Source organism: Chiloscyllium punctatum, chromosome 19 (genome assembly GCF_047496795.1).
Source record: "Chiloscyllium punctatum isolate Juve2018m chromosome 19, sChiPun1.3, whole genome shotgun sequence".
NCBI classification, from domain to species: Eukaryota; Metazoa; Chordata; class Chondrichthyes; order Orectolobiformes; family Hemiscylliidae; genus Chiloscyllium; species Chiloscyllium punctatum.
The window spans coordinates 19,145,409-19,217,497 of record NC_092757.1 but is presented as its reverse complement, the minus strand read 5'-3'; positions in this window follow the sequence as shown (position 1 = coordinate 19,217,497).

Sequence of the window (72,089 nt, the reverse complement as noted above, 5' to 3'; positions counted from 1 at the left end):
GGGCAGAGATTGAGGGGTACAGAGAGAGGGAGACAGACAGAGAGGGGGACGGATTGGGTGAGAGAGAGGGAGTCAGAGAGAGAGGGACAGCGAGGGTACAGAGAGAGAAGGGGGCAGAGAGAGGGGGACAGATTGGGGGTGAGAGAGGGAGTCAGAGAGAGCGGGACAGCGAGGGGGACAGAGAGAGAAGGGGGCAGAGATTGAGGGGTACAGAGAGAGGGAGACAGACAGAGAGGGGGACAGTTTGGGGGAGAGAGAGGGAGTCAGAGAGAGAGGGACAGCGAGGGGGACAGAGAGAGAAGGGGACAGAGAGTGAGGGGTACAGAGAGAGGGAGACAAAGAGAGAGGGGGACAGTGAGAGAGGGGGACAGAGAGAGATGGGGGCAGACAGAGGGCGAGAAAAAACAGTTTAGCAGACCCAGAAGCAGAACCATAGAGAGACAGAGAGAGAGAGAGAGAGAGAGAGAGAGAGAGAGAGAGAGAGAGAGAGAGGCTGAAGCAAAACCCAGGGGCATAGGAGAGAGGGAATGTTAAAATCCATTGAGAGAGGGAGTTGGAACCAAATGGAATTACAAGTGTCACCCCTTCAGTCTGTCCATGTTTTAACTCCTCAGTCTTAGTCTGACTTCCCCTTCTCTCCCTCTCTCTGTCCCCTCTCTCTCTCTGTCCTTCTGTCTGTCTGTCTCTCTCTCTCTCACAGACACGCTTTCTCTCACTCTCTCCCTCTCCCTGTCTCTCTCTGCCCATCTTTCTCCCATCCCCCTTCTCCTTCCCCAATCTCTCCATCTCTGTCTCTTTTGATCACCCTCCCTTTCTGTTTTCGCTATTTCAGACCTGAAAGATCTCACCCAATTTTGTACCCCCTCAAAAATACTATGCCCTTCATTTTCACTGTCCTCCCAAATTTATCCCCTTTCCCAAATATCTTCCCTCCCAAATAATTGCCTCACCAAATTATCCCCCCTCAAATATTTTGCTGCCCCCAACATTGCTGTGAGCCCCAGTCCCCAGGGCAGAGGGAGTTGAGTGGAAAAGTGTGGAGCTGGAAAAGCCCAGCAGGTCAGGCCTGAACCATCGACTCTCCTGGCTGACCCGTTGTGCTTCCCCAGCTCCACACTTTGTAACTCTGACTTTCCAGCATCTGCAGTCCTCACTTTCTCACACAGGTAAATGAGTCTGGGTTGACTGACTGGCCTGTGGCTGTTTTAATGCACAGGAAGATCCCATTCCCAGAATTATAGAGGGCTTATACCACAGATGGAGTCCTTTCTGCCCATTCCCCCCTCCCCCATTAAATGATCCTGGTCCTGTTCAGGATCCTCAGGATTGTCCCCTGATTGGCCTCACTGACTATCCTTTCAGTGGAAACTTCTTCTCCGTGTTATGGTTCTGTTCTCCGAACTGGGAATTTGTGTTACAGACGTTTCGTCCCCTGTCTAGGTGACATCCTCAGTGCGTGGGACCCTCCTGTGAGGCGCTTCTGTGCTGTTACCTCCGGCATTTATAGTGGCCTGTCTCAGCCGCTTCCGGTTGTCAGTTCCAGCTGTCCGCTGCAGTGGCCAGTATATTGCGTCCAGGTCAATGTGTTTGTTAAACACACCAACCTGGACCCAATATACAGGCCACTGCAGCGGACAGCTGGAACTGACAACCGGAGGCAGTAGAGACAAATCATGATAAACGCCGGAGGAAAGATCACAGAAACGCTTCACTGGAGACTCCCAAGTACTAAGGATGTCACCTAGACAGGGGACGAAACGTCTGCAACACAAATTCCCAGCTCAGCGAACAGAACCACAACAACGAGCACCCGAGCTACAAATCTTCTCACAAACTTTGAAAACCTCTTCTCCATCCTGTCTCAGAATTTGCGTGTCATGCTGTCCCTCCCTCAATCTCTCTTTCTCTCACAGCAGCCTTTCCTTTCTCCACCAACCCCAAAACCCCATCAAACAGTCCCCCAGCTCTGGCTGTCCCACTCCCCCCTTGTCTCCCAATCTCCCCCTTCCCATGTCGACACACAGCTCCTGGGCTGGAAGACATGGTGCAGAGACTAACACACCTTTTGACTGACTGCTGTCATGCACAGAAAGATCCCACTCTGCAACCATTCCCCTGCCACACACACTGTCCTACTCCATCCTTATGTGTCTTTCTTCCTCTCCCTGTTTCTCACTGCCCATCTCTCTCTCTCCTCAATTTCTCCATCCCCACTCTCTCCATGTCTTTCTCTTTTTGCCACCATCCCGGTCTCTTTTGCTTGATTTCACACTCGACGAGAAAAAAACTTTTATGTCCCTTACTCTCACCCCCTCCCCACAATCGGGGTAACTTTCGGGAGAGACCAAGAAAAGGTTGATACCCCGCATTAACTGTACAGCATCCAGCGACACAGAGACAAACCTTCCCATGTCCCTTCCCCAGTCACTGGGACAGGGGCCTAGGGAGACAGATGGAGAGAAACTACAAGTGAGATAGAGAGATGGGTAGACAGACAGTGAGAGGGAGGGAGAGAATAAGAGAAAGACGGGCAGGCAGAGGGTGGGAGAGAAAGTGAGAAGAACTGAAAAAGAGCAGGAGAGAGGCAGAGAGAGAAAGGGAGAGTGAACGAGTAAAACCCCAGGAAGAGAAATACAATGACAGACAGATACAAGAGGGAAAAGGGGAGGCGAAGACAGGGAGTGAAGGTCAGATAGACAGCAAGAGAGAAATCCCAGGGAGAGATATAGGACAGAGAGAGAGGGAGGAGTTGCAGCAGCAGCATAGAGCTGAGAGAGTGGAGTGGTGGGGGGGGGGGGTGCTGCTGCGATGCAACGAGGATGATATACAGACAAGAAAGGCAAGATCCCACAGAGCTGAGAGAAAGATGCAGACAGAGATGAGCAAGGTGTTGGTTTTGGGGAAGATTGAATGATTAAGCATTCCTGAAAAACATGATGGGGTGTCAAAGGGGCAGAGTGTTGGAGGAAGGGAATCTGCAGGGAAATGTCAACAGGGCAGAGATATGAAGGATGTTGTGAGATAGGGATTGAAGGAAAAATGTGGGAGAGACAGCTGGGATCACAGAAATATACATAAGAGCTCTCATGGGAGTGGGAAGCAGTGAGATAGGTGGGATCAGACTGTGCAGCTGCCCTCTCTCTAGCATTTTGCACCTTTGTCTCTCCTCAGTGTAGAGCTCGCATCTTGTGGTAAAATTCCCACAGACAGCCTGAATCCCACAATGTTGTGTGTGTGTGTGTGTGTGTGTGTGTGTGTGTGTGTGTGTGTGTGTTCACTCCCTCTGATTCCAGCTCCTGTCTGATGATTACTCATAGCAGAATAATTTGATTCTCTGTCTTTCTACTGTCCGGGTTTCAGTTCCCAAATCAAATGCTAAATCATCCACGATCCGATTGAATAGTAGACCAGGCTCAAGGGGCTGAATGGTCTCCTCCTGTTCCTATTTCGGATGGCCTTATGTTCTTAACACTACCTCCCAGCTCTTGGCCCCCACACTGGAGGTTATGACTCCACAAGGCCCTGATCTGAAGAGTGCTGCACTCTTCCGTGAGTCTCGGAGGGAACCAGCCTGATTTGGATTGGAGTTGCAGCCTCTCAGTGTGAAGTGAAATCTCCTCGAGATTCCCCTCAGTCTCTGACTGTAAGGTGGAGCAGGCCAGTCCCGGGAAAGCAAACAGCAGGCCAGGTCTGCCCTGTCCGCCAGCTCCATTTCAGAAGGCCACATGGGAGGGGCTTGTTTCCTTCATCAGCTTCCCGTGCTCTCCCTTCTGGGTTAGAGTGGGGGCCGAATGGCCTTGCTCCTGGCTCCTATTGAGGTTCAGGCTGGCTATGATTAGGTTATACAAGGCATGCTCCTGGAGTGAAATCAGTTAGCTCAGTTGGCTGGACAGTTGATGTTTAATGCAGAGTAAAAACAATAGCGTGTGTTTAATTCCCACACCAGCTGGGGTTACCCTGAAGGACTCTACTTCCCAACCTCTCCCCTCAGCTGGGCCATGATGACCCTCTGATTAATACACCACCAGACCCCACTCTCTAATGAGGAGCTGCCCCATGCTCTGGTAAGACTATGGCGACATTACATTTGTTTGTACCTGGAGCACTGTGTGCAGGACTAGTCACTGCATTGCCAGAGGGATGTTAGTGTGTGGGGAGGGTTTACTGGATGAATGCCAACTGGAATGAACAGCACTCTCTTTCCCCCAGTTAAGTCACTCTTGCTACCTTTGTGTCTTTGGAGACACAGGGACCATTTCACCTGAAACAGCAGCTGGATTTTATATTCATGAGCACCCAATAAGTTTGGCTATTTACATGCACACACACACGTGCACACACACACAGACACACGTTCCCTCAAACACACATAGACACTCTTACACACACATACACAAAGGACTCCCCCCACACATAGACAGACGCTCCCTCAAACACAAACATAGACACACTCTCGCACACACATACAAACACAAGCACACACTATCTCTCTCACACACATACACGCACAGACATACGCTCCCTCAAATACACACACGGAAACACTCTCTCACACATACATGCAGACACATTCTTTCACACACAGACACACTCTCTCTCTCTCACACACAGGCACTCTCTCTCAAGCACACACAGACACACACTCTCTCTCACACGGACACACTCTTTCACACACACACAGACACACTCTCTCACACACACATACACACAGTCTCTCTCATTTACAAACACACTCTATCACACACCCACTCACTCTCACGCACACACACACTCTCTCTCTCACACACAGACATTCTCTCTCACACGCATAAACACAGACAGACACAGACACACGATCCCTCAAACACACACAGACATACTCTCTCACACACACACATAAACACACAGTTACTCTCTCTCACACATACATACACACGCAGACACACGCTCCCTCAAACACACATAGACACACTCTCTCTTGCACACACACTGACACACACTCTCTCTCGCACACAGACACATTCACTCTCACACACACATGCACACAGACACACTCTCTCACACACGCACAGATACTCTCTCTCACGCACACACAGACACACACTCTCTCACACGGAAACACTCTCACACAGCCACACTCTCTCAAAAACAAATACACACACTCACTCTCATTTACACACACACTCTCACACACACACTCTCATTCTCTCACACGCCCACTCACTGTCACGCACACAGACACTCTCTCTTTCACACACACACTCTCTATCTCTCACAAACACAGACAATTTCTCTCACACACATACACACAGACAGACACACAGAATCACGATCTCACACACAAACATAAACACACAGTTACACTCTCTCACACACATACACAGGCAGACACACGCCCCGTCAAACATACATAGACACTCTTACACACACATACACAAAGGACTCCCCCCACACATAGACAGACGCTCCCTCAAACACAAACACAGACACACTCTCGCACACACATACACACACAAGCACACACTATCTCTCTCACACACATACACGCACAGACATATGCTCCCTCATATACACACACGGAAACACTCTCTCACACATACATGCAGACACATTCTCTCACACAAAGTCACACTCTCTCTCACACACACAGGCACTCTCTCTCAAGCACACACAGACACACACTCTCTCTCACACGGACACACTCTTTCTCACACACACAGACACACTCTCACACACACATACACACACTCTCTCTCATTTACAAACACACTCTATCACACACACACTCTCATTCTCTCACACACCCACTCACTCACGCACACAGACACTCTCTCTCTCACACACACAGACATTCTCTCTCACACACATACACACAGAAAGACACACAGACACACGATCCCTCAAACACACACAGACATACTCTCACATACACACATAAACACAGTTACTCTCTCTCTCACATACATACACACGCAGACACACGCTCCCTCAAACACACATAGACACACTCTCTCTTGCACACACACTGACACACACTCTCTCTCGCACACAGACACATTCACTCTCACACACACATGCACATTGACACACTCTCTCACACACACACGCACAGACACTCTCTCTCACGCACACACAGACACACACTCTCTCACACGGAAACACTCTCACACAGCCACACTCTCTCACAACCAAATACACACACTCACTCACATTTACGCACACACTCTCACACACACATTCTCATTCTCTCACACGCCCACTCACTGTCACGCACACAGACACTCTCTCTTTCACACACACACTCTCTGTCTCTCACACACATACACACAGACAGACACAAAGATTCACGATCTCACACACACACAAAAACACACAGTTACACTCTCTCACACACATACACAGGCAGACACACGCCCCCTCAAACACACTTAGACACACTCTCTCTCACACACATTCTCTCACACGCAGACAATCTCTCTCTCCCACACATAAACATACAGTTACACTCTCTCTCACCTCTCACACACACATACACACGCAGACACACGCTTCCTCAAACATACATAGACACACTCTCTCTCACACACAGACACATTCATTCTCACACACACATACACGCTCTCTCTAACACAAGACACACTGTCATACACACACATAGACACACAGACACATGCACACACAGACATACAGACACACAGAAATTCTCTCACACACAGTCACACACTCTCACACATAGACACACACACACATACACACAGACACACTCTCTCACACACATACACACTCTCTCACACACACCCTCACTCACACACATGCACACAGAGACACGCACCCCCTCCAGCATACACACAGCCACACACTCTCACATGAACATGCACTTTCTCTCTCACACAAACACATACAGACACACAGAGATACACATGCATCCACACTCTCGCACGCACAAACACGGGCAGTCTCTGTCACACTCTCTCTCTCTCTCTCTCTCTCTCTCTCTCTCTCACATACACACACACACACACACACACACGCACACACACACACATACACACACACAGCTGTCAAGGCATGGTTGAGGTTTTGATGGAGAAATGATTTCTCTGAGGACTGAACCCTGATCTCACATGATGACTGCTCCAGGGGGACAGACAGCAGCTACAGATGACTTGTTGGATCTTCCTGTGCACCACGTCTTGCATCGACAGCGTTAGTCTGTTTGGGTGTCTGCTTTTCGAAATCGTCTCCAAGCAACAAGTGACAATAGATTGATGAAAGTTTTCCCCAAAACCATCTTTCAGACACATGCAGCTGTTATTTTTCAATGATTGTTTAAAATGATCTGAATCTTCTGAAATGGGGAGTGGCTTCCATTTCAAATTACGACACCAGAGTGCCTCGGGGACCCTGAGGAAATGATCAGGGAATTACATCTGTTCCTTTCTATCCTCTGCACTCTGTCCCACCAGATAGTGCTCCCTCAGTACCTCAGATAGTTGTCCCTGAATACCTCAGATAGTTCTCCCTCAGTACCTCATATAGTGCTCCCTCAGTACCTCTGAAAGTGCTCCCTCAATACCTCATATAGTTCTCCCTCAATACCTCAGAAAGTGCTCTATCAATACCTCATATAGTTTTCCCTCAATACCTCAGATAGTGCTCCCTCAATGCCTTTGAAAGTGCTCTCTCAATAGCTCAGATCGTTCTTCCTCAGTAAATGCTCCCTCAATTCCTCAGATAGTGCGCCCTCAACACCTCAGAAAGTGCTTCCTCAATATTACAGATAGTTCTCCCTCAGTACCATAGATAGTGCTCCCTCAGTACCTCTGAAAATGCTCCCTCAATACCTCATATAATTCTCCCTCAATACCTCAGAAAGTGCTCCATCAATACCTTAAATAGTTCTCCCTCAATACCTCAGAAAGTGCTCCCTCAATACCTCAGAAAGTGCTTCCTCAATACCTCAGATAGTGCTCCCTCAATGTCTAAGAAAGCGTCACTTTGTTGTGTTTAACCCTCAAAGCACCTCAGACATTACCTCCAAAAAACTTTCACATCCTCAACACTTCAGATCTCAGCCCAGCTCCCCCCTCAGATTGCGTTGCAACCCCTTCAGACTCTCAGGACCCACATCCAACCCTGAACAAGATTGGAGCGCAGGTCCCAGAACATTGATTGTCTCTCTGGATTAATTTTAGAATTCCTACAGTGCAGAAGCAAGCCATTCCGTCCATTGGCACCACACTGACTGTCTGAACATCATCACACCTAGACTCACATTCTCTACTCTATCCCTGTAACGCTGCATTTCCCATGGCATCTTTGGGCGGGGGGAGGAAACTGGATCACCTGGAGGGAACCCGCACAGATACAGAGAGAATGTATAAACTCCACACAGACAGTCACCGGGAGTTAGAATCAAACCACTGAGGCACTGGGCTGTTTTCTGTCCCGCGAGGCCATCTCATCTAACCTTTTACGAAGCATCCTCCCATGTGAAACCTTCTCATCTTTCTCCTTGGTCATCCCTTCAAAAGTTTTATCAAGTTGGACACAGCATTTCCACAAACAAAGCCAAGCTGACCATCCCTAATCAATTCTTGCTTTTCCAAATGCATGTAAGTTGTCTCTCAGAATGCCCTCTAACAGCTTACCCACCACTGCCATCAGGCTCACAGCTCCATAGTTCAATGGCTGTTCCTTGCAACATTACTTCAATAATGGTACATCATTAATCACCCTCCAGTCTTCAGGCACCTCACCCGTTGTCACTGATCGGTCCATCTGACAAGGCCATCTCCATCCTTCTGTAATCTAAGGCTATCATCCTCAGTATTTATCACCCAACCAATCTTCATATCATTCATGAACCCAATGATTAACCCTCCACCTTTCAAATCTAAATCTTTTCTATCAACCACACCAGCAAGACCCCAACAGTGAGACATGAACAGACAGAGATTTCTAATGGGGCCATCACTGTCTGCTTCCTGCCACTCAGCATTCTGTGCCAAATTCCTTGGATTTTGAGTTTTTATATTCACTATCAGTTTCCGATATGTGTCCTGATAAAAAGCCTGACTCACCTCCAAGCAGACGACACGAAAGTATTGCCCTTATTTACATACCTGGTCACCTCCTTAAAAAGTGCAATCCCATTGTTCAGACCCGAGCTCCCCTTAACACAACCATTCTGACTGTTCTTCATGAACTCCAGTCTCTTTAAATGCTGATTAATTCTCTCTCCAAAAATTGCTTCCAACAGACGTCCCACCCATGATATTAGCCTGACTGGCCTCTAGCTGCCTGGTATATCCCATGTTCCTTCTTGAATAACAGTACCACATGGTCATTCCGACGACACCTCTCCTGTGGCCAGAGGGGATTTGAAATTGCTTGCAAGTGTACCTGCTACTTCCTCCATCACCTCATTCGGTAAACTGAGATACATTTCCAACATCTTTGGAGATTTATTGGGTTGTAAGAAGGCCAGACAACTCACAACCATCTCTCTCTATATATATGCTAATTCATTTAATTGTATCACAGAGCATGTCCACGATTTCATATCAAACCTGTCCCAATGAGCATTGACAAAATCAATCCATTCACTATAGCCTCTGGGCCCATGCACAAATTCTCACTGTGTTTCTCTCATGATCAATTCACCCTTAATGTCACTGAAAAGTCCTTACAGATTTTTATTTCCTCTGTTAGCACTCCTCTCTCCCAGGCAATTTGCCTGCGATACGATTTGGAGGGGTGTGGGATGTCGTTCTGGATGTGGAGTAGCATTGGGAAGCTCAGAAATAAGGAACACACGACTGTGCTGAGTGTGGGGCAGTGGGATTCATTTGGGATGAGCACACGGAAGCTGAGGAATAAACCTCAGCCCTGCAGCATGAAAATATCCCTTTGAGCTGGCAGGTCAGTCACACGAAACAAAAATTGATCCCTGGGAAAAGAGGGTGGAACATCTTCAGGTTCAATATCCAATTAAAGATGGTCTGTTTGAACACAGTCTCTGGAATCTGGGCGTGGGAATCATTACTGAGCAGAGTATGTAGGATGCAGAGGCAGAAATATACAGAACAATTTCAGATATTCCTCTTAGACCACAAAACATGGGAGCAAAAATTAGGCCATTCAGACCATCTGCTAGTATGGCACTCACTCAGTACTGACTCTCTTACAACGCAGGTATCCCCCAGACTGATGCTTTGACAGTGCAGCACTCCCTCAGTACTGACCTTCTGACAATGCAGCGCTCCCTCAGTGCTGACCCTCTGACAGTGCAGCACTCCCTCAGTACTGACCCTCTGACAGTGCAGCACTCCCTCAGTGCTGACCCTCTGACAGTGCAGCACTCCCTCAGTACTGACCCTCTGACAGTGCAGCACTCCCTTGGCATTGGCCCTCTGACAGTGCGTCTCTCCCTCAGTACTGTTCCTATAACACTGCAGCACTCCCTCTGTACTGACCCTCTGACAGTGAGGCATTGCACGTATACTGACCCTCCCACAGTGTGGCACACTTTCATACTGACTTTAAGACTGTGCAGCCCATCCTCTGATCATTCAATACTCCCTCAGTACTGACCCTCTGACAGTGCGACACTCCCTCAGTACTGACCCTCTGACAGTGCAGCACTCCCTCAGTACTGACCCTCTGACAGTGCAGCACTCCCTCAGTACTGATCCTCTGACAGTGCAGCGCTCCCTCAGTACTGACGTTCTCACAGTGCAGCACTGCCCCCAGATTGACCCTCTGACATTGTGGCAATTCCCCATTAGTAACCCCCTGATAGCGCAGCACTCCCTTAGTAGTGACCCTCCGACAGTGCAGCATTTCCACAGTACTGACCCTCCGACAATGTGGCACACCCGCATTGCTGACTCTCTGACTGTGCAGCCCTCCCTCAAACTGACCCTCTGACAGTCCGGCCCTCTCTCAGAACTGACCTTCTGACAGTGCAGCACTCCCTCAGTACTGACCATCTGACAGTGCAGCCCTCCCTCAGTACTGACCATCAGACAGTGCGGCACTCCCTCAGTACTGACAATGTGGCAGTGCAGCATTTCCTTGGTGCTGCACCCCTGATAGTGCAGCGATCTCTCTGTACTGACCCCCCAACAGTGCAGCACTCCCTCAGCACTGATCCTTTCACACTGCAGCACTCCCTCAGAAGTGAGCCGCTAATGCCACAGCATTCCCTCAATACTGACACTCTGACAGTGCGGCACTGCCTCATTCCTGCACTTCTGATAGTCCAGCACTCCCTCGGTACTGACCCTTTGGCAGTGCAGCACTCCCTCAGTACTAACCCTTTGGCAGTGCAGCTCTCCCTCAGTACTGACCCTCTGAAACAACACTCCCTCAGAACTGACACACTGACGGTGTAGCTCTCCCTCAGTAATGACCCTTTGAGTGTGCGTCACTCGTTCCGCACTTACCCTCTGGCAATGCAGCAATCACTCAGCACCGACTGTCTGACACATAAAGTGGTGCTCCCTCTGTACTAACACCCTCAGAGTGCGGTGATCCCTCATTACTAATCCCTTCAGAGTGTGGTGATCCCTCAGTATTAATCCCATCAGAGTGTGGTGATCCCTCAGTACTAATCCACTCACAGCGTGGTGCTCCCTCAGTACTGAACCCCTCACAGCGCAGTGATCCCTCTGTACTAACACCCTCAGAGTGTGGTGATCCCTCAGTACTAACCCCCTCACAGCGCGGTGATCCCTCAGTACTAATCCCCTCAGAGTGTGGTGCTCCCACAGTTCTAACCCTTTCACACTGCAGCGCTCCCTCAGTAGTAACCCTCTCACAGTGCGACACTCTGACTGCATGGCCATCCATTAATACTGACCGTCAGAGAGTGTGCACTTCATCCTTACTGACCCTCTCATTGAACAGCAATCCCTCCGTCCTGACTCTCTGACAATGCAGCACTCCCTCCACACTGACCCTCGGATAATGCTGCACTCCCTCCACACTGATCGTCTGATAGTGATGCACTCCTTCAGTACTGACTCTCTGACAGTGTGGAAGTGGCCCTATACTGACCCTCCGACCGTGTGGCCCAATCTCAGGACAAAACCTCTGACAGTTTAGCACTCCCTCAGTACTGACTCATTGACAATGCAGCACTCCCTCAGTACTGACCAATTGACAGTGCAGCACTCCCTCAGGACTGACCCATTGACAGTGTAGCACTCCCTCAGTACTGACCCTCTGACAGTGTAGCACTCCCTCAGTACTGACCCTCTGACAGTGCAGCACTCCCTCAGTACTGACCCTCTGACAGTGCAGCACTCCCTTGGTATTGGCCCTCTGACAGTGCGTCTCTCCCTCAGTACTCTTCCTATGACACTGCAGCACTCCCTCTGTACTGAACCTCTGACAGTGAGGCATTGCACGTATACTGACTCTCCCACAGTGTGGCGCACCTTCATGCTGACTTTAAGACAGTGCAGCCCATCCTCTGATCATTCAATACTCCCTCAGAACTGACCCTCTGACACTGCAACAGCATCAGCACTGCTGCAATCCCTCAGTACTGACCCTCTGACAGTGCGACACTCCCTCAGTACTGACCCTCTGACAGTGCGACACTCCCTCAGTACTGACCCTCTGACCGTGCAGGACTCCCTCAGTACTAATCCTCTGACAGTGCTTCACTCCGTCAGTACTGATCCTCTGACAGTGCAGCACTCCCTCAGTACTTACCCTCTGACAGTGCAGAATTCCCTCAGTACAGACCATCTGACAGTGCAGCTCTCCCACAGTAAAGACCCTCTGACAGTGCAGCACTTCCTCAGTACTGACCCTCTGACAGTGCAGCACTCCCTCAGTACTGACCCTCTGACAGTCCGGCCCTCCCTCAGAACTGACCTTCTGACAGTGCGACACTCCCTCAGTACTGACCCTCTAACAATGGAGCACTCCCTTGTATTGGCCCTCTGACAGTGCGTCTCTCCCTCAGTACTGTTCCTATGACACTGCAGCACTCCCTATGTACTGACCCTCTGACAGTGAGGCATTGCACGTATACTGACCCTCCCACAGATGGCGCACCTTCATACTGACTTTAAGACAGTGCAGCCCATCCTCTCATCATTCAATACTCCCTCAGAACTGACACTCTGACACTGCAACAGCCTCAGCACTGCTGCAATCCCTCAGTACTGACCCTCTGACAGTGCGACACTCCCTCAGTACTGACCCTCTGACAGTGCTGCAATCCCTCAGCACTGCTCCTTTGACACTGCAGCACATACTCAGAAATGACATTCTGACACAATAGTATTCCCTCAGCACTGACATTTCTACAGTGTGGCATTCCCTCGGTACTGACCCTCCGTAACACGGCATTCCCTCAGTACTGACCCTCCGACAGAGCAGAACTCCCTCAGTACTGACACTCTGACAGTGCGGCACTCCCTCAGTACTGACACTCTGACAGTGCTGCACTCCCTCAGTACTGACACTCTGACAGTGCAGCACTCCGTCAGTACTGACCCTCTGACAGTGCAGCACTTCCTCAGTACTGACACTCTGACAGTGCGGCACTCCCTCAGTACTGACCCTCTGACAGTGCGGCACTCCCTCATTTCTGTCGTTCTGATAGTCCAGCAATGCCTCAGTACTGACCCTTTTTATTGAGCCAACAATGTTGGCCTCACCAACCTCTTAGCTGTGGTAACTGACCCTCCTTTATGTCAGAGGGATTCAATCCCTTGAACAGAGCAAGCTTGAGAATTCAACACTAAAATTAATCAGTACGGACACGCTGGAGACCTGATACATCAATACAGAGATTGCTGAAGAAGCTCAGCATGTCCGACAGCATCTCTGAGGGGAGAGGGAGAAAGAGACAGAGAGAGAGTTCACCTTTCAATCCAGTGATTTCTGCGGGAAAGTTCCTTCAGAACAGACCGTTTTGAGGGTTGTCAGAGGGTCAGTGTGGAGGGAGTGCAGCATTGTCAGAGGGTCAGTGTGGAGGGAGTGCTGCATTGTCAGAGAGTCAGGATGGAGGTATTGCTGTGCAGTGAGACAGTCAGTAATGATGAAGTGCGCACTCTCTGTGATTCAGTACTAATGGATTGCCATGCTGTCAGAGTGTCGCACTGTGAGAGCGTTACTACTGAGGGAGTGCTGCACTGTGAAAGGGTTAGAACTGTGGGAGCACCGCACTCTGAGGGGATTAGTACTGAGGGATCACCGCACTCTGAGGGGATTAGTACTGAGGGATCACCGCGCTGTGAGGGGATTAGTACTGAGGGATCATCGCACTCTGAGGGTGTCAGTAATGAGGGAGCACCACACTATGTGTCGGACAGTCAGTACTGAGTAATTGCTGCATTGCCAGAGGGTCAGTACTGAGAGAGTGATGCACACTCAAACAGTCATTACTGAGGGAGCGCTACACGGTCAGTGTGTCAGTTCTGAGGGAGTGTTGTTTCAGAGGGTCAGTACTGAGGGAGTGCTGAACTTCCAAAGGGTCAGTACGGAGGGAGTGCTGCACTGTCAGAGGGCCTGTACTTTGGGAGAGCTGCATTGTTGGAAGGTCAGTACTGATGGAGCACCGCGCTGTCAGAGGGTCAGTACTGAGGGAGTGCTGCACTGTCAGATGGTCAGTACTGAGGGACGGCTGCACTGTCAGAGAATCAGTACTGAGGGAGGGCTGCATGTCAGAGGGTCAGTACTGAAGGAGCACTGCACTGTCAGAGGGTCAGTACTGAGGGAGTGTCGCACTGTCAGAGTTTCAGTTCTGAGTGAGTGCTGGGCTATCAGATGGTCTGTCTGAGGGAGGGCTGCACTGTCAGAGAGTCAGCACTGCGGGAATGCCGTACTGTCGGAGAGTCAGTTCTGTGGAAATGCTGCACTGTCACAGGGTCATTACTGAGGGAGTGCTGCGCTATCGGCGGGTCAGTAATGGGGGATTGCCGCAATGTCAGAGAGTCTATCTGGGGGCAGTGCTGCACTGTGAAAAGGTCAGTAATGAGGGAGTGCCACACTGTCAGAGGATAATGACTGAGTGAGTGCTGCACTGTCAGCGCATCAGTGTGGGGGATACCTGCATTGTAAGAGAGTCAGTACTGAGTGAGTGCCACACTATCAGATGGGCTGAATGGCCTAATGTCTGCTCCCATGTCCTGTGGTCTACGAGGAATATCTGAAATTGTTCAGTATATTTCTGCCTCTGCTTCCTTCATACCCTTGCTCAGCAATGATTCCCACGTCCAGATTCCAGAGGCTGTGTTCAAACAGACCGTCTTCATTTGGTTACCACCCTCGATACCCAGGGATCAAGTTTTTGTTTCGTGTGACTGACCTGCCAGCTCAAAGGGATATTTTCATGCTGCAGGGCTGAGGTTTATTCCTTAGCTTCTGTGTGCTCATCCCAAATGAATCCCACTGTCCCACACTCAGCACAGTCGTGTGTTCCTTATTTCTGAGCTGCCCAATGCTAATCCACATCCAGAATGACATCCCACACTCCTCCAAATCATATCGTAGGCTAATTGCCTGGGAGAGAGGAGTGCTAAGAGAGGAAATAAAAACCTGAAAGTATTTTACAGTGACATTAAGGGTGAATTGATAATGAGAGAAAGAGTAGGTTGTGGAACACAGTGAGAATTTGTGCATGGACCCACAGGCTACAGTAAATATATTCATTTTGTCAATGCTCATTGGGACAGGGTTGATATGAAATCGTGGAGAGGCTCTGTGATACACTTAAATGAATGAGCGTATATATATGCGAGAGATGGTTGTGAGTTGTCTGGCCTTCTTACAACCCAATGAATCTCCAAGGATGGTGGAAATGTATCTCAGTTTACCGAATGAGGTGATAGAGGAAGTAGCAGGTACACTTGCAAACATTTTCAAAACCCCTCTGGCCACACGAGAGGTGTCGTCGGAATGATCATGTGGTACTGTTATTCAAGAAGGAACATTGGATATACCAGGCAGCTACAGGCCAGTCAGGCTAATATCATGGGTGGGACGTCTGTTGGAAGCAATTTTGGGAGATAGAATTAATCAGCATTTAAAGAGACTGGAGTTCACGAAGAACAGTCAGAATGGTTGTGTTAAGGGGAGGACAGGTCTGACCAATGGGATTGCACTTTTTCAGGAGGTGACCAGATATGTAAATAAGGGCAATACTTTACTGTCGTCTGCTTGGAGGTGAGTCAGTCTTTTTATCAGGACCAAGTTGGAAACTAATAGTGAACATAAAAACTCAAGATCTAAGGAATTTGGCGCAGTATGCTGAGTGGCAGGAAGCAGACAGTGATGGCCCCATTAGAAATCTCTGTCTGTTCATGTATCACTATTGGGGTCTTGCTGATGTGGTTGATAGAAAAGATTTAGATTTGAATGGTGGAGGGTTAATCATTGGGTTCATGAATGATATGAAGATTGGTTGGGTGATAAATACTGAGGATGATAGCCTTAGATTACAGAAGGATGGAGATGGCCTCAGATGGACCGATCAGTGACAACGGGTGAGGTGCCTGAAGACTGGAGGGTGATTAATCATGTGCCATTATTGAAGTAAGGCTGCAAGGAACAGCCATTGAACTATGGAGCTGTGAGCCTGAGGTCAGTGGTGGGTAAGCTTTTGGAGGGCATTCTGAGAGACAACTTACATGCATTTGGAAAAGCAAGAATTGATTAGGGATGGTCAGCTTGGCTTTGTTTGTGGAAATGCTGTGTCCAACTTGATAGAGCTTTTGAAGGGATTACCAAGGAGAAAGATGAGAAGGTTTCACATGGAGGATGCTTAGTAAAAGGTTAGATGAGATGTCAGCCAAGGAGAGAGAACAGCACGATGCCTCAGTGGTTCGATTCTAACTCCCGGTGACTGTCTGTGTGGAGTTTACACATTCTCTCTGTATCTGTGCGGGTTCCCTCCAGGTGATCCAGTTTCCTCCCAACGCCTTAAGATGCCATGGGAAATACAGCATTACAGGGATAGAGTAGAGGATGTGAGTCTGGGTCTGATGATGTTCAGACAGTCAGTGTGGTGCCAATGGACGGAATGGCTTGCTTCTGCACTGTAGGAATTCTAAAATTAATCCAGAGAGACAAGTAATGTTCTGGGGACCTGGGCTCCAATCTTGTTCAGGGGTGGATGTGGGTCCTTACAGTCTGATGGGGTTTTAACGCAATCTGAGGGGGGAGCTGGGCTGAGATCTGAAGTGTTGAGGATGTGAATGTTTTGTGGAGCTACTGTCTAAGGGGATTTGGGGGATAAACACAATAAAGTGATGCTTGCTTCGGAATTGAGGGGGCACCTTCTGAGGTATTGAGGAAGCACTTTCTGAAGTATTGAGGAAGAAATTTATGAGGTATTGAGGGAAAACTATCTGAGGTATTGATTGAGCACTATCTGAAGTACTGAGGGAGCACTTTCTGAGGTTTCTTTGGGAGCACTATCTGAGGTACTGTGGGAGCACTTTCTTAGATATTGAGTGAGCACTACCTGAGGAATTGAGGGAGCATTATCTGAGGTACTGAGGTAGAACTATCTGAGGTATTGTGGAAGCACTTTTTGTGGTACTGGGGAGCACTATCTGAGGTATTGAGGGAGCACTTGCTGAGGTATTGAGGGAGAACTATCTGAGGTATTGTGGAAGCACTTTTTGTGGTACTGAGAGAGAACTATCTTAGATCGTGAGGGAGCACGATCTGATGGTACAGAGTGCAGAGGATAGAAAGGAACAGATGCAATTCCCTGATCATTTCCTCAGGGTCCCCCAGGCACTCTGGTGTCGTAATTTGAAATGGAAGCCACTCCCCATTTCAGAAGATTCAGATCATTTTAAACAATCAGTGAAACATAACAGCAGCAAGTGTCTGAAACATGGTTTGGGGGAAAACTTTCATCAATCTATTGTCACTTGTTGCTTGGAGACGATTTAGAAAAGCAGGCACCCAAACAGACAAACGCTGTCGATGCAAGAGGTGGTGCACAGGAAGATCCAACAAGTCATCTGTAGCTGCTGTCTGTCTCCCTGGAGCAGTCATCATGTGAGATCAGGGTTCAGTCCTCGGAGGAATCATTTCTCCAGCAATACCTCAACCACGTCTTTACAGCTGTGTGTGTGTGTGTGAGAGAGAGAGAGAGAGAGAGAGAGAGAGAGACTGCCCGTGTTTGTGTGTGTGAAAGAGTGGATGCATGTGTATCTCTGTGTGTCTGTATATGTGTGCGTGAGAGACAAAGTGCTTGTTCATGTGAGAGTGTGTGGCTGTGTGTGTATTTGAGGGGGTGTGTTTCTCTGTGTGCATGTGTGTGAGTAAGGGTGTGTGTGAGAGAGTGTGTATGTGTGAGAGAGAGTGTGTCAGTGTGTATGTGTGTGAGAGAGTGCGTCTGTGTGTATGAGAGAATGTGTCTGTGTATGTGTGTTTGAGTATTTATGTATGTATGTGTCTGTGTGTCTGTATGTGTGTATGGCAGTGTGTCTTATGTGAGAAATAGTGTGTATGTGTGTGAGAGAGTGTGTGTGCATGTGTGTGTGAGAGTGAGTGTGTCTGTGTCTGAGAGAGAGTGTGTGTGTCAGTGTGTGTGAGAGAGAGTGTGGGTATCCGTGTGTGTGAGAGTGTGTCTATGCATATTTGAGGGAGCGTGTGTCTGCGTGTGTATGTGTGTGTGAGAGAGAGTGTGTCAGTGTGTGTGAGAGAGAGTGTGTGTCCATGTGTGTGTGTGAGAGAGTGTGTCTATGTGTGTTTGAGGGAGCGTGTGTCTGCGTGTGTATGTGAGTGTGAGAGAGTAACTGTGCGTTTATGTGTGTGTGAGCGAGTGTGTCAATGTATGTTTGAGGGAGCGTGTGTCTGCGTGTGTCTGTGTGTGTGAGAGAGAGTGTGTCAGTGTGTGTGAGAGAGAGTGTGTGTCCATGTGTGTGTGTGAGAGAGTGTGTCTATGTGTGTTTGAGGGAGCGTGTGTCTGCGTGTGTATGTGTGTGTGAGAGAGTAACTGTGCGTTTATGTGTGTGTGAGCGAGTGTGTCAATGTATGTTTGAGGGAGCGTGTGTCTGCGTGTGTATGTGTGTGTGAGAGAGAGTAACTGTGCGTTTATGTGTGTGTGAGAGAGAGTGTATGTGTGTGTGAGAGAGAGTAACTGTGCGTTTATGTGTGTGTGAGAGAGGGTGTCTGTGTGTGTGAGAGAGAGTAACTGCGTTTATGTGTGTGTGAGAGAGGGTGTCTGTGCGTGCTTGAGGGAGCGTGTGTATGTGTGTGAGAGAGAGAGTAACTGTGTTTATGTGTGTGTGTGAGAGTGTGTCTGTGTGTGTTTGAGGGATCGTGTGTCTGTGTGTATGTGTGTAAGGGAGAATGTCTGTGTGTGAGAGAGACAGAGAGTGTGTGTGAGAGAGAGAGTGTCTGTGTGTGTGAGAGTGTGTGTGTGTGTGAGATTGTGTGTGTAAATGAGAGAGAGTGTGTGTATGTGTGTGTGAGAGAGAGTGCGTCTGTGTGTGTTTGAGGGATCATGTGTCTGTGTGTCTGTGTGTATGTGTGTGAGAGAGAATGTCTGTGTGTGAGAGAGACAGAGAGTGTGTGTGAGAGAGAGTGTGAGTGTGTGAGAGACCGTGAGAGTGCATGTGTGTGAGAGAGTGTGTGTGAGAGAGAGAGTGTCTGTGCATGAGAGTGAGTGGTTGTGTGAGAGAATGAGAGTGTGTGTGAGAGAGAGTGTGTGCGTAAATGAGAGAGAGTGTGTGTATGTGTGTGTGAGAGAGAGTGTCTGTGTGTGTGTGAGAGAGAATGTGTCTGTGAGAGAGAGTGTGTCTGCGTGTATGTGTGAGAGAGTGTGTCCGTGTGTGTATTTGAGGGAGCATATGTCTGTGCGTGTATGTGTGTAAGAGATATAGTGTGTGCTTGTGTGTGTATGTGTGTTAGAGAGTTGTGCCTGTGTGTATGTGTGTGTGAGAGTGTGTCTGTGTGTGTTTGAGGGAGTGTGCGTGTGTGTGTGTGTGCGTGTGTGTGTGCAGGTAAACTAGCCAATCTTATTGGGTGCTCATGAATATAAAATCCAGCTGCCGTTTCAGGTGAAATGGTCCTTGTGTCTCCAAAGACACAAAGGCCGCAAGAGTGAATTAACTGGGGGAAAGAGAGTGCTGTTCATTCCAGTGGGGATTCATCCAGTAAACCTTCCCCACACACTAACATCCCTCTGGCAATGCAGTGACTAGTCCTGCACACAGTGCTCCAGGTACAAACCAATGTAATGTCACCATAGTCTTACCAAAGCATGGGACAGCTCCACAGTACAGAGCGGTCTCTGGTGGTGTTTTAATCAGAGGGTCACTATGCCCCAGCTGAGGGGAGAGGTTGGGAAGGAGAGTCCTTCAGGGTAACCCCAGCTGGTGTGGGAATTGAGCACATGCTATTGGATTTACTCTGCATTATAAATCAACTGTCCAGCCAACTGAGCGAACTGACTTCACTCCAGGGACATGCCCTGTATAACCCAATCATAGCCAGTCTGCACCTCAACAGGAGCCAGGAGCAAGGCCATTCGGCCCCCACTCTAACCCAGAAGGGAGAGCACGGGAAGCTGATGAAGGAAACAAGCCCCTCCCATGTGGCCTTCTGAAGTGGAGTTGGAGGACATGGCCGATCTGGCCTGCTGTCTGCTTCCCCGTGACTGGCCTGCTCCACCTTACAGTGAGAGACTGAGGGGAATCTCGAGGAGATTTCACTTCACACTGAGAGGCTGCAACTCCAATCCAAATCAGGCTGGTTCCTTCCGAGACTCACGGAAGAGTGCAGCACTCTTCACATCAGTCCCTTGTGGAGTCATAACCTCCAGTGTAGGGACCAAGAGCTGGGAGGTAGTGTTAAGAACATAAGACCATCCGAAATAGGCACAGGAGGAGACCATTCAGCCCCTCGAGCCTGCTGTACTATTCAATAGGATCATGAATGATTTAGCATTTGATTTGGGAGCTGAAACCCAGACAGGACAGAGACAGAGAATCAAATTATTCTGCGATATTTAATCATCAGACAGGAGCTGGAACCAGAGAGAGTGAACACACACACACACACATATTGTGGGATTCAGGCTGTCTCTGGGAGTTTTACCACAAGATGCGAGCTCTACACTGAGGAGAGACAAAGGCGCAAAATGCTAGAGAGGGGGCAGCTGCACAGTCTGATCCCATTGATCTCACTGCTTCCCACTCCCATGAGAGCTCTTACGTATATTTCTGTGTTCCCAGCTGTCTCTCCCACATTTTCCCTTCAATCCCTATCTCACAACATCCTTCATATCTCTGCCCTGTTGACATTTCCCTGCAGATTCCCTTCCTACAACTCTCTGCCCCTTTGACACCCCATCATGTTTTTCAGGAATGTTTAATCATTCAATCTTCCACAAAACCAACACCTTGCTCATCTCTCTCTGTATCTTTCTCTCAGCTCTGTGGGATCTTGCCTTTCTTGTCAGTAAATCATTCTCGTTGCATCGCAGCACCACCCCCCCACTCCACCCACTCTCTCAGCCCTATGCTGCTGCTGCAACTCCTCTCTCTGTCTCTGTCTCTCTCTCTCTCTCTCTCTCTCTCTCTCTCTCTCTCTCTCTCTCTCCTATATCTCTCCCTACGATTTCTCTCTTGCTGTCTATCTGACCTTATCTCCCTCTTTTGCCTCCCCTTTTTCACCTTGTATCTGTCTGACATTGCATTTCTCTTCCTAGGGTTTTACTCTCTCTCCTTTTCTCTCTCTGCCTCTCTCCTGCTCTTTTTCAGTTCTTCTCACTTTCTTTCCCACCCTTTGCCTGCCGTCTTTCTCTTATTCTCTCCCTCCCTCTCACTGTCTGTCTACCCATCTCTTTTTCTCTCTTGTCGTTTCTCTCCTTCTGTCTCCCTCGACCCCTGTCCCAGTGACTGGGGAAGGGACATGGGAAGAGTTTGTCTCTGTGTCGCTGGTTGCTGTACAGTTAATGCGGGGGATCAACCTTTTCCTGGTCTCTCCCGAATGTTACCCCGACTGTGGGGAGGGGGTTAGTGTAAGGGACATAAATGTACTTTTCTCATTGAGTCTAACATGAAGAAAAAGAGAAGGGGAGAGTGACAAAAAGAGAAAGAGAGACATGGAGAGAGTGGGGATGGAGAAATTGAGGAGAGAGAGAGATGGGCAGTGAGAAACAGGGAGAGGAAGAAGGACACATATGGAGGGAGAAGTGTGTGTGGCTGGGGATTGGTCGCAGAGTGGGATCTTTCTGTGCATGACAGCAGTCAGTCAAAAGGTGTGTTAGTCTCTGCACCATGTCCTCCAGCCCAGGGGCTGTGGGTCTATTTGGGAAGGGGGAGATTGGGAGACAAGGGGGGATTGGGACTTCCGGAGATGGGAGACTGTTTGATGGGGTTTTGGGGTTGGTGGAGAAAGGAGAGGCTGCTGTGAGAGACAGAGAGATTGAGGGAGGGACAGCATGAGACACAACGTCTGAGACAGGATGGAGAAGAGGTGTTCCAAGTTTGTGAGAAGATGTGTAGCTCGGGTGCTCGTTGTTGTGGTTCTCTTCGCCGAGCTGGGAATTTGTGTTGCAGACGTTTCGTCCCCTGTCACATCGACCTGAAGTGACAATATTTCAGTTGAATAAAGGGAAATATGGAGCTATGAGGGAGCAACTGGCCAAAGTTCAATGGTTTAATACCTTAACAGGGAAGACCGTGGAGGAACAATGGCGGATATTTCTGTGTATAATGCAGAAGATGCAGGATCAGTTCATTCCTAAAAGGAAGAAAGATCCCAGGAGGAGACATGGGCGGCCGTGGCTGACAAGGGAAGTAAAGAAACATATAAGGTTAAAAGAGAAAAAGTATAACTTAGCGAAGATAAGCGGGAAAACGGAGGACTGGGAAGCTTTTAAAGAACAACAGAGGATTAGTAAGAAGGAAATACGCAGAGAAAAATTGAGGTACGAAGGTAAACTGGCCAAGAATATAAAGGAGGATAGTAAAAGCTTTTTTAGGTATGTCCAAGGCAAAAAAATGGTTAGGACAAAAATTGGGCCCTTGAAGACAGAAGCAGGGGAATATATTACTGGGAACGAAGAAATGGCAGAGGAATTAAATGGGTACTTCAGATCTGTGTTCACTGGGGAAGACACAAGCAATCTCCCTGACGTAACAGTGGCTGAAGGACCTGAACTTAAGGGAATTTCTATTTGCCAGGATTTGGTGTAGGAGAGACTGTTAGGTCTGAAGGTTGATAAGTCTCCGGGACCGGATGGCCTGCATCCCAGGGTTCTGAAGGAGGTGGCTCGGGAAATCGTGGATGCGCTGGTGATTATTTTCCAGAGTTCAATAGAATCGGGGTTGGTTCCTGAGGATTGGAGGGCGGCTAATGTTGTGCCACTTTTTAAGAAAGGTGGGCGGGAGAAAGCAGGAAATTATAGACCAGTTAGTCTGACCTCAGTGGTGGGAAAGATGCTGGAGTCTATTATAAAGGATGAAATTACGGCACATCTGGATAATAGTAACAGGATAGGACAGAGTCAGCATGGATTTATGAAGGGGAAATCATGCTTGACTAATCTTCTTGACTTTTTTGAGGATGTAACTCGGAAGATGGACGAGGGAGATCCAGTGGATGTAGTGTACCAGGACTTTCAGAAAGCTTTTGATAAAGTCCCACACAAGAGGTTAGTGAGTAAAATTAGGGCGCACGGGATTGGGGGCAAAGTACTAGATTGGATAGAGAATTGGTTGGCTAATAGGAAACAAAGGGTAGTGATTAACGGCTCCATTTAGAAATGGCAGGCAGTGACCAGTGGGGTACCGCAGGGATCCGTGCTGGGACCGCAGCTTTTTACAATATATGTAAATGATATAGAAGATGGTATCAGCAATAACATTAGCAAATTTGCTGATGACACAAAGCTAGGTGGTAGGGTGAAATGTGATGAGGATGTTAGGGGATTACAGGGTGACCTGGACAAGTTAGGTGAGTGGGCAGATGCATGGCAGATGCAGTTTAATGTGGATAAATGTCTGGTTATCCACTTTGGTGGCAAGAACAGGAAGGCAGATTACTACCTCAATGGTATCAAATTAGGTAAAGGGGCTGTTCAGAGAGATCTGGGTGTTCTTGTCCACCAGTCAATGAAGGCAAGCATGCAGGTACAGCAGGTCGTGAAGAAGGCTAATAGCATGCTGGCCTTCATAACAAGAGGGATTGAGTATAGAAGCAAAGAGGTGCTTCTGCAGCTGTACAGGGCCCTGGTGAGACCACACCTGGAGTACTGTGTACAGTTCTGGTCTCCAAATTTGAGGAAAGACATTCTGGCTATTGAGGGAGTGCAGCATAGGTTCACGAGGTCAATTCCTGGAATGGCAGGATTGCCTTACACGGAAAGACTGAAGCGACTGGGCTTGTATACCCTTGAGTTTAGAAGACTGAGAGGGGATCTGATTGAAACGTATAGGCTTATGAAAGGACTGGACACTCTGGCAGGAGGGAACATATTTCCGTTGATGGGGGAGTGCCGAACCAGAGGACACAACTTAAAAATACGGGGTAGACCATTTAGGACAGAGATGAGGAGAAACTGCTTCACCCAGAGAGTGGTGGCTGTGTGGAATGCTCTGCCCCAGAGGGCAGTGGAGGCCCAGTCTCTGGATTCTTTTAAGAAAGAATTGGATAGAGCTCTTAAAGATAGTGGAGTCAAGGGGTATGGAGATAAGGCTGGAACAGGATACTGATTAGGAATGATCAGCCATGATCATATTGAATGGCGGTGCAGGCTCGAAGGGCAGAATGGCCTACTCCTGCATCTATTGTCTATTGTCTATTGACCTGGACCCAATATACCGGCCACTGCAGCGGACAGCTGGAACTGACAACCGGAAACAGCAGAGACAAACCGCTCCAAATGTTGGAAGAAACATCACAGAAACGCTTCACAGGAGGCTCCCAAACACTGAGGATGTCACCTAGATAGGGGACGAAACGTCTGTAACACAACTTCCCAGCTCGGCGAACAGAACCAAAACATGGAGAAGAGGTCTCCACAGAAAGGATAGTCAGTGAGGCCATTCAGGGGACAATCCTGAGGATCCTGAACAGGACCAAGATCATTTAATGGGGGAGGGGGGTAATGGGCAGAAAGGGCTCCATCTGTGATACAAGCCTTCTATAATTCTGGGACTGGGATCTTCCTGTGCATTAAAACAGCCACAGGCCAGTCAGTCAACCCAGACTCATTTACCTGCATGAGAAAGTGAGGACTGCAGATGCTGGAAAGTCAGAGTTACAAAGTGTGGAGCTGGGGAAGCACAGCGGGTCAGCCAGGAGAGTCGATGGTTCTGGCCTGACCTGCTGGGCTTTTCCAGCTCCACACTTTTCCACTCAACTCCCTCTGCCCTGGGGACTGAGGCTCACAGCAATGTTGGGGGCAGCAAAATATTTGAGGGTGGATAATTTGGTGAGGCAATTATTTGGGAGGGAAGATATTTGGGAAAGGGTATAAATTTGGGAGGACAGTGAAAATGAAGGGCACAGTATTTTCGAGGGGGTACAAAATTGGGTGAGATCTTTCAGGTCTGAAATAGCGAAAAACAGAAAGGGAGGGTGAGAAAAAGAGAAAGAGATGGAGAGAATGGGGATGGAGAAGGAGGATGGGAGAAAGATGGGCAGAGAGAGACAGGGAGAGGGAGAGAGTGAGAGAAAAAGTGTGTATGTGAGAGAGAGACAGACAGAAGGACAGAGAGAGAGGGGACAGAGAGAGGGAGAGAAGGGGAAGTCAGACTTAGACTGAGGAGTTAAAACATGGACAGACTCAAGGGGTGACACTTGTTATTCCAGTTGGTTCCAACTCGCTCTCTCAGTGGATTTTCACATTTTTCTCTCCCATGCCCCTGGGGTTTGCTTCAGCCTCTCTCTCTCTCTCTCTCTCTCTCTCTGGTTCTACTTCTGGTTCTGCGAAACTGTTTTCTCTCGCTCTCTCTCTCTCTCTGGATGGTCAGATGGTCTCTGTCTCTTGCCATCCTGGTCTCCTCAGAAGGCCTCCAGAGATCCAGGCAATCAGTCTGCAGATAAACCCTGTTTTTGTGCATTTCTGGATGGTTTTCCGGAACTTTCTATCGTTCTGGCCAATTAGGAGAATCCGTTAATAGTTTGAAGCATTGCCAATTATTTGGATGGCTTGTTGCTGTTAGTTTCTTTGTGTATCAGGACCCGGTGCCTTACTGTCTGGGCCCTCATTGGTTTGGTAGATACGTCTGTCCAGAATAACTGTTGTCTTTTACATTATGCTGTGTTTGCGCTGTGCCTGGTGTGCGGGTTTTGTGATTTGGGAGATTTCCTTGGCCAATAAATCTTGGCTGTCTATCTGTGTTTTAGCCAGGAGTTTGTGACATCTCCCCCCAACTCATCCACTTGAATGGAAAGAAAAGAAGCTTATGCAATAAATTACAAACCTAATTTTAAAAGCTGGTTATGCTTGTTGTCAGAGTAGCCAGCTGTCTGTGCAAAAGCCATTGTGTACGTTTTCCTAACCGATGGTCTTACAGCTTCACTTGGAGGTCGCCACTGATGATGCTACCCAGCCAGGTAACGAAACGTCTGGATATCAAACCTATCCGCGAACAAACCTACACCATCAGTCTTATAGCTGATAAGTGATATCATAAAATCTTGACAGAACAGAATCAGACCGTTCGGCCCATTGAGTCCACAATGACCCTCTGAAGAGAATCCAACTCAGACCCATTCCCCCAATGATATCCCTGAAACTCTGCATTTCCTATGGCTATTCCAGCTGGCCCAAATATCCCTTGACACAATGGGAAATTTAACATGGCCAATCTGTCGTAATGGCAACTATGGGCAGGAAATCAATACTGGCCCAGCCAAGAACACTCAAACACTGCAAATGAATGAAACTAAGGTGATCACCCGGGGAGTTCCATCTACCTTCCAGCCCCTGATCGTACCCATCTGCTGCAGTCTGCAATCCTAGCCACCGGTATCCCGAGATATATCAAGGTGAGTGCGGTTAGGACCACAGCCGATGTGAGAGGAGCCGAATTCTTGGATAACAGGGCTATAGGAATGTCATGGTATGACCTGGTCCTTCCCATTTACGTAAGTATGGTCCCTGTCAATGTTCCCTCTATCTCCACAGGAAGTGGGAGGTAATCATGCGATAATTTGGACTTCACCCTAAATTTGGTCATTTGGGTTAAGTGGAATCCCTCATACCAAGCCCAGGTGTCCCACCGAGAGTGTCCTTACAGCTGTCATTAACCCAGTCCTTGGTGAGCTGCTGTCACTGACAGTGAGAGACGTTAATGTGGGTGTTCTCCTGGAACAAATATTTATGCTGTTTGTCATTAATCCGGGATGGGAATTTCCCTTGGCTGGCCTGCCTGACCTCATCGCTCAGCTGCTCCATCATCATGTTACCATAGATACTGCACAGGGTGTGGTTTTACTGCTCACCGTCATCTCTGCTTGTGCCGTGGATGATCTGTTTAATCGTGTTGGCCTGACCCTCCCTTTGGTCACTAAGTGATGGTTAGCCTGATTCTCCACCAGTTGTCCCATGGTCTCCTCTGGGTTTTCTGTATTCAGTCTTTCTCAGGATCATTAGAGAGTTGTTGGGTCGGGATCCTAAGTTTATTCTCCAAATTAGGCAAGTCAGCGAACTGACCGGTAACACTCCTGCCCTGGGGGTGGACTCATATACTGTGGTTCAAACATTAAGGAGTTCCCTTTTCTTTCATCTGCTAATTGCTGTTCTGGGTTCTGTGTTTTCCCTCAAATTTCCCTGTCCCTTGTCCCATTATCCTGTGGGTCAGTTCGGAACATGATCATTTTAATGGGGAAGCACCCAACTCTGATTACTGTATCCCTGATACATTCATTATGATTAGTGTCAGTTCGTGATAAATGTTCGTGAACAAGGAATTCCCTGCGAGTTTAATGCCTAGTCCTATGTGAGAGTCTGGTATGTGTGGGACAAGCGAGGAGAGGAGCCTTCCCTCCTGGTCACAGCCCGTTTTTTATTTTGTTTCTGAGGAATTCTCCCTGGTGGGCTTTCTGGGATCTCACTGTCCGAAAATGACCCCTAGTCCAGGCAGGGTACTTGATGTCCTACTACCATGCACCCATTCTCGGGGAAACCCTACCAATAGCTTCTGATCCCTGAGCTCCTGTCACACAATGTGGAAATCCCTAAAGTCTATTTCGTATTCAACAATTAATTAGCAGAGAACCCAAGCCTCATTACGGGCGCGTTTTTGGGTCGAATACCAGGTGTCCCTCCTCCTTTCTGAGACATTGGAGACAAAGGGTTGGGTCCAGTTTCTCATCGCTAAGAGAGGTGCAGGTCATATCCCCAAAACTCCAGACAAATTGGACACAGAGTCTCCGGGTGAAGCTGACGGGGGGAGGGGAGGGACATTCCCCTGGTTGTTGTTCGGCAGTTATGTAGCGCCTCTGCAAGATATGCCTTATCCTGCCCTCGAGCAGTGAGGATCGCTGCTTTCAGCTCAACATGGATGCCCCTCCCTAGCTGTTGGCCTTCAGGGAGGGCTGAATGGCCTGCTCGACTAAGGCACATGGCGATTCATTTGGTTTGATCCTCAGCGTCCACTCTGTGTATGACAGACTGTCAGTCAATCTCATCCAAACATGTATCTGGGACAGAGACGGGATCTTTTTGGTGCTGCCCACCAGCTGGGTGCCTGGAATGGCTGTTGTGTACGGAGTGCTTTACACTGGGTAACCACATGATTCATGGAATCTTAGTTCGGCTGTGGCTCAGGGCTGGGGGCAAAAGGTGCAGTTACCTGGGAGACAGGCAGTGGTAGTCCACATCTGTGACCGGGTGCGGATGTGTCAGTGTGGAGCCTGTCATTATCTCCCTCGGGAGGTAGAACACCAAAGGCACACATTATCCCATTCTGGGAGGAGCCCTAGATCCCTAGGTATTTTATTTGCTCCTGGCACCTCCTACTAGGGCCTGATGTGTGTTGCTCCATGTTGTAGATGTACAGGACCCATGCAGCTGCTTGGAGCTCATACACTGTCCTTCCAGATTGTCAATGGAACCTGAGGCTGCCTCCCCATCCCCAGAGACCCTCCTTTCACTGGATTGGGCTCTTCCCAATTGTAACTGGAGTAGTCCCATGTGTGTGAGATTTTCCTGCAACCTTCTGTCCTGCTCATTGTGTCAGAGACCTAGCTCTGTCACAGCCTGTAGGTTTCCCTGGGGTCACCGGATCCCAGCTGCCTTATCCCAGCCGGGGGTCCTCCAGGCTATCGGCAGTGGAGTGAGCTTTCCAGCTTCCTTCCCCAGTTCTCTATGGGCTTCGCACCACAGCTCCTGTACCAGCTTTGCTGCAAGGCCAGGCTGGCTTCCTGCCAAATTCTGCAGGACTGTTTCACATTTGTACCGGCTCGTGTTCGTGTTGCTTTGGCTGTTTCTGTATTATGGGACACCTGGATATATTCATAGATTCATAGAGTTCTACAGCATGGAGACAGGCTCCTTGGCCCAAACTGGTCCATCCACATTAACCGCGCTTCCCTGCACTTGGCCCATATTCTTCCAATACGTTCCTCTCCATGTATTTGTCCAAGTGCATTTTAAATGTTATTAAGTGTATCCTCCTTGTCCACTTGCACTGGTAGTTCATTCCGTATGTGTAACACCCTCGGGGTAAAAGTGTTGTCCCTCAGGTTCCCTTTAAATCTTCCCCTTTCACCTTAAACTGATGCTCTTTCGTCCTCGATTCCCCAAGCCTTGGATAAAGACTGAGTACATTCACCCTATCCATGCCTCCCATGAATTTATACACCTCTATAAGGACACCCTTCAGTCTCCTACACAATAAAGAAAATGTCCTTGCTTGTCCAACCTCTCTCTAGATCTGTCTCGTTGAGTTCTGGCAACATCCTTGTAAATTTCTTCTGTCCTCTTTCTAGTACAATAACATCCTTCCTATACCAAGGTGGGCAAAACTGAACACAATATTCCAAGTGCGGCCTCACCAACATCCTGCACAACTACAACAGAAATTCCCAACTTCGATATTCCATGCCCTGACTGATGAAGGGCCCAGTGTGCCAAAAGCCTTCTTCACTGCCCTGTCTCCTTGAGTTACGAGAGCTATGCTCCTGGAATCCAATGTCCCTCTGTTCCACGACACTCCTTCAGGCCCTACCATTCTCCATGAAACCCCTGTCTTGATGTGACTTTCCAAAATGCAAGATCTTGCCTTTGTCTGTATTAAACTCCATTTGCCATTTCTCAGCCCAATTCGCCAGCTGATCAAGGCCATGTTGCAATTGCTGAGAACCTTTCCTCACTTATATTAATGTAATCTAAAAACTTACTAATCATGCCTTAAACATCCTCATCTAAATCGTTGATATAGATAACAAACAGTAGTGGGCCTAGCACTGACCAGCTCAGTGGCACAATCGATCAGTTGTTAGCACTGCTGCCTTACAGCACTGTCGATCTGTGTTCAATTCCATTCTCACAAGATGCTCTTTGTGGGTTAGATCCTGTTGGGGTTAGATTTCCTACAGTATGGAAACAGCCCATTTGGCCCAACAAGCCACACCAACCTGCTGAAGAGTAACCCACCCAGAGCCATTCTCCTTACCAATGTTTACACTTGACGAAAGCACCGAGCACGATGGGCAATTTAGCCTGGCCAATTCATCTGACCTGCACATTTTTGGAATGGAGAGGAAACCAGAGCACTCAAAGGAAACCCACGCAGACACAGGGAGAATGTGCAAACTCCACACAGTCATCCGAGGCTGGGGTCGAACCCGGGTCCCTGGCGCTGTGAGGCAGCAGTGTCAACCACTGAGCCACCATGCTACACCAACTGAGTTTGTACGTTCTCCCCATGTCTGCGTGGGTTTCGTCTGGGTGCACCGGTTTCCTCCCACAATCCAAAGATGTGCAGGTCAAGTAAATTGGCAATGCTCAATTCCCGAAAATGTTCATGGATGTGTAAGTAAGTTGCATTAGTCAGGGGTAAATGTAGAGTAATAAAGTAGGGGAATGGGCTTTAGTGAAATAATCTTCAAAGGGCCAGTAGACTTGTTGGGCCGAAGGGTCGGTTTCCACAGAGGAGGGATTCTATGATTCTATGACCGCTGAGGCACACCACCAATCACAGGCCTCCAGTCTGACTGTTACCCTCTGCTTCCTACCATCAAGCCAATTGTGTACTCAGCTTGCCAACACCTCCTGGATTCCATGTGATCTAACCTTCCAGAGCAAGGTACCATGTGGAACCTTATCAAAGACCTTTCTGAAATCTGTAGAGTCTACATGTCCTGGCCTGCCCTCGTCAAACTTCCTGATCACTTCAATAAAGAACGCTGACAAATTTGTGAGACATGGTCTCCCTTGCACAAGACTTTGTTGACTACTCCCAATCAAATGTTGTATTTCCAAATGCATGTCTATCTAATCTCTCAGCGTCTTCTCAAGTAACTTACTTACCACGGATGTTAGGTTTACTGATCTATAGTTCCCAGGTTTATCTTTTCAGCCATTCTTGTATAAGGGCGGAATATATGCTGTCCTTCAGTCTTCCGGGACCTCACCCGTGGCTAATGGTGAGGCAGAAAGATCAGCAGGGACTCCACAAGTACTTCCCTCGCCTCTTGAGGTGCTGTTGGATATGTTTGGTCAGGTACAGGAAATTTATCCACCATCATACATTCTAATGCATTCAACACATCCTCTCCTGTGATATGGTCTGACCCCAAGAGATCATCACGAACATTCCCAAGTTCCCAAGCCTTCATGTCCTTCTCCAAGGTCAACACAGAGGAGAAATACCTCCTGCGATTCTGCACACACATGTCCACTCTGGTCCTTGAAGGGTCCTATTTTCTCTCTAGTTATTCTTTTTTCCTTGGGAGGGAGAGATTGCAGTGTTGCGCAGGGATCAGTCAGGAAGGGGGTGATTGCAGTATTGGTCGGGATCTTTTAGGGAGGGGGTGATTGCAGTGTTGGGTCTGGATCAATCAGGAAGGGGTGAGTGCAGTGTTGTGTATGGATCAGTCGGGGAGGGGGTCATTGCAGTGTTGGGTAGGGATCAGTCAGGGAGGGGGAGATTACAGTGTTGGGTAGAGATCAGTCAGGGAGGGGGAGATTGCAGTGTTGGGCAGGGATCAGTCAGGGGGAGGGGTGACTGCAGTGTTGGTGAATCTGGTTTTTTGTTGACAGTACAGATGGATGTACAGTCTGTATCTGGAACTGTAACCAACGAATCCACACTGTTCCAAAGCTAATAGAGTGTATGTTGGCTGCAAGATAGAAAGTTCTTTTTGAATTTAAGCACAGCAACACCTGCCATTTGAGAGATGAGCTGTTCCAAAATGGATACCTGTTCCAATTACTTGAGGTTTGGCTGCTGATTTGGCCAAAATTCCAATTTACCCAATTAGTTTAAGTTGTGCCCAGGATACCAGAAACCAATGGCATATGGTTTGATTATTTTGACACCTTGAAACTGATTATAAGAGTTTATTGAGTCGTGGGTGTTATATAAACCCGGTATTTTGAAAGTATGAGGGAGAGCAACTGCCTTCGAATAGCGAGCAACTGCTGCCGAGCCTGAGAGCGAAATGAACATCTCACATCTTACTCTCAAATGAATTAGAAAACAATGACTACCAAAGTACCTTTTCATGTACAACCTTCTCACAGTGAAACAAAAGAAACAAGACGGTCCAGCGAGATCAGCAGCCAGAGGATTGAATTCAGAGGGACCTGTTTGGTCTTGAGATTAAGTTAAAGCAATGCTTCATAAGTGTCGACTCTAATAATTGGAACAGTGTACTTTTGTGGAGTTGGAGTCAGATACTAAGTAGGTAAAAGAAGGGGACTTGGATTTGTGAACAGTTGTTGTTTAGTGTTCAAGATTAGAGATAAGAAAATAATTATAATTTTCTTAATGTATTGGAATTTTAGAGTTCTATGTCCCTTTTACTTTAACAGATTACAGAGTGAACCAAGACTCTCTGGGTGTTTGGTTTAATTAACAGAGAGGTTCGACCTCTGCATCGTAATCAATGGCAGGAAATTTCTGATGAGACTACAATGGATAAGCAGCCCAAAGAAACTGAAAGCTTGATGCTGAAAAATAGAGGCCATGCATTTCTTTGGTGAGTGGGTTCTGATAATATCATGTAATCACCTGCCACGATTTCTCACTTCAAAACAGCTCATAGGTACCTATTTGGGACATTAGTATAGGGTTGGTTGACATGGAATATTTACAGATTAACTAGTCTGTTTAACTGTATCACTACCCGGTGAAGAATTTGATTTTTGATGGACACTTAGAGGGTTCCAAGCTGATAGGACTTACCCATTAGGAAATTCCACTTTCCTGCACAATTCCTTTGGATTGTGCTAACATGGGGAATCTGCCGGTTCCCAGCTCATACCTGCCTCTACACTGGGATAAGGACACTCTGTAGGATGTGATGGAATATGCTCCACTTGCCTGTCTGAATGCAACTCCAATAAATAAACAACAAACCTGACACCATCCAGGACAAAGCAACCTTCTTGATTGGCACCCCAACCACAAATATCCACTTTCTCCACCAAAGATGCTCAGTAGCAGCAGTGTGTACGACCTACAAATGCAGTGCAGATATTCACCCAAGATCCTCAGACAGCACCTTCCAAACCCACAGCCACTTCCCTTTTGGACAATGGCAACAAATACATCGGAACACCACCGTATGCAAATTGCCTTCCAAGCTTCTCACCATCTTGAAGTGGAAATATATCCCTGTGTGAAATTGCTGGAATTCCTTCCCTAACAACGTTATGGGTTTACTTACATGGACAGTAACGCTTCAAGAAGGCAGTTCACCACCAACGTCTCATGGGGCAACTAGGGATGGGTAATAAATGCTGGGCCTCGGCAGTGATGACAACATCCCATGAATTGTTTCATGTCTGGATCAACAGGACCCTCCTGTGGCTTCGCTAAGTAGTTTTATTTGTTCATTATGCATGGAATTTGTGTAACTCGCTACTTTGCTGTGTGAGTGATCTTCACTCTGAACCGAGATAATGTTGCCCCATAAATAAACTTCTTTGCGTACCAACTTAGGGTCTGCAGTATATAACCAAGTTTTGTGAAGTTATGCAGGAAAAGCGAGTAATCTTCAGGATGGACTCCTTGAATAACATAATGTAAGAAACTTAAAACATAGATGAACAACAGGAGGATGAAGCTCCAAGAGATGGTGAGGAGCAAAATCACAGACTTCCTTCTGCTCTCCATCTCTGGGTCTCTGTGCTGTAGATACTGCACAGAATGCAGTTTTGTTGCCCACCGTCATTATTGCTGGGACACCCTGTGCAGTATCTGCAGGAACAGGATGAGGAAGGAGTTCAGACAGGCCAGCCAAGGGAAAGCCCCACAGCAAATTTGTGACAAACAGTGTAAACATTTGTTCCAGGAGAAGACCCACCCCAATATCTCTCACTGTCAGTTTAAATTACATTCCCTATAATATGGAAACAGGCTCTTCAGCCCAACAAGTCCACACCGGCCCTCTGAAAAGGAACCCACTCAGATCCATTTCCCTACCCTATATTTACCCCTGACAAAGCACCTATCACTGTGGGCAATTTCGCATGGCCAATTCACCTAACCTGCACATCTTTGGCCTGTAGGTGGAAACCCATGCAGACACGGGGAGAATGTGCAAACTCCACACAGACAGTCCCCCAAGGCTGGAAATGAAGCCATGTCCCTGCTGCTGTGAGGCAGCAATACTGAGCACTGAGCCACCATTCACCCCAATGACAGCAGCTCACCATCGTCTGGTTTAATGGCAAATGCAAGGGCACTCTCAGTACTAGGGATTCCAATTATACCAAGTGACGAAGTTAGGATGATGTCCAAATTAACGGAATTATATTAAAAAATGTATTTAGATGGCTTATCATATCTTTCTCCCACATAATGTGGAGATAGAAGGGACATTGACAGGGACCACTCTTAAGTAAATGTGAAGGAACAGGCCATATGATCACATGCCCATAGCCTGTCATCCATGAATTCGGCTCCTCTCACATCAAGCTGTGGCCCTAACTGCACTCACCATGATATATCTTGGGATACTGTTGGTTATGATTGTAGTTTGGAAAAGGCACATATCACCACACATAGGTATGATCCTGATGAATACAGACCAGACCAGGGGCTATAAGGTTGAAATTATTTGTGATCTTGTGATGGGGCTCATGGTATTTGTGTGGGCAGCATTATTGCTGAGGGATCCCAGGTTCTTTTTTTTTGTTATTTCATTATAATTTACTAAACAGTAACACTCCTTCATCATTGGCATTAAACATGTCATTGGAATGAGTTTGTTCATTGTCAGAGTTTTGACACAATGATTTCCATTGGCTGGCAATTCTCTAACACTGGGGCACAGTCTGAGAATGAGAGCCAGAGCGTTCAGGAGGAATGTTAGGATGCACATCTACACACAAAGGATGGGAGAGGTTTGGAACTCTCTTCCACAAATGACAGTGGATACTGGAACTGTTAGTCAGTTTAAATGAGGAAGTTTTTTTTAACAAAGGAACTGAAGGAAACACGTGTTTTGATTTGTGAAGCTACATCCATCTATCATGCCCCTCAGAAATGTTCTCGTTCTCACAGTCTCTGTTTAGAGAATTCAAGTCTTGACAGATTGCCCTCCTGGTCTCTGTACGTTGAGGTGTTTGTCATGTACAGATGTGTAGATTTAGAGTGCAAACATCACCACAGTGCAAACACTCCCTTGTTGTCACTAAGGGAGCCCTGAATGCTCTGTTATACTGCACTTAGTCATAGAGATGTACAGCATGGAAACAAGCCCTTTGGTCCACCTCATTCATGCCAACCAGATATCCTAACCGAATCTAGTCTCTTTTGCCAGCACCTGGCCTGTATCCCTCTATACATATACCCGTCCAGATGCCTTTTAAATGCTGAAATTGTACCAATCTCCGCTACTTCCTCTGGTAGCTCATTCCATACACACACTATCCTCTATGTGATAAAGTTGTCTCCTTAGGTCCATTTTATATCTTTCCCTCTTACTCTAAGCCTATGCCCTCCAATGTGGGACTCTCTCACCCCAGAGAAAAGACTTCATCCGATCCATGCCCCTCGTGATTTTATGAAACTTGAGAAGCCTCCGACTCTCCAGGTAAAACAGCCCCAGCCTATTTCAGCCTCTCACTATAGCTCAAATCCTCCACCCTGGCAATATCTTTGGAAATATTTTCAAGATTCACCACATTCTTCGTTTGAAAGGAAACCATAATTGCACGTGACCTCACCAATGTCCTGTACAGCCACAACATGACCTCCTAATTCCAATACTCAATCATCTGACCAATAAAGGAAAACATGCCAAATGCCTTCTTCACTATCCTATCTGCCTGCAACTCCACTTACAAAGTACAATGAACTTGCACTCCAATGTCTCTTTGTTCAGCAACACACCCTTACCATTAAGTGGATATGACATGCTCTGATTTGCTTTTCCAAAACGCAGCACCTCGTATTTATCTAAATTAAACTCCAATAGCCACTGCTCGGCCCTTTGGCCCATTTGATCAAGATCCCATTATACTCTGAGGAAACCTTCTTCACTGTCCACTGGACCTCCAATTTTGTTGCCATCTACAAACTTACTAACTATACCTCCTACGTTTGCATCCAAATCATTTACATAAATGATAAAAAGCACTGGACTCAACACCGATACTTAGAGCACATCAGTGGGCATAGGCCTCCAGTCTGAAAAGCAACCTTACACCACCACCTCTTGCCTTCGAGTCAATTCAAATGGCTAATTATTCCTGTATTCCATATGATCTAAGCTTGCTAACCAGTATTCCACGGGGAACCTTGTCAAACACCTTTCTGAAGTCCATGCAGATCCCGTTCACCGCTCTGCCCTCATCAATCCTCTTTGTTACTTCTTGAAAAAAAAAATCAGTCAAGTTCGTGTGACATGATTTCCCACACACAAAACCATTGCTGCTTTAAAATTAATCAAACTTTGGTCACTGGCCCCAAAGTGCTCCCCAACTGACACCTCAGTAACCCCTGCTCAGTCTGTTACCATTGTGATAGGCTGCTTCATTGCTGTGAATTTGAATTAAAAAAAGAAAAACCTGGACTGACTGGACGCTGCTCCTCCAGCAGGTAGCTAGTGGAACTGGATCGCAGGACACGGAATTTATAGTAAATTCTGTGTTCCGTGATCTTGTCCCACTAACTACCCAATGAAGCTCTCGAAAGCTAGTATACTTCCAAATAAACCAGTTGTACTATAACCAGGTCTTGTGCGATTTTTAACTTTGGCCAATCCAACACTAACACATCTATGTCCTCAGTGCGGAAACAGGCTGTTCGACCCAATAAGTACACATCAAATGAATTTGATTGATTCTCTCATTGATTAGAGTGAAGGGATATTTCAGCACCTTCTTCAGTTGCTGCCTGAACTTGGTCAGGGTAAAGGCAAAAATACCATGCAGCAACTGAGAAACTGCATCATGAATCCCAATTCCAGCACAATTCATGTTGATTCGTAGACCAATAGCCTATCACAAACATTTGGCTCCATATTGAACACATTGTTAACACTAACAGTAACAAGATGGATTTACTTCAGCTTTACATTTCGGTGTCCCTGTGAGACTCTCCACTGGTCTCCTGTGGGCTCTGGTGGTCATTAACATGTGTTTGATGATTAAAACTTTGAGCAGCAGAATCAGGGGAAATTGGAAAGTCAGGTTAGAATGTGGTGGAAGTACTCAATTATAATCCAGACTCAGGAGTAATAAACACCGATTGTTACATCACAAAGCTAGGGGGGGTTATCCAGCCAATACCGAGCTGGGAACATAAAATACCAGAAGATGTTCTTTAAACAGCTCAGCACAGTCGCTGTTTCCAGAACAGTTTTCTAACTGCAATAATTAACTTCAGCTTCTGGCAACAATTGGCCGAAGGTGAAAGTGATGGCAAACCAGACAGGACCGTCCGCCCCGATATAAAGCATTACAGCATAGATACGACACATGGGGACGCTCTATAGGAAATGGTGGTGTTTTCAATAAACAATCAGAATGTGTCTCAATATCAGGTTGAGGATAACGACCAGTCGACCTGACACTACCATGGCCACCAAGTAATGGGTATCACATCGAGACAATCCACATTCTTTATCAAGCAGCATGAAGATCATCACTGCATTAACTGTGAGGTAGGCAAGCAAACAAATTATACATTAATTTGGAGGTAAGGTTACAGTACCTTAATGGTTAGTACTGTTGCCTCACAGCGCCAGGAGCATTGGCTTGATTCCAGTCTGGGTCAACAGTCTGTGTGGAGTTTGCACATTCTCCATGTGTCTGCATGGGATTTTACTCAGTACTCCAGTCTGAAAATGTGCAGGTTAGATGATTGGCCATGGTGTATTTGTCCTAGAGTGACCAGGATTGTGCAGGTTCATTGGATTAGCTCTGGGAAATGCAGGGATAGGATGGGGTGTTGGGCTTGAGGTCAGTGCAGACTTGAGGGGCAACTTAGCATCTTGTGCACTGTAAGGATTCTATTCTGTAATTCTATGCCTCACAGCACATTGAAAAAAGGAGAAAAATCTCTTCATCTCTTTAGCCAATCAAAGTTGCCTAACTTCAGAGAAAACAAGTGCCCTCTGGCTCTTGTCACAATTTTAGTGTTTCTTGCAAGGAGTCACCCATGAAGGAAGCGTTGCTGTAGCTGTTCCCAGTTTTACTGAGATCGCACCTGGAAGACTGTATGAGACTGTTTTTATCTCCTTGCCTCAGAAAGAATTTCATTACTTGAGAAAGTGTGTGGACACAGCTCACTCGGTTGATTCCTGGGATGATGTGTTCATCCCATGCGCAGTTTGGATGTATACCCTTTGAAGTTCAGCAGAAACAGACCTGATCATATTATGACATAACTGACCCTGAGAGGACTTCACAGGCTGGATGCTGAGAGGATGGCCCCCCAAGTGAGGGTGTGTCGAACAAGGGGAACTGTAGAATGTTTGAAAATGTGGCCTCTTCCACTTCAGACTGAGATAAGGATGTATCAGATAATGTGTTGCCCAGACAGCAGTGAAGGCTGAACTTGATACATATTTGATCAACGAAACAGCCAGTGGTTATGTGGGCCAGGTTTGAGAGGGTTGAATGGTCTACGTCTGTTTTATTTGTTGTGCATCATGTCACAAATAGGAGGTAATTTGGTGCAAGGGCAATCACTTTAAATGTAAGGGTGCTCCCATTTCAGATTGAGGTGAGGATGTTCCTTTGTCCTGAGGGATCTGCAAGCTGTGGCATTCTCATCTGCAGGGAGCAGGGAAGATATTCAAGGCTGAGTTCAGGAGCTCCTTGATGATCAAGGAAGCCCATGTTTATTGGGAACAGAGATGGACAGGGAGTTCAGCCACAGTCAGATCAGCTCTGATCTGTCTGAATGGGGTATCAGAGACCGAATGGCCAACTGGTGCTCCTACCGTCCGTGTAATGTCACACAACACGTCTCTGACAGAATTCCTCAAGGCTATTACTGAGACCGTTCGGACCATTGAGTCCACAATGACCCTCTGAAGAGATTCCAACTCAGACCCACTCCCCCAACGATATCCCTGAAACCCTGCATTTCCTATGGCTATTCCAGCTAGCCCGAATATCCCTTGACACAATGGGCAATTTAACATTGCCAATCTGTCGTCAGGGCAACTCTGGGCAGGAAATCAATACTGGCCCAGCCAGGAAAACTCAAACATGCAAATGAATGAAACTAAGGTGATCACCCGGGGTGTTCCATCTACCTTCCAGCCCCTGGGGGTATGTCCAGGCATTATTCACCATGATCGTACCCATCTGTTACAGCCTGCAATCCTCGCCACCGGTATCCCGAGATATATCAAGGTGAGTGCAGTTAGGACCACAGCCGATGTGAGAGGAGCCGAATTCTTGGATAACAGACTATGGGAATGTCATGGTATGACCTGGTCCTTCCCATTTACGTACGTATGGTCCCTGGCAATGTTCCCTCTATCTCCACAGAAAGTGGAAGAACATCATGGTAGCCCATCCAAATACCTTTTTTATACAACTTCGATAATTTTGACTTCATTCTAACTTTGGTCACTTGGGTTAAGTGGAATCCCTCATACCAAGCCCAGGTGTCCCACCGAGAGTGTCCTTACAGCTGTCATTAACCCAGCCCTTGGTGAGCTGCTGTCACTGACAGTGAGAGACGTTGGTGTGGGTGTTCTCCTTGAACAAATGTTTACGCTATTTGTCACTAACCCGGCATGGGACTTTCCCTTGGCTGGCCTGCTCCTCCCTCAGCTGTTCCATCATCCTGTTACTGCACACGGTGTGGTTTTACTGCTCACCGTCATCTCTGCTTGGGCCGTGGATGATCTGGTTAATCGTGTTGGCCTGACCCTCCAGTTTGGTCACTAAGTGATGGTTAGCCTGATTCTCCACCAGTTGTTCCATGGTCTCCTCTGGGTTTTCTGTATTAAGTCTTTCTCCGTTTCATTAGAGAGTTGTTGGGTCAGGATCCTGAGTTTATTCTCCAAATTAGCCAAGTCAACGTGCTGACCGGTAAAACTCCTGCCCTGTATATCGTGGCTACATCATTAAGGAGTTCTTTTTTCTTTTGTCTGTTAATTACTTTTCTGGGTTCTGTGTTTTCCCTCAAATTTCCCTGTCCTTTGTCGCATTATCCTGTGGGTCAGTTGAGAACATGATTATTTTAATGGGGAAGGACACCACTATGATTACTGTATCCCTGATACATTCATTATGATTAGTGTCAGTTTGTGATAAATGTTCGTGAACAAGGAATTCCCTGTGAGTTTATAATTCCCTGTGAGAGCCTGGTATGTGTGGGACAAGCTGGGGGAGGAGCCTTCCCTCCTGGTCACAGCCCGTTTTTAATTTTGTTTCTGAGGAATTCTCCTGGTGGGCTTCCTTGGATATCGCTGTCCCAACTCTGACCTCTAGTCCAGGCAGGTTGCTCGGTATCCCACTACCATGCAACCGTTCTCCAGGAAACCCTACCAATCGCTTCTGATCCTAGAGCTCCTGTAACACAATGTGGAAATCCCTGAAGTCTGTTTCCTATTCAGCTATAAATTAGCAGAGGGCCCAAGCCTCATTACGGGCGCGTCTGAGGGGTGGAATCCCAGGTGTCCCTCCTCTTTTCTGAGACATGGAAGACAAAGGGTCGGGCCCAGTTTCACATCGGTAAGAGAGGTGCAGGTCATATCCCCAAACATCCAGACAAATTGGGCCCAGAGTCTCCGGGTGAAGCTGACAGGGGAGAGGAGGGGCTTTCCCCTGGTTGTTGTTCTGCAGTTATGTAGCGCCTCTGCAGGATATGCCTTATCCTGCCCTCGAGCAGTGAGGATCGCTGCCTTCATCTCATCATGGATGCCCCTCCCTAGCTGTTGTCCTTCAGGGAGGGCTGAATGGCTGCTCGACTAAGGCACATGGCGATTCATTTGGTTTGATCCTCAGCGTCCACTCTGTGTATGACAGACTGTCAGTCAATCTCATCCAAACATGTATCTGGGACAGAGACGGGATCTTTTTGGTGCTGCCCACCAGCTGGGTACCTGGAATGGCTGTTGTGTACGGAATGAGACCATCAGCTGCTTTACACTGGGTAACCACATGATTCATGGAATCTGAGTTCGGCTGTGGCTCAGGGTTGGCGGCAAAAGGTGCAGTTACCTGGGAGACAGGCAGTGGTAGTCCACATCTGTGAGCGGATGTGGATGTGTCAGTGTGGGGCCTGTCATTATCTCCCTGGGGACACAGAAACTCAAAGGCACACATTATCCCATTCTGGGAGGAATCCTAGTTCCCTAGGGATTGTATTTGCTCCTGACACCTCCTACTCGGGCCTGATGTGTGTTGATCCGTGTTGCAGGTGTACAGGACCCATGCAGCTGTTTGGAGCTCATACTCTGTCCTTCCAGATTGTCAATTTAACCTGAGGATGCCTCCCCGTACCCAGAGACCCTCCTTTCACTGGATTGGGCTCTTTCCAATTGTAACTGGAGTCGTCCCATGTGGGTGAGAGTTTCCAGCAACGTTCTGTCCTGCTCATTGTGTCGGAGACCTAGCTCTGTCACAGCCTGTAGGTTTCCCTGGGGTGACTGGATCCCAGCTGCCTTATCCCAGCCTGGTGTGCTCCAGGCTATCGGAGTGGAGTGAGCTTTCCAACTTCCTTCCCCAGTTCTCTATGGGCATCTCACTACAGCTCCTGTGCCAGGAATTATTCACTGCACGGCCAGGCTGGCTTCCTGCCAAATTCTGCACTACTGTTTCACATTTGTACCGGCTCGTTTTCGTGTTGCTTTGGCTATTTATGTAATATGGGACGTCTGGGTATACTCATAGAGTCATAGATTTCTACAGAATGGACACAGGCTCTTTGGCCCAAACTGGCCCATTCACACTTACCCCGTTTCCCTGCACTTGGCCCATATCCTTCCAATACGTTCCTCTCCATGTATTTTTCCAAGTGCCTTTTAAATGTTATTAAATGTATCCTCCTCGACCACTTGCACTGGTAGTTCATTCCGTATGTGTACCACCCTCTGGGGAAAAGCATTGTCCCTCAGGTTCCCTTTTAATCGTTCCCCTTTCACCTTAAACTGATGCCCTTTCGTCCTTGATTCCCCAAGCCTTGGATAAAGACTGAGTGCATTCACCCTATCCATGCCTCCCATGACCTTATACACGTCTTTCAGGTCACCTTTCAGTCTCCTACACAATAAAAAAAAACGTCCGGGCTTGTCCAACCTCTCTCTGTATCTGTCTAGTTGAATTCTGGCAAAATTCTTGTAAGTTTCTTCTATATTCTTTCCAGTTTAATAACATCCTTCCGATAGCAAGGTGGGTAAAACTGAACACAATATTCCAAGTGCGGCCTCACCAACATCCTGCACAACTACAACAGAACTTCCCAACTTCGATATTCCATGCCCTGACTGGTGAAGGGCCCAGTGTGCCAATAGCCTTCTTCACTGCCCTGTCTCCCTGAGTTCAGAGAGCCGTGATCTTGGAATCCAAGGTCCCTCTGTTCCACTGCACTCCTTCAGGCCCTACCATTCACCATGAAACCCCTGTCTTGATGTGACTTTCCAAAATGCAAGATTTCGCACTTGTCTGTATTAAACTCCATTTGCCATTTCTCAGCCCAGTTCCCCAGCTGATCAAGGCCCTGTTGCAATTGCTGAGAACCTTCCTCACTTATTTTAGTGTAATCCGAAAACGTTCTAATCATGCCTTAAACATTCTCATCCAAATCATTGATTTCGATAACAAACAGCAATGGGCCGAGCAATGACTCGGTCAGTGGCACAATGGATCAGTGGTTAGCACTACTGCCTTACAGCACCGTGGATCTGGGTTCAATTCCAACCTCACAGGATAGTCTGCGTGGGTTCGATCCTGTTGGGGTTAGATTTCCTACAGTATGGAAACAGCCATTTGGCCCAACAAACCACACAACCTGCTGAAGAGTAACCCACCCAGAGCCATTCTCCCTACCCATATTTTCCCTTGACGAATGCACCTAGCATTATGGACAATTTAGCACGGCGAATTCATCTGACCTGCGCATTTTTAGAATGGGGAGGAAACCGGAGCACCCAAAGGAAACCCACGCAGACACAGGGAGAATGTGCAAACTCCACACAGTCACCCGAGGCTGGGTTCGAACCCGGGTCCATGGCACTGTGAGGCATCAGTGCCAACCACTGAGCCGCCATGCCACACCAACTGAGTTTGTACGTTCTCCCCATGTCTGCGTGGGTTTCGTCTGGGTGCACCGGTTTCCTCCCACAATACAAAGATCTGCAGGTCAAGTAAATTGGCAATGCTCAATTGCCGAGAATGTTCATGGATGTGGAAGTAAGTTGCATTAGTCAGGGGTAAATGTAGAGTAATAAAGTCGGGGAATGGGTTTGAGTGAAATAATCTTCAGAGGGCCAGTGGACATGTTGGGCCGAAGGGCCTGTTTCCACGGATGAGGGATTCTATGATTCTATGACCGCTGAGGAACACCACTAGTCACAGGACTCCAGTCTGACTGTTACCCTCTGCTTCCTACCATCAAGCCAATTGTGTACTCAGTTTGCCAACGCTCCCTGGATTCCATGCGATCTAACCTTCCAGAGCAAGGTACCATGTGGAACCTTATCACAGGCCTTCTTGAAATCTGTAGAGTCCACATGTACTGGTCTGCCCTCGTCAAACCTACTGATCACTTCAATAAAGAACGCTGACAAATTTGTGAGGCATGGTCTCCCATGCACAAGGCTTTGCTGACTACTCCCAATCGAATGTTGTATTTCCAAATGCATGTCTATCTAATCTCTCAGCATCTTCTCAAGTAACTTACTTACCACGGATATTAGGTTTCCTGATCTATAGTTCCCAGGTTTATCTTTGCAGCCATTCTTGAATAAGGGTGCAACATATACTGTCCTCCAGTATTCCGTGACCTCACCCGTGATTAACGGTGAGTAAAAAGATCAGCAGGGACCGCACAAGTACTTCCCTCGCCTCTTGAGGAGATGTTGGATATGTTTGGTTAGGTCCAGGAGATTTATCCACCTTCAGACATTCTAATGCATTCAACACATCCTCTCCTGTGATATGGTCTGACCCCAATAGATCATCACTTACTTTCCCAAGTTCCCAAGCCTTCAAGTCCTTCTCCAAGGTCAACACAGAGGAGAAATACCTCCTGCTATTCTGCACACACATGTCCACTTTGGTCCTTGAAGGGTCCTATTTCCTCTCTAGTTATTCTTTTTTCCTTGGCGGGGGAGATTGCAGTTTGGGTAGGGATCGGTCAGGGAGGGGGAGATTGCAGTGTTGGGTAGGGATCTGTCAGGGAGGGAGACATTGTAGTATTGGTTAGGGATCAGTCAGGGAGGGGTGAGTGCAGTTTTGGGTAGGGACCGGTCAGTGAGGGGGAGATTGCAGTGTTGGTAGGGATCAGTCAGGGAGGGGGAGATTACAGTGTTGGGTAGGGATCAGTGAGGGAGGGGGTGAGTGCAGTGTTGGGTAGGGATCAGTCAGGGAGGGGGAATTGCAGTGTTAGGTACGGATCAGTTAGGGAGGGCGAGATTGCAGTGTTGGGTATGGATAAGTGAGGGAGGGGGTGAGTGCAGTGTTTGGTAGGGATCAGTCAGGGAGGGGGAGATTGCAGTGTTGGGTAGGGATCAGTCAGGGAGGAGGAGATTGCAGTGTTGGGTAGGGATCAGTCAGGGAGGGGGAGATTGCAATGTGGGATATTGATCAGTCAGGGAGGGGGAGATTGCAGTGATGGGTAGGGATCAGTCGGGGAGGGCGTCATTGCAGTGTTGGGTAGGGATCAGTCAGGGAGGAGGAGATTGCAGTGTTGGGTAGGGATCAGTCGGGGAGGGGGGTCATTGCAGTGTTGGGTAGGGATCAGTCAGGGAGGGGTGTGTACAGCGTTGAGTAGGAATCAGTCAGTGATGGGGAGATTGCAGTATTGGGTAGGTATCAGTCAGGGAGGGGGAGATTGCAGTGTTGGGTAGGGATCAGTCAGGGAGGGGGAGATTGCAGTGTTGGGAAGGGATCAGTCAGGGAGGGGGAGATTTCAGTGTTGGGTAGGGATCAGTCAGGGAGGGGGAGATTGCAATGTGGGATATTGATCAGTCAGGGAGGGGGAGATTGCAGTGATGAGTAGGGATCAGTCGGGGAGGCCTTCATTGCAGTGTTGGGTAGGGATCAGTCAGGGAGGGGAGATTGCAGTGTTAGGTAGGGATCAGTCAGGAGGGGTGAGTGCAGTGTCGGTGAATCTGGTTTTTTGGTGACACTGCAGATGGATGTACAGTCTGTATCTGGAACTGTAACCAACGAATCCACATTGTTCCAAAGTCTACAGAGTATTTGTTGGCTGCAAGATCGAAAGTGCTTTTTGAATTTAAGCACAGCAACACCTGCAATCTGAGAGTGGAGCTGTTCCAAAACAGATACATGTTCCAATTACTTGAGGTTTGGCTGCTGTTTTGACCACAATTCCAATTTACCCAAATAGTTTAAGTTGTGCCCAGTATACCAGAAACCAATGGCACTGGATTTGATTGTTTTTACATCTTGAAACTGATTATAAGAGTTTATTGAGTCGTGGGTGTTATATAAACCCGGTATTTTGAAAGTATGAGGGAGAGCAACTGCCATCCAATAGCGAGCAACTGCTGCCGAGCCCAAGAGCTAAATGGCCATCTCACATCTTACTCTCAAATAAATTAGAAAACGATTTTAACCAAAGTATCTTTTCAGGTAAAACCTTCTCACAGTGAAACAAAAGAAACAAGACGGTCCAGCGAGATCAGCAGCCAGAGGATTGAATTCAGAGGGACATGTTTGGTCTTGAGATTAAGTTAAAGCAATGCTTAATAAGTGTCGAGTTTAATAATCGGAACAGTGTACTTTTGTGGAGTTGGAGTCGGCTACTAAGTAGGTAAAAGAAGGGGACTAGGATTTGTGAACAGTTGTTGTTTAGTGTTCACTATTTGAGTTAAGAAAATAATTATAATTTTCTTAATGTATTGGAATTTTAGAGTTCTCTGTCCCTATTAATTTTACAGATTACAGGGTGAACTAAGACTCTCTGGGTGTTTGGTTTAATTAACAGAGAGGTTCGATCTCTGTGTCGTAATCAATGGCAGGAAATTTCTGATGAGACTGCAATGGATAAGCAGCCCAAAGAAACTGAAAGCTTGATGCTGAAAAATAGAGGCCAGGCATTTCTTTGGTGAGTGGGTTCTGATAATATCATGTAATCACCTGCCACGATTTCTCACTTCAAAACAGCTCATAGGTACCTATTTGGGACATTAGTAGAGGGTTAGTTGACATGGAATATTTACAGATTAACTAGTCTGTTTAACTGTGTCAGAACCCGCTGAAGAATTTGATTTTTGATGGACACTTAGAGGGTTCCAAGCTGATAGAACTTACCCAGTAGGAGACTCCACTTTCCTGGACAATTCCTTTGGGTTATGCTAAGATGGGGAATCTGCCGGTTCTCAGCTCAATCCTCTCTCTGCACTGGGATAAGGACTCTCTGTCGGATGTGATGGAATATGCTCCACTTGCCTGTCTGAGTGCAGCTCCAATAAACATCCAAGAAACTTGACACCATCCAGGATAAAGCAACCTGCTTGATTGGCACCCCAACCACAAATATCCACTCCCTCCACCAAAGATGCTCAGCAGCAGCAGTGTGTACCAAATACAAATGCAGTGCAGATATTCACCAAAGATCCTCAGACAGCACCTTACAAACCCACAGCTACTTCCATTTAGGACAATGGCAACAAATACATGGGAACACCACCTTATACAAATTGCCTTCCAAGCTTCTCACCATCTTGAAGTGGAAATATATCCCTGTGTGAAATTCCTGGAATTCCTTGGCTGTGTTCCTTCTGGAACAACAGGACCCCCCTGTGGCTTCGCTCAGGAGTTTTATTTATTCATTATGCAATGAATTCGCGTGACTCTATACTTTGCTGTGTTAGTGATCTTCACTCTGACCCGAGATAATGTTGCCGCATAAATAAACATGTTTGTGCACCAACTTAGGGTCTGCAGTATATAACCAAGTTTTGTGAAGGTATGCAGGAAAAGCGAGTAATCTTCAGGATGGACTCCTTGAATAACATCATGTAAGAAACTTAAAACATAGATGAACAACAGGAGGGTGAAGCTCCAAGAGATGGTGAGGAGCAGAATCACAGACTTCCTCCTGCTCTCCATCTCTGGGTCTCTGTGCTGTAGATACTGCACAGAATGCAGTTTTGTTGCCCACCGTCATTATTGCTGGGACAACCTGTGCAGTATCTGCAGGAACAGGATGAGGAAGGAGTTCAGACAGGCCAGCCAAGGGAAATCCCCACAGTAAATTTGTGACAAACAGTGTAAACATTTGTTCCAGGAGAAGACCCACCCCAATATCTCTCACTGTCAGTTTAAATTACATTCCCTATAATATGGAAACAGGCTCTTCAGCCCAACAAGTCCACACCGGCCCTCTGAAAAGGAACCCACTCAGATCCATTTCCCTACCCCATATTTAGCCCTGACAAAGCACCTATCACTGTGGGCAATTTGGCATGGCCAATTCACCTAACCTGAACATCTTTGGCCTGTAGGTGGAAACCCATGCAGACACGGGGAGAATGTGCAAACTCCACACAGATAGTCCCCCAAGGCTGGAAATGAACCCGTGTCCCTGGTGCTGTGAGGCAGCAATACTGAGCACTGAGCCACCATTCACCCCAATGACAGCAGCTCACCATCGTCTGGTTTAATGGCAAATGCAAGGGCACTCTCAGTACTAGGGATTCCAATTATACCAAGTGACGAAGTTAGGATGATGTCCAAATTAACGGAATTATATTAAAAATGTATTTAGATGGCTTATCATATCTTTCTCCAACATAATGTGGAGATAGAGGGGACATTTATAGGGACCACTCTTAAGTAAATGTGAAGGAACAGGCCATATGATCACATGCCCATAGCCTGTCATCCATGAATTCGGCTCCTCTCACATCAAGCTGTGGCCCTAACTGCACTCACCATGATATATCTTGGGATACTGTTGGTTATGATTGTAGTTTGGAAAAGGCACATATCACCACACATAGGTATGATCCTGATGAATACAGACCAGGGGCTATAAGGTAGATGGAACCTCCAGGGTTATCACTTTATTCTTATCCATTGATGGGATGTGGGCATCACTGGCTGGGCCAGTGTTTATTACTCGTCCCTAGTTGCCCTTTGGGAAGTATAAAGAATGACAATAAGAGTGACATCAGTGATACCTCCATTGTTGGAAGCCCATCTTGTTCACTCAGTCCCATTCCTCCAGGAAAGCCCGTCATGTACCTCTGGTACTTGGGCAATTAGGGATGAGGAATAAATGCTGACCTCGGCAGTAATGCATAAATTTAGTGTGTAAGAAGAATCATATTTCAATCAGTGAGTGATATGCTCTTGTTTAAAGAGGGCAGCTCCTACTCTAGAGAACAGAAGAAAAGCTCTGAGATATATTTTCACACATGGAATAAACTGGCTCGATGCAGCATTGGTTGAAATTATTTGTGATCTTGTGATGGGGCTCGCGGTATTTGTGTGGGCAGCATTATTGCTGAGAGATCCCAGGTTCTGTGTTTTTTTGTTATTTCATTATGATTTACTAAACAGTAACACTCCTTCATCATTGGGATTAAACTTGTTATTGTAATGAGTTTGTTCATTGTCAGAGTTTTGACACAAAGCTGAGCAATGCTGTCGTGTCAGTCTCCCAAAGGAGCTTTCAGACAGTATAAGGCAGCATCTCTGGGAATGCATCAGCCCAGAGTTTCAAACAAGGAGCTTGTCAGCTGCCTGAAGGGACAGACCACCTCACATGGATTAATGTATCCACCAACTCAGCAGGTGGAGAAGGTATTCTACACCATCCTTGCTATTATTGGTGTTCCTGGTGTGGCATAAAGACATTTGGACTTGGTTTTATCTGATGCTAATCTGCTCTGTGGTTTTACCTTTTGAACAACAACGTTGTCATCTCATTGACTGGTCAGTCATATCCAGACCCCAGAACAGTGATAACAATCCAGTGAGCAGCATTCATGGTACAATTTTCCATTGACAGAGACTCCCAAAGTCACTGCTGCTGCAGAATGTCCTGACTTTAGTATTCTGTCATCTGTTCTGGTTTCATATGTTCTGAAGGTATGAAGAGAGATCATGCAACTTAGTTCTGAAGAAGGGTCTCTGGACTTGAAACATTTACTCTACTTTCTCTCTCACAGATGCTTGCCAGACCTGCTGAACAATTTCTGTTTTTGATATACAAATGAAGCCTGTGTTCGCAAGAATCTTGAAGGTTAAGGGCTGATCTGAGTGAAGTCCTCCAAGACATTAACAGAAAAAGATAAATGATTTCCATTGACTGGCAATTCTCTAACGAGGGGGCACAGTCTGAAAGTGAGAGCCAGAGCATTCAGGAGGAAGGTTAGGATGCACATCCACACACAAAGGATGGGAGAGGTTTGGAACCCTCCTCCACAAATGACAGTGGATACTGGAACTGTTAGTCAGTTTAAATGGGGAAGTTTTTTTTAACAAAGGAACTGAAGGATACACGTATTTTGATTTGTGAAGCTACATCCATCTATCATGGCCCCCAGAAATGTTCTCGTTCTCATCGTCTCTGGTTAGAGAATTCAAGCCTTGACAGATTGCCCTCCTGGTCTCTGTACGTTGAGGTGTTTGTCATTTACAGATGTGTAGATTTAGAGTGCAAATATCACCACAGTGCAAACACTCCCTTGTTGTCACGAAGGGAGCCCTGAATGCTCTGATACACTGCACTTAGTCATAGAGATGTACAGCATGGAAACAAACCCTTCGGTCCACCTCATTCATGCCAACCAGATATCCTAACCGAATTTAATCTCTTTTGCCAGCACCTGGCCTGTATCCCTCTAAACTTTACTATTCATATACCCGTCCAGATGCCTCTTAAATGCTGTAATTGTACCAATCTCCACCACTTCCTCTGGTAGCTCATTCCATACACACACCATCCTCTATGTGAAAAAGTTGTCTCCTTCGATCCATTTTATATTTTTCCCTCTTACTCTAAGCCTATGCCCTCCAATTTGGGACTCTCACCCCAAGGAATAGACTTTGTCCGATCCAAGACTCTCGTGATTTTATGAAACTTGAGAAGCCTCCGACTCTCCAGGGAAAACAGTCCCAGCCTATTTCAGCCTCTCCCTATAGCTCAAATCTTCCACCCTGGCAATATCCTTGTAAATATTATCTGAACCCTTTCAAGATTCACAACATTCTTCATTTGGAAGGAGACCAGAATCGCACGTGGCCTAATCAATGTCCTGTACAGCCAAAACATGACCTCCTAATTCCAATACTCAATCATCTGACCGATAAAGGAAAGCATGCCAAATGTCTTCTTCACTATCCTATCTGCCTGCAACTCCACTTACAAAGTACAATGAACTTGCACTCCAATGTCTCTTTGTTCAGCAACACACCCTTCCCAGTAAGTGAATGTTACATGCTCTGATTTGTTTTTTCCAAAGTGCAGCACCTCGTATTTATCTAAATTAAACTCCAACAGCCACTGCTCGGCCCATTGGCCCATTTGATCAAGATCCCATTGTACTCTGAGGTAACCTTCTTCACTGTCCACTGAACCTCCAATTTTGTTGCCACCTCCAAACTTACTAACTATACCTCCTACGTTTGCATCCAAATCATTGATATAAATGATGAAAAGCAGTGGATTCAGCACCGATCCTTGGAGCACATGAGTGTGCATAGGCGTCCATATTGAAAAGCAAACTTACACCACCACCTCTTGCCTTCGAGCCACTTCCAATGGCTAATTATCCCTGTATTCCATATGATCTAAGCTTGCAAACCTGTATCCCATGTGAAACCTTGTCAAACACTTTACGGAAGTCCATACAGATCCCGTTCACCGCTGTGCCCTCATCAATCCTCTTTGTTAATTCTTCAAAAACATCAGGCAAATTCGCGTGACATGATTTCCCACACACAAAACCATTGCTACTTTAAAATTAATCGAACTTTGGTCACTGGCCTAAAAGTGTTCCCCCACTGACGCCTCAGTAACCAGTCCTCAGTCTGTTACCATTGTGATAGGCTGCTTCATTGCTGTGAATTTGAATTAAAAAGAGAAAAACCTGGACTGACTGGACGCTGCTTCTCCAGCAGGTAGCTAGTGGAACAGGATCGCAGGACACGGAATTTATAGCAAATTCTGTGTTCCGTGATCTTGCCCCACTAACTACCCAATGAAGCTCTCGAAAGCTAGTATACTTCCAAATAAACCAGTTGTACTATAACCAGGTGTTGTGTGATTTTTAACTTTGGCCAGTCCAACACTGACACATCTATGTCCTCAGTGTGGAAACAAGCTGTTCGACCCAATAAGTACACACGAAATGAATTTGATTGACTCACTCATTGATTAGAGTGAAGGGATATTTCAGCACCTTCTTCAGTTGCTGCCTGACCTTTGTCAGGGTAAAGGCAAAAATACCATGCAGCAACTGAGAAATGCATCATGAATCCCATTTCCAGCACAACTCATGTTGATACTTAGACCTATCACAAACATTTGGCTCCATATTGAATACATTGTTAACACTAACAGTAACAAGATGGATTTACTTCAGCTTTGCATTTCGGTGTCCCTGTGAGACTCTCCACTGGTCTACTGTGGGCTCTGGTGGTCATTAACATGTGTTTGATGATGAAAACATTGAGCAGCAGAATCAGGGGAAATTGGAAATTCAGGTTAGAATGTGGTGGAGGAACTCAATTATAATCCAGACTCAGGAGTAATAAACACCGATTGTTACATCACAAAGGCAGGGGGTGTTATCCAGGCAACACCGAGCTGGGAGCATAAAATACCAGAAGATATTCTTTAAAAAGCTCAGCACAGTCGCTGTTTCCAGAACAGTTTTCTAACTGCAATATTGAAATTCAGCTTCTGGCAACAAATGGCCATAAATCAATCGAAGGTGAAAGTGATGGCAAACCAGACAGGACCATCCGCCCCGATATAAAGCATTACAGCATAGATATTACACATGAGGACGCCCTATAGGAAACGGTGGTGTTTTCAATAAACAATCAGAATATGTCTCAGGATCAGGTAGAGGATAACGACCAGTAGACATGCAACTACCATGGCCACCAGGTAACGGGTATCACATCGAGACAATCTACATTCTTTATCAAACAGCATGAAGTTCATCACTACATTAACTGTGAGGAAGGCAAGCAAACAAATTATACATTAATTTGGAGGTAAGTTTACAGTACCTTTATGGTTAGTACAGCTGCCTCACAGCGCCAGGAGCATGGGCTTGATTCCAGTATTGGTCAACAGTCTGTGGAGTTTGCACATTCTCCCTGTGTCTGCATGGGTTTCTACTCTGTAGTCCAGCCCAAAAATGTGCAGGTTAGATGATTGACCATGGTACGTTTGCTCAAGAGTGACCAGGATTGTGCAAGTTATTTGGATTAGCTCTGGGAAATGCAGGAATCGGGTGGGGGTGTTGGGCCTGAGGTCAGTGCAGACGTGAGGGGCAACATGGCATCTTGTGCACTGCAAGGATTCTATTCTGTAATTCTATGCCCCACAGCACTCTGAGAAAAGGAGAAAAATCTCTTCATCTCTGTAACCAATCAAAGTTGCTTTATTTAAGACTTAAAAAAACAAGTGTCCTCCAGCTCTTGTCTCAGTTTTAATGTTTCTTGCAAGGAGTCACCCATGAAGGAAGTTTTGTTGCAGCTGTTCTCAGTTTTACTGAGATCACAGCTGGAGGACTGTATGGGGCTTTTTAAAATCTCTTTATCTTAGAAAGAATTTAATTACACGAGAAGGTTTATGCACACAGCTCACTCAGTTGATTCCTGGGATGACGAGTTCATCACACGTGGCAATGTTGCGCAGTTTGGATGTATGCCCTTTGAAGTTCAGCAAAAATAGGCAAGATCATATTGAGACATAACTGACCCTGAGGAGAATTGACAGGGTGGATGCTGAGAGGATGGTTCCCCACGTGCGGGTGTGTCGAACTAGGGGAACTGGAGAATGTTTGAAAATGTGGCCTCTTCCATTTCCGACTGAGATAAGGATGGATCTGATAATGTGTTGCCCAGAGAGCAGTGAAGGCTGAATTTGATAGGTATTTGAGCAACTAGACAGCCAGTGCTTATGCGTGTCAGGTTTGAGGAGGTTGAATGGTCTACGTCTGTTCTTATTTGTTGTGCATCATGTCACAAATAGGATGTGATTTGGTGCAAGGACAATCATTTTAAATGTAAGGGTGCTCCCATTTCAGATTGAGATGAGGATGTTCCTTTGTCCTGAGGGATGTGCTAGCTGTGGCATTCCCATCTGCAAGGATCAGTGAAGATATTCAAGGCTGAGCTCAGTTGCTCCTTGATAGTCAAGGGAGCCCGTGGTTATTAGGAACAGAGATGGACAGGGGGTTCAGCCACAGTCAGATTAGCTCTGATCTGTCTGAATGGTGTATCAGAGAGCGAATGGCCAACTGGTGCTCCTACCTCCCGTGTAATGTCACACAACACGTCTCTGACAGAATTTCTCAATGCTATTACTGAGGCACAGGAATATACCATTCAGCCCCTCTAAAGAGTTGCATAGGAACTTTTATTCAGCACTTAGAACTTACTGCACAGTGTACCAAGGAGATGATTTAACTCTTTTAAACAACTCCTCCTCATCTGAACAGATTCTGTGTATGTGTAGGGCTTGTCCATAGGGGCTGGCTGTTTTAATATGTTTTGGGTGGAAGTTGGAGAAGTGTAGCATTGTGAGGCTATCTGTGGGTTTGCGGTAGAGTGAGGTGCCCATCCTTGATGGAGATACATTTGTCCAAAATGAGACAATAGAGATTAGTCCATTTTGAGTTTGATGGTGGGATAAAACTTGTTGATATCACTGTGTAGTTTTATTAGTGACTCCTCGCCATGGGTCCAGAGGAAGAAAAAGTCGTTGATGTACCTGGTGTATAGTGTTGGTTGGAGGTCCTGCTTGGAGAAGAAATCTTGTTCAGACAAGATGTTGGCATATTGGGGTGCAAATTTGGTTCCCGTGGTTGAACCGTGTGTCTGGATGAAGAACCTGTTGACAAAGGTGAAGACATTGTAATTGAGGATAAAGCGGATGAGTTGTCGGACGGTGCTCGGAAATTGGCAGTTGTTTCTCGTCTTTAAAGAACTCCCAAACCTCAAACAGGTGTAGGGGGAAATGTAGGGGAATGGGTCGGTGTGGACTTGTTGGGCTGAAGGGCCTGTTTCCATACTGTAAGTAATCAAATCTAATCTAAACTATAGAGGAAACAGAGAGTAATGAATAAAGAACAGTATAGCACAGGAACAGGCCCTTCAGCCCACCAAGACTGTGATCACACTTGATGCCTTTCCAAATGAAAAACCTTTTATCTTTTCATGGTCCATCTCCCTTGATTCCCTACCTATTCAAGAAATTGCTATTGTATCCACCTCCACCATTACCTTTCAGAAGAACATTTCAGGTACTTATCACCATCGGTGTAAAAAGGCTGTCTCACATCTCCTTTAAAATTTCCCTTCTTACCTTAAAACTATGTCCCCTTGTAATTGAGATGAGTATCCTGGGAAAAAGGCTCTGACTATCTACAGTAATAGCCTGGGACTCTGATTGCAAGTGTAGTGATATTATCACAATCCCACTGACTCTCCTGAAGTCAGCACCTTTCAGGGAGAACGCTCAATATTTCTGGTCAAAGTTTGTGAGAAGATTTGTAGCTCAGGTGCTCATTGTTGTGGTTCTGTTCACCGAGCTGGGAATTGGTGTTGTAGACGTTTCGTCCCCTGTCTAGGTGACATCCTCAGTGCTTGGGAACCTCCTGTGAAGCGCTTCTGTGATCTTTCCTCTGGCATTTGTAGTGGTTTGAATCTGCCTCTTCCGGTTGTCAGTATAACTACTATTATAAGACAAGCCAAACAGAGAACAGCCAGGGAATTCCTAGAGGAATGGCACTCAGCCACAGATTCAATCAATAAGCACATCGACCTGGACCCGCTGCAGCGGACAGCTGGTACTGACAACCGGAAGCGGCAGATACCAATCACTATAAATGCCGGAGGAAAGATCACAGAAACTCTTCACAGGAGGCTCCCAAGCACTGAGGATGTCACCTAGACAGGGGAAGAAATGTCTGCAACACAAATTCCCAGCTCGGCGAACAGAACCATTTCTGGTCAAATTATTTGTGGCAGGAAGAGAATAGGAACAGTTGAATCTGGATATAACAAAGGTGCAGATGATGGTTTATTCAGCAGCTAGACTGATACAAAATGGTAGACCTGAGATATTGCGGAGTTGATAGTTAACAGGATTGGTGCTGGAGAGAATATGGAAATAGATATCAGCTTAGAGCCGAAGTACTTGTTGGAGTTATAAGCAGTTTGATTCCACTTCAGATCTTCGCATTAAAATTGCTTGGTTAGGAATGGAGTTTGTGGACAGAAGTCATGGCAACAGCTTCCTTTTTTTCAGTATTTAAATTATGAGGACAGTAAGTTAGTTCAACAAAGATTATTGAATTCATAGTCAGATAGAAAGACTTACCAGGAATAATAGTGAGGAGAGGATAGAAATCAGCTTGAATCAGCCAAAGCACTCTTAAGGTCTACCCAATCTTGAGGAAGATTGTGAAGACCCAAATGTAAACCCCTGGTCAGTATTGGAACATTCCAGTCTATTGTTGTCATATTCTGGTCCATTGTTGGAACACTCCAGTGCATTGTTCTCAGACTCTGATCTCTTCCCTCCCTCACTCTTGAACTGTTGTCCCTGGGTAGTGCTGCAAGTGAAGTTCCTACTGATACTATGTGATAGTATTGTAAGAACCCCTTATTAATAGGAAGTAAACCTTTTAGTGAAATAATTTGATGCATGGAGACTGGCATTAACTACAATCACTGAACGAGCAGGTTCACTTAACCCCATTCAAACCAATTTGTTTTATAACATGGTAAATTAATACATTTGCTCAGTCTGGATGGGACGTCTGAGTGTTTCTGAGCAATGGGCACAACAGCAAAGTGATTCATCTTAACTATTTAATGCTCCATAGATATGGAGTTGTGGTCAGAGGACTGAAGAGTTTTGAATTACCATCTCTTTTTATAAAAGAAGAGGCAAACACTGTAATAAGAACAGCCAATATAATATAATTAAAATATTGAGAATACTTCCAGAGTCTACCATTTGGGGAGAATAATTTGTTCTTCAGAAACATTGGATTTACAAGAAGCAACTAGAATAGAGGCGCAAATGGAAAACACATATATCGACAAGAAAGGTCAGTTTATTTAGCTGGTATCAGAGCAGATCAATAAAGATGGTGCTGTAGATTTTCTCAACTAAAATACAATCAAGAGTCATTGTCGTGGAAATTAAATCTACTCAACTATTAGCAAGAGCAAAGAAAGGATCTTTATTTCGAAGTCTGCAGGATTGACTCACTACGCTACGCCAGATGCCTTAATGCAAAGAGCACTGAAATATTGTACAGATGCTTGCCTTATAGTGTTCCTTATCACACTCTCAAGGCCAACTCCCTGGTCTTTCAGACATAATGGGTCTTCAGCCTTCGCTGAGTTCGACTATTGCAAGGTCAAGTAGAATGTTTACAGAATTCGCACAGAGTGAAGCTGACGGCAACCCTTCATCAAAGCATCGTTTACAAAGCTCAGTACAGCATTGAATAAAAAAAAACATTCTCTTTAAATTTCACAGTTAATGGATGATTAATTTCACAGTAAATGGATAATTTTCCATTACATTGTCCCCCTTTTTGTCATTTTATGACATCAAGCCCAACCACAGCAACAACAACAAAGAAATACAGAGCCATAATAGCTATACATCAAAAAATGTTTAGGAAACACCAGGCCTTTCTTCAGACGCCACCTACCCGAAACACAGCTTTGTGGTGGTATCTTCACTTGCTCTGGTGTGCCCTGTACATAGCCCATGTGTGAGCTGTGGCAGCCCCATAATCGTATGAGGCTTCTAATCACTATTTGCACTTAATTGGTTCCGGTGCTGTCCGATATCTCCTCAGGCCCAGCTACACACTTGTAATGGCTGGTGTGCATCCACGTGGCTCTTTCTGCGATCTTAACAGCTGTATGTGTTGTGAGGAGCACTTGAAATGGTCCAAGCTACTTCTTCGCCTTTCAGTTGTTCCTCTTGAAGTCTTTCACCACTATCCAGTCTCCAGGTTCTAGATCATGCAGCTTCCCTCCTGCTGGTTGTGGTAGTGCTGCTTTCACTTGATTCTGTATTTGAGACAAAAGTGCAGAGAGTTTTATACAGTAACACAATATCTCAACCTCACAGCGGCCTGTTATCTGTGTTACCTTAGGTCCTGTGTTGGTCGGTCTACCAAACAAAATCTCAAATGGTCTAGGATTAACTTTTCCTCTCCTCCTCGATCTCACATACACTAGCACAATCGGAAATGCCTTTGTCCATGTCACCCCTAGTTCCTCACAACATTTTGTCAATTTATTTTTCAGGGTAGCATTTTCTCTTTCCACTGCCCCACAACTCACTGGGTGGTAGGCACAAGGTTGTCTCATATATTTTACCAAATAATCACTGATCTGCTGTAAGACATTATTGACAAATGGTGTCCCATTGTCACTACTGATCCTTTCAGGGATGCCCCATCTCGGAATTATCTCAGTGAACACAGCCTTGGCTACTGCACTGGCATCCTGTTTAGACGTGGGGAACGCTTCTACCCATTTGGAAAACATGTCAACTATTACCAGACAATACCTTTTCCCTTCGCTGGGCGTTAGTTCAATGAAATCCATCTGTAAATGTACAAAAGGTTTTTGGGGTTGGGGGTGTGCTGCATGTCTGTATTCCCCTTCCCATATTATTAGTGACACCGATAAAACAATATTTCTGGAATTAATGAGTAAATCTCTTAGTGTACCAGTGTGCCAAAATACTGTGGTACGTCCACCCTTTGGACACATGGTCCTTACCGTGTGTCAGTTTGGCTTATAATGGAAATAATGATGGTGGTAGACAGGGTTTCCCATTGGGACCACACCATACCCCTTTCCTCACACTGCATCCTGCTTTCGTCCACTCACGATTTTCTTCTGGTGTGGCCTGTGACTGTAACTCCCGTACATCTGCTGTTGGGGTACAAATTTTTATCATACACATGTCAATCTGCCCAGTTGGCAGCTGCTGGGCTGCCGTTCTCGCTGCTGAGTCTGCCCTTGCATTGCCTTGGGAAATAAGATCATTATTTTTGTGTGAGCTTCACACTTACACACAGCAATTGATTTAGGCAACAGGACTGCTTCCAGGAGGTCGGAAATCAGGTCGCGGTGTGTCATGGGCATTCTGGTGGAGGTGAAGAAGCCCCTGTGTTTCCACAGGGTTCCAAAATTATGTACAACCCCAACGACATATCTGCTATCGGTATAAATATTCACTGTCCTTCCCTCAGCCAACTTACAGGCCTCAGTCAAAGCAGTCAGCTTCGCTGCTGGCGCTGACAGATGAAAAGGGAGTGATCCCACTTTGACTACCTCGTAGATAGTCACTGCATCATACTCTACACAATTCTGGCCTGTCTCCTTGCTCCTGAATGCTGACCCATCCACAAAAAACTCCATATCTGGATTCTGTCATGGTCAATCCTGCAAATCTGGTCTGGGGCTGCAAATTTCATTAGTTACAGCAACACAATCGTGTGGGTCTCTGTCTCCTCCTGTGGGGAGAAGGCTAGCAGGGTTAAGGGCGTTACATCGCTTTATTATAATGATAGGCGTCTCCAATAACACAGTATTGTATCGGAGCCAACGTGCTGCTGACATGTGTGCGGTCGTTTGCTCGGGAAGCAGTCAGGATACTGCATGTGGGACCAGAAGGGTTAATTCACTGCAGCCGACTATATCCCTGGATGCTACAACAGCCTTTTCAGCTGCAGCCACAGCTCACAGGCATTGAGGCAATCCTGCTGCTACGGGGTCAAGTTTAGCTGAAAAATATGCGACCGGCCTCAATCTTCCCCAATGATCCTGGAACAGCACAGATGTCATGCAGCCACGCTAATCATTTACCGTTTGTACAAAAGGCTTGTTTGGGTTCAGAATCCCCAGTGAAGGTGTAGTTTGGAGCGCCCCTTTTTAATTCAGCAAAGGCACTCTCGGCCTCTGGGGTCTACTGCAACGGACTCTGGTTCTGCAACCCTTTTCCATGGGCTATGTTTATTAGGGAGCCTCAAGAGTAGTTTTATGTGTGATAAATATCCTACAGTAGGAGCACATACCCAAAAAGGAGAGCAATTGTCTCTTCGTATGAGGCTTTGGAATTTGCTGGATTGCTTGAACTCTGTCTTGACCAATAGCCTTCCTTATTTAGATATTAGGTGACCTAAGAACCTCACCTGTTGTTGCACAAATTGTAGCTTTGCGAGACTGGCTTTGTGCCCTTCCAGCACCAGATGGCAGAGCAACGGAAGGGTCTCCTTCTACATTGTTCCTTTGTTGGTGCAGCAGTCAAGCAATCATCTACATACTGCAGCAGCACTGACCCCGGGGTTTGAACAAGAGTCTCCAGACTCCTGTGCAGAGCCACATTATATATGGTGGGGGACTCACAGTAACCTCACGTGAAGGTATATAATTTCCTTTTGAATGAAAAAGCGAACCAGAATTGGGTGTACCGGTACACTAAAGAAGGCATTTGCTAAATCCACAACAGGGAACCATTTCCTGTCCGGTGTAATTTGAGCCAATATCGTATAGGGATTGGGAACATTTGGGGCACGAGGAACAACAGCGTCATTGACAGCCTGCAGGTCTTGAACAAATCTTCATTCCTCCAGTTCACCGGGAATGTTTGTCTTTTTGAACAGGTAAATGGGGTTCTCACCGGTGAGTTTTCACAGGGGATTATCACTCCAGCCTTTAGGAGGGAATCAAAGACTGGAGTAATTCCTTATATGGCTTCGGGTTTTAACATGTATTGTGCTCTGCAAGGACGTTACTCAGACCTCGGGGTTATCCTTATGGGCTCACAGCCCCATATGAGCCACACATCATGTTTGCCCTTTGTCCACAACTCAGTAGGGACCATTTTTAATCTTGGGTTTGAGACTTCTATCTTAGGGAAACGCCAGGCTATCCCCCTAGGCTTTTCAGGGCTAGCAGGCCTTACCTGGACTGTCCTATCTGCCTGGGTTAACCAATTTAGTTTCTTCTTATATGTCCGCATATCTGCATTTAATCAGATACCCACATCGTCCCTGAACACCAACCTTTCATTTTTTGTGCCGTTAGCACCCATGCTCTAAGTCCTACCACCTGTCACTGGACACCTACACCAGTGACACGTGAGAGCAGAACCTTCCACATCAAAATAGGGTCTACTTGCCGTCACTGATACTTCAGATAAATTCACACTGACTGCACATCTGTGATCACTCCAATAAAATTCACACAATAACAACTGATCTGGTTTCACCAATCTCCTGAACCAATCCTTCTCATATGGTTCATCAGGGCCAACGTGATGTATGTGTGCTGTGCAGTGTAGCATGTCTCCAGCAAGAAAATCGGTGTTAGTAGGATTAACATAGTTACTTGCTTCCAGGGCGAGTGAATTGCTCACTGAACTTCTCGCTGTCTGGATTAATAGCCACTCATAGACTTACATCAGTGGTCGTAGGTCATATTTTACAGCATGCACTGGTAAATCGTTTTTTGAATTATCTGCAAGCTCGTCGGAGTACTGACCAAATCCAATCCCAGTCTCTGTATGAGATCCCGGCCCATCAAATTTAAAGGACAAAATTCCAATAACAAGAAGGAGAATTGGATTGTTTCCCTTATCCTAGTTTTGCTTAGTAGAGGTGCAGAAAATCTCTTCCGCACCATGACTCCTGATGCACCCATTGTGTTCAGGAACCTTTCACTCATTTTTATTTGTGTCGATTGTCTAAACTGGCTTAATGTAAGGACTGAGTATGTTGCCCCTGTATCTACCAAAAAGGTAATTGATGTACTTCAACATATAACATAGAGGTGGGCATCGATTAATAAGCATCATTCTGATATAGGACATGCTGTCCACACTTTGCAATCTCAGTGCTGAACATTGAGTTGATATATGTCTCAGTGTGCGAAAGGTTAGTAGAAGAGATTAGTAGAAGCGAGTCTTCGTTGCCAAGCATAAAGGAAAGAGGCTTACCTGTACCTTGTGGGCTGCCCACCTCCACCTCAGACTTCCCCTGTTAGTCACCCTCATGTCCCACCTGCAGGGCCGAGTGAGGCTGTCTGTGTGGGGCACCGTCACACCCAGTGGTTTAATCCTCTGCAAACAAAGCACCCGCCAGATCTCCCTCTATCAGTGCCTCTTTTGTGACCTCTTCCTCTTCCGTGACCTCCCCCTCTGCCTCTCTCTTTTCCTGCAGCACCTCCCTCCAAAAGCTGGGTGACCGTTTGCATCAGAGTAAGCTGAGCTTTATGTGTTTGCTGTTCCATCTTTAGTTTCCGCGTATCCTCTTGGGTAAGCAATATTTCAGCACGTATCGCATGTTGTTCTATCAAATTCGGCTTTCCCGTGTCCCAGGTAATACATGTGCCTTTTACATTTTTCACTATTTCTTCCTTCTTTCCATTGATGAAGCTGTTCCTCAGGTGTGCCTCATACAGTGTGATTTCTGCAGTCGTTATGTCCTCATGTCCTCTCAGTGCACTATGGGTGTTATGGACTTCAGTGAGATACACGGACACTCTCTCACATTCCCATTGTTTTCACATTGCTGTTTTGGTCATGTGCATTCGCACTGGAAATGTCTCCCTACAGGCGGTTGCCAACGCTGCAACAAAACCATTAAAGTCTCCCTTCTCTTCCACTTATGGGTTGGCTGCTCTGGCATGGACGTTTGCAGCTGGCCAGGTATAAAAGTGTTTGGTGACATTGGCACCTAGTTATCATACAAGGAGACGTCTCATCTCTTGTGACGTGGGACGGAACTCAGTACAGAACTTTGTCACTTCTTATTAGCTCTAATCTCGTGTGGGTCAGGCAACTGCCCACAGGCACTTTCCAGATCTTTCATGGTCCATGGCTGGTGGGCCAATACTGGGTGCCCTTCTGGACCTGCAACCTCAACCATTGGGGCTTGCAGAACGACCTGGTTAGATGATCGTACGCCAATACCCTCACGGACTCATTATCCGTCGGGGTGTAATCACGGACAGGCCTTGAATGCCTTTCCATCTTGGAGTGGTCGTCCTTCTTTTGGCCTTCTTTCTTCGGTCTGTTGCGGGTATGGTGTGCTATCAATGATCTAGCAGGCCCTGAGGCGGTGGCCGGTGACGTGGAACTTTCACCAGGCGGATGTCGTGGGGGGGGGGGGGGGGGGCAGTGGCGGCAGGTCTCGGAGGGCAGTCATCAAGGTCAGGGTCTGAAACAGATTTAAGACACTGTACAGCTTCGTTAGGTTGTTTCCCACATGTGCACTGCTGGTTGTACGTGTATTTGATCTATCGTTTACTTGAGATTTCCTTTCTCTAATATCAGCCTCAGACTTCCACATACAGAAGCACTCCAATTCATAGGTTCGATCTTTCCGTCCCTTTTCTCCTTCTCTCTCTCCTCCTACCCCAACCTTAATATTTCCAGGTGTCTTTTACTAAAACTTCCTCCCTCCGGAAAACCACATTCCTTAATCCACAATTCTATCTGCTTTACACATTCTGGGCCGTACTTATTTAGCATGTATTGTATTTTTGGTTGGCCATTCCAAATTTTGTGTGGACTCTCCCTTTGTTCGCTCTTGCCAGAACCCATTTTTAGTGCAACATCAAAAGTGTTCAGCTCTCTCTCTCTCTCTCTCTCTCTCTCGCTCTCATGGTACAGTTATCTTTTCCCTTTTGACTTGCTTTTACCTCCGGAGGTCCCCTCTCACATTGGGCGCGTCCGCCTCAAGGCCTTGGTTTACGTAAACCAAGAAACCACGTACCTGGTACGTCTTCGGCGAGTCCAACTCATCCAGTGGTGGTTCCAAGTATAAAACCAACCTTTACCTTGCTGTTTCCTAAACACTCTTCAGACAGCAATCCCCTTCCCCTGGGGTTTTACTCTAATACCACGTGAGAGTTCACTGAACCCTTTTCCTGCTGTATTTATTCTCTAATAATGACTCTCTATGTAGGATTATATAAACCAAACTATTACACAACCTTAATTGATTTGAAACCCCGGCGGTAGGGCAATCTGCAGATTCCCAGTCCTCTCACGCAAAAGGTCCAATTCAGCTCTCGAGATGAAGTGAAAACCTTCAAGGCCCTGGCACCAGCGCTTCCTGGGAATCTTCAGAATCTCATCCAGTCGCGGGGTCCCGGGACGAGCCCCCAAGTTCACTGTCATGGAAATTAAAGTGACTTGACTCAATAGTTAGCAAGAGCAAAGCAAAGGTCTTTATTAAAAATTTTACAAGACTGACCCATTACACTAAGTCAGATGCCTCTATGCAATGAGTACCCAAACATTTACACAGACACCTGCCTTATAGCGTTCCTTATCACACTCTCAACGGCAGAGACTGGAGAAACTCAAATTGTTATCGTCTCATCCCCTGGTGCTAGACAAAACAGTTATTCAGCTTTCGCTGAGTTCGACTATCACAAGGTCGAGTTGAATGCTTACAGAAATCAAACTAAGATAAACTAATTGCAACCTTTCATCAAAGTATCGTTTACAAAGCTCAGCACAGCATTGATTTAAACAAAGCATTCTCTTTAAACTTTACAGTAAATGGATGATTAATTTTGCAGTAAATGGATAGTATTCTAATACTGTCACAGTGTGTTCAGAGAGTCAGAGGGTGTCACAATGTGTCTCAGAGAGAGACACAGTGAGTCAGAGTGTCATAGTGTGTCTCAGGGTTTGTCTTTGAGAGGGTCTCAGTGTGTGCCATTGTGTCTCAGAGAGTGTCACAGTGTATCAGAGAGAGGCAGGGAATGTCATAGTGTGTCAGAGAGTGTCGCAGTGTGTCAGGGAATATCACAGTGTGTCTCAAAGACAGTCAGAGCGTGTCAAAGTGTATCAGAGAGTGGCACAGTAAGTCCCAGACAATGCCAGAGAGTGTCACAGTGGGACTCAGAGAGTGTCAGAGAGAGTCAGAGAGTGTCACAGTGTGCTACAGAGAGTGTCAAAGAGGGTCAGACAGTGCAACAGTGTGTCTCAGAGAGTGTCACAGTGTGTCTCAGGGAGTGTCAGAGAGAGTCTGGGAGTGTCACAGTCTGTTAGAGAGTATTGCACTATGTCTCAGGGAGCGTCAGAGATTATCACAGTGTCTTAGAGAGGGATACAGGATGTCAATGAGAGTGTCAGAAAGTGCCACAGTGTCTTAGAGAGTGTCACAGTGTGTCAGATATTGTCATAGTGTGTCAGATAGATTCGTAGAGTGTCACAGTGTCAGAGAGTTTCACAGTGTGTCTCACAGATTGTCAGAAAGTGTCACAGCGTCTCAGTAGGTGTCACAGTGGGTCAGGGATTGTTGCAGTGTGTCAGAGAGAGAGAGTCAGAGAGTGTCACAGTGTGTCAGCGAGTGTCATAGTGTGTCTCGGAGAGAGTCAGAGAGTGCTTTATACAGAGTCAAACAGTATCACAGTGTGTCACAGTCTGTCAGAGAATGTCACAGTGTTTCTCAGAGAGTGACAGAGAGAGTCGGAGAGTGGCACAGTGTGTTTCAGAGAATGTCAGAGAGAGTCAGAGAGTGTCAGAGAGTCAAAACTTGTCACAGTCTGTCAGAGTGTCACAGTGCGTTTCGGAGAGTGTCAGAGAATCAGAGAGTGCCACAGTGTGTTTCACAGAGTGTCAGAGAGTCAGCGACAGTCAAGACGTGTCAGAGATTGCCACAGTGTGTTTGAGAGAGTGTCAGAGAGAGCCGCAAAGTGTTTCAGAGAGTGTCACAGTGTGTCTCAGAGAGTGTCACAGTGAATCAGAGTTTGTCACAGTGTCTCACAGTCGGTCAGAGAGTGTCAGAGAGAGTTAGAGAGTGTCACAGTGTGTCTCAGAGAGTGTCAGTGAGAGTCAGATAGTGTCACAGTGTGTCTCAGAGAGTGTCAGTGAGAGTCAGATAGTGTCACAGTCTGCTAGAAAGTGTCACAGTGTGTCTCGGAGATTTTCAGAGAGTGTCTCAGTGTGTCACAGTTTGTCAGAGAGAGTCAGTGCGTCTCAGAGAGTATCAGAGAGAGTCAGAGAGTGTCACAGTATGTCTCTGAGAGTGTCAGAACGAGTCAGAGTGTGTCACAGTGTGTAAACGTCTGTCAGAGAGTGTTACAGCGTGCCTCAGAGAGTGTCAGAAAGTGTCACAGTTTGTCACAATTTGTCAGAGAGTATCACAGTGTGTTGTGTTGTGCCGCAGAGAGGGTCAGCGAGAGTCAGAGAGTGTCACAGTCCATCTCAGAGAGGGTCGGAGAGTGTCACTATGTGTCTCAGAGAGAGTCACAGATTGTCTCAGAGAGTCAGATAGAGTCAAAACGTGTCACCGTGTATCTCAGAGAGCGTCACAGTGTCTCAGTCTGTCAGAGATTGTCATACCATGTCTTAGAGAGTGTCAAAGAGTGTCACAGTCTGCCTCAGAGTGTGTCAGAGAAAGACAGAGAGTGTCACAGTTTGTCACAGTCTGTCAGAGAGTGCAACAGTGTATTACAGAGTGCGTCAGAGAGTGTCACAGTCTATCTCAAAGCGCGTCAGATTGTGATACAGTGTGTCACAACCTGTCAAAGAGTGTCATAGTATGTATCAGAGAGAGTCAGAGAGTGTTACAGTGTGTCTCAGAGAGTGTCACAGTGTCACAGTCTGTCAGAGAGTGTCACAGCGTGTTTCAGAGAGTGTCAGAGTGTTACAGTCTGCCTCAGAGAGTTTCAGAGAAAGACAGAGAGTGTCACAGTTTGTCACAGTCTGCCAGAGAGAGTCAGAGAGTGTCACAGTCTATCTCAAAGCGGGTCAGAGTGTGTCACAGTGTGTCACAACCTGTCAAAGAGTGTCATAGTATGTCTCAGACAGTGTCAGTGAGAGTCAGATGGCGTCACAATCTGCCAGAGATTGTCACAGTGTGCCTCGGAGATTTTCAGAGAGTGTCTCAGTGTGTCACAGTCTGTCAGAGAGAGTCAGTTTGTCTCAGAGAGTGTCTGATAGAGTCGGGAAATGTCACCGTGTGTCTCAGAGTGTGTCACAGTCTGTCAGAAAGTGTCACAGTGTGTTTCAGAGAGTGTCAGAGAGTGTCACAGTCGGTCTCAGAGAGGGTCAGAGTGTAACACAGTGTGTCACAACCTGTCAAAGAGTGTCAAAGTATGTCTCAGAGTGTGTCAGAGAGAGTCGGAGCGTGTTACAGTGTGTCTCAGAGAGTGTCACAGTGTATTTCAGAGAATCAGAGAAAGTCAGAAAGTGTCACAGTGTGTCTCAGAGAGTTTCACAGTGCGTCACAGTCTTTCAGAGAAGGTTACAGTGTATTTCAGAGTGTGTCAGAGAGAGTCAGAGAGTGTCACAGTGTGTCATACTGTGTCTCAGAGAGTGTCAGAGAGTGTTAGTGTTTGTCTCAGAGAATGTCACAGTCTGTCAGAGAGTGTTACAGTGTGTCTCAGAGAGTGTCAGAGAGGGTCAGAGAATGGCGGAGACGGTCAGAGAGTGACACAGTGTCTCTAAGAATGTCACCATATGTCAGAGTGTTGCAGCGTGTCAAAGTGTGTTTCAGAGTGTGTTAGAGAGAATCTGAGAGTGTCACAGTGTGTCATACTATAGTTAAGAGAGTGTCCGAGAGAGCCAGAGAGTGTCTTATTCTGTATCAGAGTGTCAGAGAGAGTCAGAAAGTGCCACAGTGTGTCTCAGAGAGTTTCACAGTGTCTCAGAGAATGTCACAGTGTGTCAGAAAGTGTCACAGTGTGTCACAATCTGTCAGAGAGAGTCACAGTGTGTCTTAGAGAGTGACCGATTGTCTCAGAGAGAGAGGCAGGGAGTGTCACAGTGTGTCTCAGAGAGTGTCACAGTGTGTTTCTGAGGGTCAGAGAGAGAGACAGATTGTGTCACAGTGCGTCTCAGAGAGTGTCACAGCATCTCAGAGAACGTCACCGTGTGTCAGAGAGTGTCACAGTGTGTTACAGAGAGAGCCAAAGAGGGTCAGACAGTGTAACAGTGTGTCCCAGAGAGTGTCACAGTGTGTCTCAGGGAGTATCAGAGAGAGTCAGGGAGTGTCACAGTGTGTCACTGTCTGTTAGAGAGTGGCACAGTATGTCTCAGAGAGCGTCAGACATTATCACAGTGTCTTAGAGAGGGACACAGTATGTCTCTGAGAGTCTCAAAAAGTGTCACAGTGTCTTAGAGAGTGTCACAATGTGTCAGAGGTTGTCATAGTGGGTCAGATAGATTCAGAGAGTGTCACAGTGTGTCAGAGAGTGTCACAGTGTGTCTCACAGAGTGTCAGAAAGTGGCACAGTGTGTCGGGGGTGTCACAGTGTGTCAGGGATTGTCACAGTGTGTCAGAGAGAGAGAGTCAGAGAGTATCACAGTGTGTCAGTGAGTGTCATAGTGTGTCTCAGAGAGAGTCAGAGAGTGCTGCGTGCAGAGTCAAATATTATTACTGTGTGTCACAGTCTGTCAGAAAATGTCATAGTGTTTCTCAGAGAGTGACAGAGAGAGAGTCGGAGAGTGGCACAGTGTGTTTCAGAGAGTGTCAGAGAGTGTCAGAGAGAGTCAAAACGTGTCACAGTGTGTCACAGCCTGTCAGACAGTGTCACAGTACGTTTGAGAGAGTGTCAGAGAGAGTAAAAACGTGTCACAATCTGTCACATCCTGTCAGAGAGTGCCAGTGTGTCTCAGAGAATGTCAGAGAGAGTCAGAGACATTCAAATACGTGTCACAGTGTGTCACAGTCTGTCAGAGTGTCACAGTACGTTTCAGAGAGTGTCAGAGAGAGCCACAGTGTGTTTCAGAGAGTTTCACAGTGTGTCTCAGAGAGTGTCATAGTGTATCAGAGAGTGTCACAGTGTGTCTCCGACAGTGTCAGTGAGAGTCAGATAGTGTCACATGCTGCCAGAGAGTGTCACAGTGTGTCTTGGAGATTTTCAGAGATTGTCTCAGTGTGTCACAGTCTGTCAGAGAAAGTCAGTTTGTGTCAGATAGAGTCGGAAAGTGTCACCGTGTGTCTCAGAGTGTGTCACATTGTGTCACAGTCTGTCAGAAAGTGGCACAGTCGGTCGCAGAGAGGTTCAGAGTGTGACACAGTGTGTCACAACCTGTCAAAGAGTGTCATAGTATGTCTCAGAGTGTGTCATAGAGAGTCAGAGAATGTTATCGTGTGTCTCAGAGAGTGTCACAGTGTATTTCAGAGAATCAGAGAATGTCAGAAAGTGTCACAGTGTGTCTCAGAGAGTTTCACAGTGTGTCACAGTCTTTCAGAGAAGGTTATGGTGTATTCAGAGTGTGTCAGAGAGAGTCAGAGAGTGTCACAGTGTGTCATACTGTGTCTCAGAGAGTGTCAGTGTTTGTCACAGTGTGTCAATGTCTGTTAGAGAGTGTCACAGTGTGTCTCAGAGAGCGTCAGAAATTATCACAGTGTCTTAGAGAGGGATACGATATGTCTCTGGGAGTGTCAGAAAGTGTCACAGTGCCTTAGAGAGTGTCACAGTGTGTCAGAGATTGTGATAGTGTGTCAGATAGATTCAGAGAGTGTCACAGTGTGTCAGAGAGTGTCACAGTGTGTCTCACAGAGTGTCAGAAAGTGTCACAGCGTCTTAGTGGGTATCACAGTGTGTCAGAGATTGTCATAGTGTGTCAGATAGATTCAGAGAGTGTCACAGTGTGTCAGAGAGTGTCACAGTGTGTCTCACAGAGTGTCAGAAAGTGTCACAGTGTGTTGGGGGTGTCACAGTGTGTCAGGGATTGTCACAGTGTGTCAGAGAGAGAGAGAGTCAGAGAGTGTCACAGTGTGTTAGTGAGTGTCATAGTGTGTCTCAGAGAGAGTCAGAGAGTGATGCATGCAGAGTCAAACAGTATACAGAGTGTCACAGTCTGTTAGAGAATGTCACAATGTTTCTCAGAGAGTGACAGAGAGAGTCGGAGAGTGGCACAGTGTGTTTCAGAGAGTGTCAGAGAGTGTCAGAGAGAGTCAAAACGTGTCACAGTCTGTCACAGTCTGTCAGAGAGTGCCACAGTGTGTTTCAGAGAATGTCAGAGAGAGGCATAGACAGTCAAATACGTGTCAGTGTGTCACAGTCTGTCAGAGAGTGTCACAGTACGTTTCAGAGAGTGTCAGAGAGAGCCACAGTGTGTTTCAGAGAGTGTCACAGTGTGTCTCAAAGAGTGTCACAGTGTATCAGAGATTGTCACAGTGTCTTACAGTCAGTCAGAGAGTGTCAGAGAGAGTCAGAGAGTGTCACAGTGTGTCTCAGACAGTGTCAGTGAGAGTCAGATAGTGTCACAGTTTGCCAGAGAGTGTCACAGTGTGTCTCGGAGATTTTCTGAGAGTGTCTCAGTGTGTCACAGTCTGTCACAGTCTGTCTGAGAGTGCCACAGAGTGTTCCAGAGAATGTCAGAGGGTGTCAGAGACAGTCAAACACGTGTAACAGTGTGTCACAGTCTGTCAGAGAGTGTCAGAGAGAGTCAAAATGTGTCACAGTGTGTCACAGTCTGTCAGTGAGTGACACAGTACGTTTCAGAGAGTGTCAGAGATAGTCAGATAGTGTCAGAGAGAGTCAAAACGTGTCACACCTGTCACAGTCTGTCAGAGAGTGTCACAGTACGTTTCAGAGAGTGTCAGAGAGAGCCACAGTGTGTTTCAGAGAGTGTCACAGTGTGTCTCAGAGAGTGTCACAGTGTATCAGAGATTGTCACAGTGTCTCACAGTCAGTCAGAGAGTGTCAGAGAGAGTCAGAGAGTGTCACAGTGTGTCTCAGACAGTGTCAGTGAGAGTCAGATAGTGTCACAGTCTGCCAGAGAGTGTCACAGTGCGTCTCGGAGATTTTCAGAGAGTGTCTCAGTGTGTCACAGTCTGTCAGAGAAAGTCAGTTTGTCTCAGAGAGTGTCAGATAGAGTTGCAAATTGTCACGGTGTGTCTCAGAGTCTGTCAGCAAGTGTCACAGTGTGTTTCAGAGAGTGTCAGAGAGTGTCACAGTCAGTCACAGAGAGGGTCAGAGTGTGACACAGTGTGTCACAACCTGTCAACGAGTGTTACAGTCTGTCTCAGAGAGTGTCACAGTGTATTTCAGAGAATCAGAGAAAGTCAGAAAGTGTCACAGTGTGTCTCAGAGCGTTTCACAGTGTGTCACAGTCTATCAGAGAAGGTTACAGTGTATTTCAGAGTGTGTCAGAGAGAGTCAGAGAGTGTCACAGTGTGTCATACGATGTCTCAGACAGTGTCAGAGAGTGCCAGTATTTGTCTCAGAGAATGTCACAGTCTGTCAGACAGTTTTACAGTGTGTCTCAGAGAGTGTCAGAGAGGGTCAGCATTTGTCTAAGAGAGGGTCAGAGAGGGACAGTGTCTCTGAGACTGTCACCGTGTGTCAGAGAGTGTCGCAGATGGCACAAAGTGTTTCAGAGTGTGTTAGAGAGAGTCTGAGAGAGTCACAGTGTGTCATAGTATATCTCAGAGATTGTCCGAGAGAGCCAGAGAGTGTCTCAGTCTGTATCAGAATGTCAGAGAGAGTCAGAAAGTGTCACAGTGTGTCTCAAAGAGTTTCACAGTGTCTCAGAGAATGTCGCAGTGTGTAAGAAAGTGTCACAGTGTGTCACAATATCTCAGAGTGAGTTACAGTGTGTCTCAGAGTGTGTGAGAGAGAGTCAGAAGATGTCACAGTGTGTCACACTCTGTCTCAGAGAGTGACCGAGTGTCTCAGAGAGAGAGAGGCAGGGAGTGTCACAGTGTGTCTCAGAGAGTGTCACAGTGTGTTTCTGAGGGTCAGAGAGAGAGATAGAATGTGTCACAGTGCGTGTCAGAGAGTGTCACAACATCTCAGAGAACGTCACCGTGTGTCAGAGAGTGTCACAGTGTGTTATAGAGAGTGCCAAAGAGGGTCAGACAGTGTAACGGTGTGCCCCAGACAGTGTCACAGTGTGTCTCAGGGAGTATCAGAGAGAGGCAGGGAGTGTCACCGTGTGTCACAGTCTGTTAGAGAGTGTCACAGTATATCTCAGAGAGCGTCAAAGATTATCTCAGTGTCTTAGAGAGGGATACAGTATGTCTCTGAGAGTGTCAGGAAGTGTCACAGTGTCTTAGAGAGTGTGTCAGTGTGTCAGAGATTGTCATAGTGTGTCAGATAGATTCAGAGAGTGTCA